Source organism: Mirounga leonina, unplaced genomic scaffold, assembly GCF_011800145.1.
Source record: "Mirounga leonina isolate KUSES-001 unplaced genomic scaffold, KU_Mleo_1.0 Mir_94, whole genome shotgun sequence".
Lineage (NCBI taxonomy): Eukaryota > Metazoa > Chordata > Mammalia > Carnivora > Phocidae > Mirounga > Mirounga leonina.
In genome coordinates this window covers 44,889,578-44,958,724 of record NW_023270855.1, presented here as the reverse complement: position 1 = coordinate 44,958,724, position 69,147 = coordinate 44,889,578, and the positions used below count along the sequence as shown (strand labels likewise).

The 69,147-nt window shown below is 50.7% G+C and overlaps 2 protein-coding genes, 1 long non-coding RNA gene and 1 pseudogene across 6 annotated transcripts; 1 reads left to right on the top strand and 3 right to left on the bottom strand.

Moving 5' to 3' along the window:
* Nucleotides 1-9,883: 9,883 nt before the first annotated feature.
* GMIP (GEM interacting protein) lies at nt 9,884-19,409 on the bottom strand. Its single transcript, XM_034996383.1, has 21 exons — nt 19,284-19,409; nt 18,263-18,347; nt 17,718-17,793; nt 17,548-17,605; nt 16,886-17,011; nt 16,739-16,803; nt 16,536-16,643; nt 16,054-16,134; nt 15,771-15,941; nt 15,546-15,683; nt 15,024-15,220; nt 14,648-14,748; nt 14,485-14,574; nt 14,048-14,125; nt 13,825-13,979; nt 13,418-13,606; nt 13,183-13,320; nt 12,885-13,081; nt 12,152-12,542; nt 10,818-10,881; nt 9,884-10,686 (listed from the first exon to the last, which is right to left on the bottom strand). The coding sequence occupies exons 1-21, from the start codon at nt 19,300-19,302 to the stop codon at nt 10,307-10,309; spliced, it is 2,907 nt and encodes a 968-aa protein (XP_034852274.1). The 5' UTR covers nt 19,303-19,409; the 3' UTR covers nt 9,884-10,306.
* Nucleotides 19,410-21,157: 1,748 nt separating this feature from the next.
* On the bottom strand, nt 21,158-37,635 carry ATP13A1 (ATPase 13A1). Of its 2 annotated transcripts, XM_034996382.1 has the most exons (26): nt 37,210-37,635; nt 34,741-34,830; nt 34,439-34,629; nt 32,895-32,967; nt 32,515-32,670; nt 32,294-32,363; nt 32,109-32,215; nt 31,420-31,549; nt 31,228-31,283; nt 30,525-30,651; nt 30,310-30,447; nt 30,108-30,228; nt 29,620-29,777; nt 29,047-29,222; nt 28,866-28,976; nt 27,723-27,848; nt 26,794-26,902; nt 25,122-25,321; nt 24,945-25,041; nt 23,597-23,757; nt 23,410-23,524; nt 23,124-23,320; nt 22,158-22,300; nt 21,835-21,946; nt 21,601-21,744; nt 21,195-21,515 (listed from the first exon to the last, which is right to left on the bottom strand). In XM_034996382.1, the coding sequence occupies exons 1-26, from the start codon at nt 37,618-37,620 to the stop codon at nt 21,405-21,407; spliced, it is 3,630 nt and encodes a 1,209-aa protein (XP_034852273.1). In that variant the 5' UTR covers nt 37,621-37,635; the 3' UTR covers nt 21,195-21,404. The 2 variants fall into 2 exon arrangements, with proteins under 2 accessions (XP_034852272.1, XP_034852273.1); XM_034996381.1 differs by having other exon boundaries at nt 21,158-21,515; nt 23,410-23,757.
* Nucleotides 37,636-46,631: 8,996 nt separating this feature from the next.
* Nucleotides 46,632-57,719, bottom strand: LOC118005241. Of its 3 annotated transcripts, none has more exons than XR_004677789.1 (4): nt 57,027-57,719; nt 56,543-56,697; nt 50,939-51,146; nt 46,632-48,042 (listed from the first exon to the last, which is right to left on the bottom strand). It is a non-coding gene; the product is annotated as an uncharacterized LOC118005241 (long non-coding RNA). The 3 variants fall into 3 exon arrangements; XR_004677791.1 differs by having other exon boundaries at nt 56,543-56,639; XR_004677790.1 differs by lacking the exon at nt 56,543-56,697.
* An 8,017-nt stretch (nt 57,720-65,736) lies between these two features.
* Nucleotides 65,737-66,730, top strand: LOC118005568 (annotated as a pseudogene).
* Nucleotides 66,731-69,147: the final 2,417 nt, after the last annotated feature.

Below are 69,147 nucleotides of genomic sequence, written 5' to 3'. Positions count from 1 at the left end.
GTCAATGTCCTCTAATAACTACTTAAGCTACAAAATTTGGTAATTTCCCCTTATAAAACTTTTCTAGTGTTCTCCATGGGATAAAAATGGCGGGTTCTTAAAGGCAAGGTAAAATAAGGTGTGACCTTGACAGTATGACCTTCAAGGCACGGTATTTCGGTTCATATGCCAGGCACCCATCTGTAGCCTAGGATGCAATGGGGAAGCGGGGGAACACTAGCATCCCTCCTACAGGGGCCTTTAACGGTGGTGGTGGTCATTTTGTTTGGGGGACTTTGACACCAGGAACCTCTCACATATCCTGTGCGTGGGATGATACCTGGGAGTCGGGGTGGGGGGGCGGGGAATTTTCTAGGTAATGGACCTTCTCTTCAGTTCCCAAGGACTCTCCTTTGGAGTGCCTTTTAACCCACTGGAAACAATTCAGATCGCAAAACTTAGGAAAGGACCGGGCTCCTGTAACCCTGCATGGCCTCAGTGGGATCTATCAGATCTTTTCTGCAGAAAATAGGGTAAATGGACCTAGGGTACCTTCACTGTTCATACCCAGGCCTTCATTGCTCTACACCGGGACCCCGACCTAAGGGCCTCTTGCAGACTGTGTTTGCCCGAACGTGTTGACTAGTAAACTCCCCCTGACATATTGGATGATAATTATCTAAATAGGCCTCCTCCAAATAAACCCAGGTTGCTGGAGAAAACGCAGGCCATCCCTACCAAAGGGGACTCTGATTCTCTCTCTCACTGTTCCTCCTCCTAATAGATGTGGGGGCTTCTCCCTCACTCATTTTCCGGGTTAATGGCTATAACTAGAGCCAGCTGTGCTTAGTCTACCTTCGGACAGGGTACTTTAAGGAATATTCCCAAGTAGCTGCCAAAACTCCCTTTGTTTCAGGGAAATTCCCTATCTTCTCTGGCCTGACAAGGACTGCCTGTTCCCCCTTGTTGGCGGGAAAACATGGTGTTCGCTCCTCTGTCGGAGCTGACGAACTCTAGAACTGAGAACCCTTTCTGGGTCTTCTAGCAGCACTTTGCCTCTTCTGCCTTCCCCTCCCCCTCCTCCTGTTTTCGCACCACCTTGGGCGTGGCCTACATAACTGGCTTCTATACCAGGCTCGGTGCCTCCAGCACCATTGGGCTTCTCCTCCTACCCTCACTATCAAGGAGCATGGACCTAACACCACCCACTCCTGATTTCTCCACCAGTATCTCAGGTAAAATTTGACAATGGGGAGGATCCAGGTGGAACATAACTCAGTATTTAAACTAAGTTAAGTTTGTTGGTTTAATTAAGATAGACGGGTCTTTTCAAGTTATCAGCACTAAATGTGAAACTTTTATTCTATCTAGGCTTACTGAAGGTCAAATAAGTTTGTGTTATCTCTTAGCGAAAAAATGACAAAAATGATGGTTGTCATTCTCATCAAAGTTTTCATAGGTAATTGTTAAGATAGCTTTCAAAGTCTTTGATAACCTGAAACTTTAAAGTTTTGCTTGGATGATAAATGGGATTAAATTCATTGGACATCTAGGTCTTTTCCAAATAGGATAAAGTGCTAAATCATTGATAACTGACATAGGTTTATGCTTTTGACTTCTTATTCCAAAGAAACAAGGAATATTTGGGTCTGCTGGTAAACATGCTTTGTGCTTAACCACAAAGAGGTTCTGGTGAAACAGCTCACAATTGGTTACTACTTAGTTTTCACTGGAGACTAAGGTTTCTTTTTTCTTTCTTTTTTTTTTTTTTTAAGATTTTATTCATTTATTTGAGAGAGAAAGAGATAGTGAGAGAAAGCACAAGTGGGGAAGAGAGGGAGAAGCAGGTGATCCCAGGACTCTGGGATCATGACCTGAGCCGAAGGCAGTCGCTTAACGGACTGAGCCACCCAGGTGCCCCGAGACTAAGGTTTCTAAGAGTGAAAAATTCTACTAACTGTAATTAAGACTGATGGAAATAAGAAAAGCAACTCTGCATATGAAAGAAAGATCTAAGGATTGGAAATACATTTTTGTTGAAGGTAAAAGAAGGTAATTTTGTCCTAAATGAAACTGGTTGTTTAGAAAGAAATGGCTTGGGACAAAATCTGAATGCAAAGGAAAGTTGTAGGTTTGTGATGGGAAATCTTTGGAAAAATTTTAGGTGTGGTCAGGATGGACTAAGATTGAAGTGAATGGATTTTTTTTTTTTTTTAAGATTTTATTTATTTGACAGAGAGAGACACAGCAAGAGAGGGAACACAAGCGGGGGCGGGGGGTGGGAGAGGGAGAAGCAGGCTTCCCGCAGAGCAGGGAGCCCGACGTGGGACTCGATCCTAGGACCCTGTGATCATGACCTGAGTCAAAGGCAGACACCCAACGACTGAGCCACCCAGGCGCCCCAGGATTTTTTTTTTTTAAGATTTTATTCATTCATTTGACAGAGAGAGAGCACAAGTAGGCAGAGTGCAGGCAGAGGGAGAGGCAGAAGCAGGCTCCCCACTGAGCAGAGAGCCCAATGCAGGGATGCAGGGCTCAATTCCAGGACAGATGCTTAACACACTGAGCCTCTCAGGCGCCCGACCATCCCTAATCCTATTTAGGCATGTGCTTTAACAAGCTTCCCCAAGATTGAAATCGTGAACAAAGTCTCATTGACTAATTAGGCCTATTTGTTTGGTATGTTACATTCTGGTATAAGGTCAACATCACTCGATATTATGGCTATTGAAGTGTTATATGTCACAGAAATAACTGAGTTTCCTTGTCAATTGCATCATAATGAACTCTCATATCAGATCATTAACAATGTCCATTTCTGAGCTTTTGTCATTTATAGTTTTTCTTATTCTCTTGCAAAATGAGTTTCATCTTAGGGGCACCTGGGTGGCTCAGGCGGTTAAGTGACTGCCTTCAGCTCAGGTCATGATCCTGGAATCCCGGGAAGAGTCCCATTTGAGCTCCCTGCTCGGCGGGGAGTCTGCTTCTCCCTCTGACCCTCCCCCCTCCCATGCTCTCTCTCTCTCTCTCAAATAAATAAAATAAAATCTTTAAAAAAAATGAGTTTCATCTTCAAGGAGATTCATAAAAAGGACTTTTAGGACAAATACAGGAATTTAATATCTTTAAGATCAAAACTGAAATGGGTAAGAATTTCCAGAACTAACTAAAAAGCTGCATTCAAATTAAACAAGAATTAGTACCATGGTACTAAATGAACTAAAATGATGATTATAGTTTTGTGACACTTGTTTGAAACATTGCTGGTTCTCTAATGTTCACTCTTTCAGATTAAGGAAACTTTCTCTTAAGATACCTATGACTTACAGAAATGTGATAAAAGTATTCATTTGTGAACAAATTCATGCATTTAACTTTTCTCCCTACCTGAACCCTCTGAAATTAAAAAGGTCTCAGTAAGTATTCTTTCTTCCATGGCAATCATAGTTATTGGCATAAGTTTAATAAGAATCTGTTCTCCTTTTAACAGGACACCATTGGAAACATTGGTTATTTTACCAAGGCTTTGACTGGAATGTCATATTTGAGAGAGACATGCATAGACTCAGATATGACCAAACAGCTTTAAGAAACTAAAGTTGACTGGGGCACCTGGGTGGCTCAGTCGGTTGAGCATCTGCCTTTGGCTCAGGTCATGATCCCAGGGTCCTGGGATAGAGTCCCACGTCGGGCTCCCTGCTCAGCAGGGAGTCTGCTTCTCCCTCTCCCTCTGTCCCTCCCCCCTTCTTCTGTGCATGCTCTCTCTCTCTCTCTCTCTCAAATAAATAAAATCTTAAAAAAAAAAAAAGAAGCAGGCCCATGGGGTCCTGTTATTATCCCCACAGAATAACAAGCATGAAGAGTGTCTATACGAGCTATTGTGGCAATTTTTCTCAAGTTTACTTCAAGTTGTCTAGCATAGGTAAACAACAAACATTTAAAGACAATCAGATCTAGAATTTAACATCCACAAAGGTGTGTTATTGGAACATGATTTTTCTCTCTAAAATAACCCTTCTCTCCAAAGATAGCCAAATCAAGACTAATTTGTAAGTCCAATTTTGAAACCTGGAACCATAAAGCCCCTTGGAAATGTTGGTCTGATACCTTGCTTACAGAGTTCCCAGCAGCCTTACCAGGTAAGTAAAAAATGTCACTTCCTGGCAAGTGCAAGAATCTCCAGATAGTTTGGGAACCTCATGAAGAGGAATCCGCCCACATCCTCAGGTATTGCAGGCATGTCTGATGGCAAGCACTTGGCTTGGCTTCTGGCCTGGAGAGGCTACTAAAAGTTCAACCTAGAGATTCCTTATAAAAAGTTCCAGCAAGGGCGCCTGGGTGGCTCAGTCATTAAGCGTCTGCCTTCGGCTCAGTTCGTGGTCCCAGGGTCCTGGGATCGAGCCCCACGTCAGGCTCCCTGCTCCACGGGAAGCCTGCTTCTCTCTCTCCCACTTCTCCTGCTTGTGTTCCCTCTCTCATTGTGTCTCCCTTTGCCAAATGAATAAATAAAATCTTAAAAAAAAAAGTTCCAGCAAAACAGATTCTAAAAGATCTGTATGATCAATCACTATTCTTGCTGAGCTTATATAAATAATTAGGCCAAGTTTGTTAAAATTGGACTTACAAATTAGTCTTGATTTGGCTATCTTTGGAGAGAAGGGTTATTTTAGAGAGAAAAATCATGTTCCAATAACACACCTTTGTGGATGTTAAATTCTAGATCTGATTGTCTTTAAATGTTTGTTGTTTACCTATGCTAGACAACTGGAGGTAAACTTGAGAAAAATTGCCACAATAGCTCGTAGAGACAATCTTCATGCTTGGTTTTTTTTTTAAGATTTTATTTATTTATTTGACAGAGACAGAGATAGCGAGAGCAGGAACACAAGCAGGGGGAGTGGGAGAGGGAGAAACAGGCTTCCCGCCGAGCAGGGAGCCCGATGCAGGACTCGATCCCAGGACCCTGGGATCATGACCTGAGCGGAAGGCAGACGCTTAACGACTGAGCCACCCAGGCGCCGCTTCATGCTTGTTATTCTGTGGGGATAATAACAAGACCCCATGGGCATATGATTATTTAAACAACTGGAAAATGGGATTGATTCCCCAATGATTATATAACTCAACTAGCACCTTGACCAATTCTATGTGGCTGGGATGATGAAATCGTTCCCTAAAAGCCAGAGCATACCCCACTATGTAGGCTTGTGGAAATAATGGGTGACCCCACTTTGTTTATGATTGGATTGGATGATGCACTTGGGGATGCCCTTATCTCTTGACAAGTCTTCTCCCACTTGCCAATGATTCTTTATAATTAGGATACTGTTAACAATGGACCTCAAACAAAGAGGGCTTCTTGATGGCTTTATCCCTCATAGTCATATTTATCCTAGAAGTCACCTCTATTGAGATACAATTGCAAACAAAGGCTTTAGCCAAGCATACAATAGCCTGCCTGGTAAAAGGCTCCTCAAAGCTCACTATGGGACAGTCCTTGGCTAGAAGGACTTCGCATCAGGTCCAGAATATCTTAGAGACCAAAGGTCACCAATGGATGATGGAGGCCGACTTATTAAATACCAGGCTACGCTTATAGATACGCCTGAAATAATACTTAAAACCTGTCAAACTTTAAACCCAGCTACCCTTATGCCTGGACCTGACCATCGTACTTCTCTATAGAGTATAACTGTTTAGAGGTTATTGATCTTGTTTATTCTAGTCAACCAGATTTAAAAGATTCCCCTATCAAGGGGCACCTGGGTGGCTCAGTCGTTGGGCGTCTGCCTTCGGCTTGGGTCATGATCCCAGGGTCCTGGGATCGAGCCCCGCATTGGGCTCCCCGCTCAGCGGGAAACCTGCTTCTTCCTCTCCCACTCCCCCTGCTTGTGTTCCCTCTCTCGCTGTGTCTCTCTCTGTCAAATAAATAAATAAATAAAAGATTCCCCTATCAAAAATGCAGATGACAGTTGGTTTGCTGATGGCAATAGTTTCATGGAAAAAGGAATTAAGAAAAGCTGGGTAAGCTACAGTGCTCACTCATGCTTGCAATTGCCAAAGCCTTAAAAAGTAATACTTGTACTGACTCCAAATATGCCTTCCTAGTCCTACATGCCCACGGAGCGATTTGGAAGGAGAGGGGATTATTATCAAGCCATAACTCCCCAATCAAATATGGGTCTGAAATTAGGACTCTTCTTGAGGCTGTACACCTACCTCAGGAGGTAACTATAATTCACCTCAAAGGACATCAAAGAATATGACCTTAGCATCTAAAGGAAACAATTTGGGAGACTGTGCAGCCAAAGCAGGCAGCACAAAATAAACAAATATAAGTCTTTTACCAGTCTTAACTCCAATAAAGTCCTTAAGTCCAGCCTATTCAGACCAAGAAATGTACAGGACTGGCTTGTTAACAATGAGGGAAAAATCGGGCACCTGGGTGGCTCAGTTGGTTAAGCGACTGCCTTCGGCTCAGGTCATGATCCTGGAGTCCCTGGATTGAGTCCCGCATCGGGCTCCCTGCTCGGCAGGGAGTCTGCTTCTCCCTCTGACCCTCCCCCCTCTCATGCGCTCTCTCTCTCAAATAAATAAATAAAATCTTATAAGTGTTCTTTTTTTTTTTTTAAGATTTTATTTATTTATTTGAGAGAGAGAATGAGACAGAGAGAGAGAGCATGAGATGGGGGAGGATCAGAGGGAGAAGCAGACTCCCTGCCGAGCAGGGAGCCCGATGCGGGACTCGATCCAGGGACTCCAGGATCATGACCTGAGCCGAAGGCAGTCGCTTAACCAACTGAGCCACCCAGGTGCCCCAATAAATAAAATCTTAAAAAAAAAAAAAAACAAAAAAACAATGAGGGAAAAGTCTTTATACCCAAAAATAAGCAAGGGAAGGTAATACAGGGTTTACACCAGGCTCCTGATTTGGGTAAAAAGGCCATGGAGGTGGCAAAAACTTTGCTAAGAGAAACTGTCTGTAGATTTGGATTCCCTTGGTCCCTATAAAGTGACAACGAGCCGTCTTTTATTACACAAATTCAAAAGCTGGCCCTCCAAAACTGAATACCCTTGATATCTTGACTGCAGTTACAGGAGGCCCAGAATTAGATGACTGTCTCCTAACGGGACCCAATGGCTATGCGGCTCTAACTTGTTTCCATGGCTTCCCCCAGGCTGGATAGGCCACTGTACTAGGTTTTGCCTGGATGCACGGATGCATTCTTAAAACCATTACCAACCCAGCCAACCTTCCAAATTTAATGCAACGGTGGACGCGTTCTGTGTTTCATTGGTATGACCATCTAACATTCATTTTTGTTCCCTCTTTGGGACCAGAGGGTGTTGTTTGGCACATGGAAGCTCTTAATAAGTACAAGGTCAAAGCCCTAAATGACACTCAAAATAGCATTTTTCTACTAAATACTGAAGTAAAACAAACGTGTAAGGCAGTTTTACATAATAGCATGGCATTAGATGTTTTAACTGCTATACAAGGTGGAACTTCTGCTATCACAAAAACAGAATGCTGTATATACGTTCCAGATTACCACAAAATATTTCCGGGTTTCTGACATGAATACTCAAATTGGCCCTTTAGACGATCCCTCTCTTTCCTTTAATGATTGGTTAAACTTCTGGACTGGAAGAGGATTTTTGTCAACTATCAAAGGACTGTTATTTGGGCTTTTCTTTTTGTTGTACTTATGTTTTGCTGTTTTCTCCCATGTCTCTCCACTTGGTGCCAACACACCTTCGCTGCCATAACTTCAAGCCAAGAGATGATCCCTTCCACTCAGGGAGATCCATACATGCAGTCTCCCTTGGATTCAGCTGCCTATGCCTTTTGTAACTCCTATATCTATATAAGCCCCAGCTGACCAATGTTGACCCGTAGGCAGGGGCCTCTCTATGCCCCTATTCAGCGGGAAGAAGTTGCAGAAGGTGAGACCTTCCACCTTCAGCAACCTTAAAGATTTAAGGGTCAAAACTGTTCAGGGGGGAATGATGTGGGAAACAAAGGCAGAAGAAAAAACTATTAAATTTCCTTACTACCTACAGCACATTGACAAGTCCTTGAAACAGGCAGAGTGACATTCCTCTAGGGACCCAACTGCCTGGATGTTAATACTTTGCTAAGGGCAAAAGACAATCCTAGCCCGACCCCCCGCCCCGGATCCTGTAAGTCTATTTTAACATATAAACATTCCTTTGGAAATGTCCTTTACCTCTAAACCCAAGATACATGTTAGCAATCATCCCCCAAGCATATGGCCCACCGACATACATCGGAAGGGTCTCATGACTAAGGTTTTATTAGACGGTAATAAATGACCTTTCCCCAACAAGAGCTAACCCCCTCAAGGTCCTGGAAACCTTGCTTCCAGAATTCCTTAGAGACTTAGGGATCCCTAACCCCCTCCCAACTTGAAAGTATATAATGGGCCCCTCCTCAAGACCCCAGTGGCACCTCTTTCTGCCCACGGGTCCTGTCCCCGTGCTTTAATAAAACCACCTTTTTGCACCAAAGATGTCTCAAGAATTCTTTCTTGGCGGTCCTTCTTTCCTACATCAGTGACCAGGTCGACCAGAATGGACAGCTATGCAGCCCCAGAAGTTGGGCGGCGGGTTTTGGGCGCGAGTGCTCCCAAAGCGGGAGGGGCATCGGGCCATTCCGAGTGCGACGAGGACCCTGGCGGCCTCCCAGACAAAGGGGGCGGTCAGGAAGGCGGTGGCGGGCGGGCGCCCCTGGGCTGGAGGAGGAGCTGGGACCGAGGGGAGGAGGGGGCGGTGCCCGGGCCCCACAGGCACGTGCCGCGCCCTCCCCGGGACCCGCGCCCACCCACCACTGTCAGTACCAGGCTCACCTGGGCCGCCCGTCACGCCGCAGACGGGGCGGCCTCCCGGAGGGTCGGGGTAGGCCCCAGACCCATAGCCTGGTGACCACCGCAGGAGCGGAGGAGCGTCCGGTGCGTTGAGCGCGGGCAGCCGAGAGAGCACGGGAGGCGGGGTCCCGCCCCTGTCCCTGCCTGGGCGCGGCGCCCCGCCCCCGCCACCTGGGGGAGCCCCGCCCCGTCTCCGCCACCTGGGGGAACCCCGCCTCTGCAGCCGCGGTAAGGACAGGGTCTCCCGGAACCGCAGCCCCCCCATTTCCTCCCGGCCTCACGGCCTCTGGGTCGCCCCTCCACTTCCGGCGCGGGACCCCCGCCCCCGTCCTCGCCCGCCTCACACGCACGCAGTTTAGAGCCTTCCGGGGGCTGAGTCACTCACTGCACCAGAATTCCCGCCGTGACCTCGCGCAGCCTGGGCACAGCTCCGGGTGGTCTCAGGGTCCGCGCCCCCACCCGGCCCCACCCCGCCCGCTCCCTGGCGTCCAATCCGTCGCCGAGTTCCAAGCCACGCCCTGATCCGACTGGTCTCCCACCGCCGGGACCCCCGCCCCGCCTCCGCTTCTCCAGCACCGAGATACCGCGCGCAGCGGCCTCCGGTGCCCCTCGGACCTCTCCGGCCCCAGCTGACCCTGGGGCCGCACTTAAGTTTCTCGAAATCCCGCCCCCGCGCCCTCCGCCCCCGGCAGCGCTGCCCCCTGTCCGGCCCCGGCTTGTGGCGGCCCTGGGCTCCCACGGCCCAGAGCACACAGCCCCATTGTCCCGGTTATCTGCACTTTGTTATATTTGTTTGATTATGCAGGACCGGATCGGGGACGTGGAGCTCCGGGAGGGCCGGGCCGGTGTGACTCAGCCTGGTGCCCAGGCCCAGCCAGTACTGCTTGTAGGTGCTCAAGGATGTGTCGGGATGAAAGGGGGCCTTGGTTCCTCTGGTGGGTAAAACGGAGCCAAAGGATGCTGCCCTCACCTAGCTCTCCCATCACCGTTGCCTGGCAAAGAAAGACACTCGAGGGTATAAAGGACACGGTTTATTCCCAGGCCATCAGACCCCAGGTACCACCAGAATGTTGAGTCTGGGCTGCCCACACCCTCCAAGAGCTGGTTACCTGAGGTCAGCAAAGGAAGCAGGCAGAGGTGGGGGAGTGGCCACCAAAGTAGCAAAAGGCACCCCTGTTCCAGGGGTCAGGGACTAGGGTGGACACCAAGGATCCCATGACTTGTATTGACCCTGAGTACTGACCCTGATTCACCTCTGAACCTGAGTGGCCCTGATGGGCAGTGACCTATGTCTAGTGGGGGGGGGGGATCCTGGTATATTGCTCCAAAAAGGGTTTTAGTCCCCCAGGCCATGTAGTCTTTCCTTACAGGAACTCTCCAGAACCCCCAACACTGAACACCTTCTTAGTCCTTTCCCCTCAGTCAGAATGCTGGGATGGTCAGAGATGGTCCTCGGCTTCCTCGGGTTGGGGGTCTGGGCAGCAGGTGGCCTTGGGCACAGTTTCATGGTGTAGCTTGGAGAGTAGCCGGGCTGTCTCCTGGGTGATCTCAAAATGTTTGGGCAGCGGGGTGCGGCGCAGAGGGCTGCCCTCAGGCGAGGAGGAGGCAGCAGCGGGGCCAGGTCCCCGCCTCCGCAAACTCCCTCGGGTCACTGATGTGACAGGGGTCTCCTCGCTCAATTTGGAAGCTACCTGGGCCAAGCTGGACAGCTGGTGGGTGACAGGCCGCACGCCGCCCCGGGGATATTTCACTGGCTGACGGCTGAAGTGGCCACGGGATTGTGTCCCCAGGAGTGAGTCCTCTGGACCTTGGCTGGACACTGTGGGTTGGCATGGTCAATGCTGAGCACCCCTAAGTCCTCTGGATTATCTCGGGGGAGTCATCTCTCAGCCAAGCCACCCCAGGCAAGGACACCCCTATAACTCCTGGGCTGCTCCCCAACATACTTACCTTCCCCTCCCTCCTCTTTGGTGTCCTCAGCCACTTCTCTCTGGTCACTCTGTGGAGTTGGAATCTGTAGGAACAAATCCAAGACCAAAACCCCAACAATAAAATCCCAGGTCTTTGAGACTCTTGGAGAGCTGAGGGTTTGTTCCTGGACACGTAAAAGGTCTGTCGCAGTTTTGGTATCTGGGGAGACGATGCCCTTTAACAGTATCCTGCTTGTCCCCTTGTATGGAGCAATATTATTGCAGAGCAATATCCATCCTGCTCTGCAAACTTGCACCTGCTTTTCAATTTATCTGTACATCCTTCAGTTGATCCTTTAGCTAAATGCTAATAGCAGCTGGGGTTCTTTCTACATGTCCTGAGCACTTTCTGAGCCATTCCATGGCTCAGAGACCCAGCGCTCACTGACAGCCCCTTTACCATTTCTGGGCCACTGTGGAGGGGAGGTGCATGCTCTCAGGAATGGTGTGTGTAGCAGGATCTGAGGGAGAGGGAAGCCACCAGGAGGAGTCTCATCTGTAAATGGTTTTCACTAACAGTATCTACCTCTCAGGGCTCTGTTGAAGATGACAGGAAGCCTATAAAGTGCCCATGCATAGTAGATGCACGATGCGTGGCATTCCACAGACCCCTCTTTGGCCTCACTTTCTACCACCTTCTCCTCACTAATTCATTACAGCTCAGGGCTGCACCCTAAACACACCAGAGATGCTCTCACCTCAGGGCCTTTTCACTGGCTGTTCCCTCTGGACAACCCTTCCCCAGATCTCCATCTGGCTCATTCCTCACCCACATCTTTCCAGTCATAGCTCCAAATCCACCTTCTCCATGAGACCTGCCACAGCATATTTATTGCTACAGACTGCCCTCCACCTCTCCTTGGTGCCCCCAATGTCTCTTACCTTACACTACCCTTTCGTCTCCATAGTACTTGTCATCTTGTAATGTCCTATAAACTGATGTTATACCATATTTCTTATTTGTCATTGGTTTCTTTCCCACTAAAATGCAGTCACCAAAAGGATGGGGTCTCTGAATAATTTACTCACTGATGTATTTGTAATGCCTACTACAACAATGCTTGGTACATAGTAAGTGTTCAATAAATATTGTTGAAGGAATAAATGATCACCTACATTAGTAACTCTGCAGAGCTGTACCCTGTCATTCCTCATTACCTCCGTTATTATTACCCACCACTCCATTCCTCTTTTAGGGAGAGAGAGAATGAAAGAGAAAAATTTCAAGACAAAGGAAGGAAGGAAGACAGGAGAGTGAGAGGGTTAAATGGAGAGAAGGCCCTCCCCATGTCTGTGGGCCCAGTGGGTTCCTACCTCAGGAGGCGTGGCCTCAGGATGCTTCTCCAAGGTACCGTGGGGCTCAGGGTCTGGGTCGGAGTCCGAGGCTAGGACTGGGGACAGGGGATCTGGAGCAAGGTAGGAGGGCGGTGGCTGGGGGTTGTTGTTTATGAGGGGCCCAGGGGCTGGACTGGGGTCTTGAGGCGGGGGCTCAGTGGCCACGGGGAGGTCGTCCATCCCAAAGATTTGCTCGTAGTATACAATGAGGAACTCGATGAGCTGGGCCTGGTGCCCAGAGTCTAGTAGGCAGGTGACAGGGCCAGCACCAGCTGCCCCTGGACCGTCCGGTGGCCGCAGCAGCGTTGGCCCAAACACAATGCCCAGGTTGTTGGCAGACATCTTGTTTTCCTCAAACTGTGCAGCCACCCTGGGGATGGTATGAGGAAAAAGATCAGAGCATGGAATGCATGGTCACTGGCCACCAGATAGGAGCTATAGGCCAGGCTCATGGCAACCTGCCCAAGTCACGGGTAAGTGGTCCCAGGCCTTGTTGGAGACCGGCAGCTACATGCCTGGCAATGGAGATCAGGGGTCAGCTCCCAAAGTCTAGAATCATGTATTAAAATTCAGAGCTCAGAAAACACATTCAAGATCAGAAGTCAGTGTCAGGGGTCAGTCCCAGAGGTCAGTAGTCATATGTCCACGGACGGGGCCACAGATCCGTGCCTCAGGTCAGAAGTCACATTTCAAGGTCAGGGACAGTGCACACCTGAACAGATGGGCCACCAGGTGCCGCAGGGTGCTGTAGTTAGAGGCAGGCAGCTGCACCAAGAGGGTCTTCAGCGAGCGGATAACCTCAGGGCTGGGGCTGGGGGTCCCAGGGTCGTGCCCAGGGTCTGCATGCAGGGTCTTAGCCAGAGAGATGAAGGCGTCGTAGAGGTGGAAGGGGACCACGGGGTCAGTGAGCTGGGGGTGGAATGGCGGGAGGGACATGGGTGTGGGTGGGCTGCAGAGGGTCCTCAGCCTGAGCCCGCCCGACCCCTACCCCTGAGCCACTGAGTACCCACCTCCTGGAGGAATCTCTTGAGAACACTCGAGACATCATGAGGCGAGTTTCCTGACATGTCCACCAATGCTCGACCGTTCTCAAAAGCCTGGCACAGCCGCTCCACACGGACCCGGGACCCGCTGACCCGATAAATGCCCTGCGGGGCAGGGGCAGGGAATAGACATCTGGCTCACGAACCTGGCCATCAGGAGGGCCGGGTCACTACTGGGGGTGGTCAAGAGTCAAGGCAGCACCTGCACACCCAGGGCACGCTGTTCTATCTCGGCCGTGCACTTGGTTATCACAAAGGGCACCTCCTCCGGGAAGTCCCTGGGCAGCTGCAGGAAGTCGACCCCAAAGAGGGACGTCCGGGCTGGGAGCCGCCTGTGTCCACAGAGGATCAGTAGAGTCTCCAGGCAGCGCTTGTGACAGGTCAGAAAGCACTGAGGGGGAGGTCATAGGGTCAGGGAGGTCATCAGGGGTCAGTGGGGGAAGAGAGGTCAGAGGGATCCTCAGGGGACAGGGGACTCATAGGACATCATTAAATCAGGGCATGTCCCAAGGGCAGAAAGGTCATAGAGATTTCAGGTCGGGGAGGTGCCTGGGGTCAGGGAGGTCACTAGGGTCACAGAGGTCATTGGTTGACGGGCCCAGGCCACACCTCCTCGCACTCGGTCCCGCTGACCATGAAGGCTTCACACTCGCGGCACTTGGCTGGGCCCCGAAGCCGCCGCAGCCGGTGGGTCTGGGCCGCGCTGGACAGCGTCCACTTCCTGAAGGGGCTTCCTAGACCATTCTCCAGCCCATCTACCAGGTCTGTGGGGACACAGGGTCAGGGGTGCCTGGTCCACCCCCCACCCCACCCCACCTGCTTCCAGCCTCACCAGGGTCTCGCTCCTCAAAGTCATCTGAGGATTCGGTGCCTGTGGATGAGACCTTCACCAACCGCCTTGTGCCAGAGCCTAGAGGCAGAAGGTCACAGAGGTTGGGGGTCACAGGGGTCACGGGGAAGCTCCAGGGCTAAGGAGATATTCCTGGTTTTCAGGCTTTCCAGAACCACCCACAGATGCCCTTGGGAAAAGGGTTAGAGGTCAGGAGGGAAGTCAGGTCAGAGATTGGGGGTTGGAGAATGGGGTCAGCAATCTGGGGAGTGGTTCAGAAATTGGCTCAAGAGAATGGATCAGAGGACGAGGAAAATAGGTCAGGGGTGCAGGTAGATCAGAGGTCAAATGATAGGTTAGAGATGGAGGGTCAGAGCCTGGCCAGTGTCTAGAGGAGACTTATAGGTAGGGAATGGGTTAGGGCCGGGTCCTGGCCCCACCTGGGCTGGAAGTGGGAGAGTCCAGGGACCGAGACTCGCTGCCACCGCCCACACTGTCCATGTCGCTGCCTGGAGTCGGGCCTGGAGTTCCTAGGAGGGAACAGGTCAATTAGGACTGACCCAAGCCCCGGCACCACTCCCGCTGCCCCCTCACTTCACTCACCCTGCCAGCCTGCCTCGGCCCAAGGGCCTGCCTCCGCTGCACTTTCATCCAGCCGAGGGGGTGGGGGGCAGGAGAGCTTCTTTCTTGAGTCCAGGGGAGAGCTGAAAGGAGTGGTTTGAGGGCTCTGACATCACCTATGCATTGCATCTAGGAGGACCCAACTCCAAGCACACCAGTGAGCACCCAGTAGTCCAGTAACCCTAAAGTCTGGACTCTCCCAGAACTGGAATACCCACCCCCACAAGAGCCTTGCGGACTAAATCCAAGAACTGAGGCTTTGAGTTTTCTGACCCCCAAGTACTCAGCGTGGTGGTGCCAACAGCCTGCAACTGTCTCTGGGGCTCATTTCTGACCCCGCTGCTGGGGGGAGGCCCACCTGTGCGCAGTGGGCAGGAACTCCTGGAAGGAGAAGGCAGGCGGAGCGGGTGGTGGGGCCTCGGGCTGCAGCACCCTCACGAACTCCTGGTAGCGCTGGCCGGGCTCGAAGGGCTCACAGCACTCCGCCAGGGCGGCGAAGGCGCGGGGGCCACGCTCGGCCTGCGCCCCTCGAAGCCCAAACAGTCCCAGGGTCACCTGCGGCGGGGGTGGGGAGCGCAAACTGCAGTGAGAGAGGGGCGGAGCCTGACCTTTAGAGACACCAGTGTGGCCAGGGTTTGGGGGCGGGGCGAGCAATGAGAAGCAGCTGGGGGGCGTGGTCAGAGCCTGGCTTGGAGGGGTGGGGGTGGGGGAGACAGGACCCCATGGGGGTGGCGCCGAGGCTGAGGTGTGGTCAGGGACTGAGGGTGGAAACTGGCTGTCTAGGGAGAAGGAGTCCTAAGCTCTGGGGACGGGTTAGGGGCACAGGGCCCTCAGCTGGGGCCAAAGGAGAATATGGGGCGGCAGTGGGAAAGGGTCTCACCCGCCTCAGCACTTCGTCCCCCTGCAGCACCAGCTTGCGCACATGCGACACGATCCGCTGCTTGGCGGCCTCCAGGTCTTGCTGCCGCACGTTGGCGTCGCGGACGCAGGTCTGGTACAGCGCCATGGCCTCCTGCACCTGGAGAAACCAGGGCCCGGGCACATGTGGGACAGTGTGGGGCGGGGTGCACCGAAGCGCTGGGGGGGCTCCGGGCCGGGTCCCCACCTTGGCCTGGGCCTCCTCTCGAGATCGCCGCCGCCGCTCCTGCTGTTTGCTGGGCCCCGGCGAGGCCTGGGGTGCCGGGTCCTCGGGAGACGCCTGGGAGCGAACCCACAGGTCCTCGCTGCGCTGTACATACTGGAGCTGGGCCCTCCGCAGAGCCTGCACTGCGTCATTCTGGGACCGTGGGAAGTAGGGGCAGGGACAGAAGGGGACAGATCAGAGCCTCTTCCTCTGCTCTGCCAGCTCAGCGGGTGCGCACCTACCTACCCACCGTGCCGGGACTCACCATCCGCTTCTGCTCTTTCAACCACTGCTCCTTAAACTCCTTCCGCCACTTCTCAATCTCATTTCGTTTGGCTGCCAGGGGCTGGCAAGGAGGACAGATGGGGGTGTTGCCTCAGGGCCACCCGGTCTTTCCGCTCCCTGCTACCATGTGCCTTTCATCCTCTGGACCCTCTCCCGGGTGTGCACTCTCACCCACCCACCGGCTCTCCACCTCATCCTTTCTAAAGCCTGGACCCAGAGATGCCAAAGCTCTCTTCCTGGGAACACTCAGCGCCTTGCCCCCGCTCAAGTCCTGCAAACAAACAGAAGCAGTTTTGCACTTGCACAGGAAGCCTGGTTTGAATCTCTGCTGGGTAACCCTGGGCAAGCTCCTCAGCATCCCTTTGCCTCAGCTTCCTCATCAGCAAAATGGCACTGATGGTAAGTGCCTTCTCCTGGGGAGGAGAATGGAATGGAATAGTGCATGCAGCAGGGCCCCCTCACCTGGTAGTAATCTCTTTTCTGCTGGGCCACTGTTTCCATGGCCAGGGTCCCCAGGCTGAGGTCGTGTTCCAGAAACAGGGTGTAGATGTATTGCAGTGGCATGTGGTTCTGGGGGGGGTGGGGGGAGGGAGGGTTGGTGTTGGAGGATGCTGAGGATCTAGGGGGTCAGGGCTGAGGTTCTGGAGGGGTCTGGTCATGGCTACCTGCTGGTGGATTGACACCTTGCCAGCCTCGGCGATCTTCATGATGCTTTTGGCAAATTCTAGCTCTGGGGGGAGATAGCAGGGGTCTGAGTTGGGCAGGGTGTGGGCACTGCCTGGGGCCTGGGGCCGGGCAGAAGGGGCCCTCACCAAGGCTGGCTCTCTTCTCCGTCCAGGCCAGCAGCTCCTTGGCATAGCGGCTCCAGGTCTTGGCATAATCCAGAGCTGCGTCCACGCCCCCCGTGGTCCGAATGAGCCGCAAGTCCAGTTCTTCCCCTGGGGCAGGAGGGTGGACCTCTGACTTCTGAACTCTGACCTTCTGTGGCAGCTTTCCCTGAGCCCCAAGACCAACCAGACCAGTGACCCCTATTCTACACTCTATGGCTCCCCCAAATACCCCTTTATGATCTTGTCCAGGTTGCAATTTTATTTTATTTTTTTTTAAGATTTTTTATTTATTTATCTGAGAGAGAGAATGAGAGACAGCGAGCACGAGAGGGAAGAGGGCAGAGGGAGAAGCAGACCCCCAGCAGAGCAGGGAGCCCGATGCGGGACTCGATCCCGGGACTCCAGGATCATGACCCGAGCCGAAGGCAGTCGCTCAACCAACTGAGCCACCCAGGCGCCCCCAGGTTGCAATTTTATACTGATTCTCCACCCAGACTGAGGGCTCCCTGAGGGCAGGGGCTCAGCTCTTTCGTGTGTACTGTCGTGTCCCTGCCGGTGTGAGGAACAGGCAGGGGGTGATGACTAGCTGAAGAAGGACTCCTTTCTGCCCCCACTCCCCCGAATCCCTCCTCAAAGCCGCCTACCTGTAAGGGGCGCAGGACCCTCCAGGGAGGGGCCACTCCAACGTCTGGTTTCCCTGGTCTGAGGGGGAGGGAGACAGCATTCAGGAGCAATCAGAGCAGGGGCTTCAACCCCCTAGAGCCCCTCCCCCTGGAGATGCCCTCCTCCCGCCCTCCTTCGTCCCGCCCTTCACCTCAGTGGCTGTGGAGGTCTTGTCAGACTCTGGGTCTCCTGAGAGCACGGGGTCTCCAGGCAGCATCTCAAGGGTCCTGGGAGGTAATGGTGTCAGGATGCCACCCTCCACCCAGTCTGTCTTGCTTAGGGGTGTTGGGGGCCCCCAGGGCAGTGTGAGTGATGGTCCTGGATATCACCTCTGTGACATCTCTTGTATCTGGGAGGTCTGAGTGGTTTGGGGGGCAGGGGGAGGACCAGGTGCAGTTCGTTTTTTTTTAATGGAACTTGAGAGAGTTTGAAAGGTCCCAGGTGAATCTGGGGTTCACAGAGTGGGATTATAAGGATCTCAAATGTTTAAGGAGTCACAAGGATATATGGGGGTACTAGGACCATTTTAGGGATTTCCAGTGGTTTTGGGGGGCTGAATTTTGGGATTTTTCAGGTGTTTTGGAAGGACCCATCTTAGATTCTCAGGTTATTAGGTAAGTGGACCCAGATGTTATAGGTTCCTAATGAGGCACCTAAATGGTTAGGGATTTGGGGGTGGCCCAGGCTCAGACTCACACGTTCCCCAGGGAGATCTCGAGGTTGTCCAGGCTCCGGAAGATGTCACTGTACCTCTTCCTGCTCTCTGGAGCCAGGGGTAGCCCTGGGGGAGGGGAGTGTCATACATGGGCCAATCAAAGCCTCCCTCCACCCACCGAGGCACCGACACCTAGGCCCTTAGCCAGTTGTTTGGAGGTTGGGGAGAGAGGGACAGAGAGTGTTCTGGACCTGTACAGAGTGTGGGAGGGGGGCGGGTGTCAGAGTCAGGACTGAGGCAGTGTGGCCTGGGGGTGAAGCCACTCAGGGCAGGCAGATGGACTCAGGCACAACCCAACACAGAGACAGCTGCTTAGAGGAACAGAGACACCCACACACACATGGGCCCAGAAGCAAAGCGACAAAACATGCCCCAGATGCAGCCACACTGTCCCTGGGGAGAGAGCCAGCTTGACAATGGAACCACATGGACCTCAGGCCAGACAGATGGAAATACACGTGGGAGAGACCGGCACAGAGCCTGTGGCACAAACACATAGGGGCAGACTGAAACCAGAGGAACATAAAGGCCGAATGACACTCGACATACACAGCAGAGACACAAAGACAGCCGGAAATACAAGTCAGACCTTGCCACATTTCTGCCACAGCCCCCCTTCTAAGGAGCCCAGATCAGCAATGCCCCCTCCCCTGACTATGGAGGAGCCGAGTGGGGAGTCTGCCGTGTTGCCCTCTCCATCAGCGGTCATGACACCCTGCCCCCATCACAAATATCAGAAGCAGAAGCGGCCACTTCCCCTTCCTGGGCCCCCTCCCCCAGGCATCCGGGGTGAAGACTCCAAAGGGGGAGGGGGCGAGGGAATGATGTTCTGGGCCCCTCTCGGCTTGGGGGTCCTCACAGTGGAGGATGCCCGCGTCCCTCCCATTCGAGACTCCTTTCCCCGCTCTCTGAACGGAAAGGGACAGGCGAGACCACTCAATTTAGGAAGTGGGGTACGGTTGGGGGAGGTCCCTCTCGGATCCCATTTCCCGGACCGCCTACCCGGCTCTGCTGCGTCCATGGCCCGGTCCGAGGATCTCTCGGCGGGGACCGGGACTGGGACGGGATCTCGCGCTGGCGGGGCCTTGCCCCGATTTCCTGCCGCGGCCGCCGCCGCCCGGGTTCCGCGTAGCCCCGCCCAGCGCAGGCTACGCCCCGCGACCAAACACGCCCCTGCTCAGCAGAGGCCCCGCCCCCGGCCACACCTCGGCCGGTTGGCCACGCCCCGAGGCTCTACGCGCCCTGACCGAGACTCGGGAGATGCTGTGGGTCCGGGGATTCTGGTGCGACCATCCCAGACCTGGACACCTCATGGCTCCATGCCAGCCAGGGTTCTCCTCGCCAGATCTTTGCGCGGCTCCAGAGCCCCAGCACACTCACTCTCCAGGGCGCCTGTCCCTGAATCTTCTACACTCCGCGACGCAGCGACTTCCCTGCCCAGGGGCCTCTTGGACCCCTGAACCCATACAGGCTCCACTGGATCCATGGTGCCCCCTGGTGGAGAGGCCTGATGGCAGGCCTTACTCCAGTGGGATCTTAAGTTACCCCAATGCTCTAGGGCTGGAGACCCCTGGTCTGGGGCAGCCCCAGTGACCTTGGAAGCTGGATCAGACTCTTGAAGCCCTCATTAGAGTACAGCCACAAGTGCCCCTAGCACCTCTCTCAAGCAGGGGATCACAGATCTCTGCCCTGAGCACCCCAAGTATCATTCCCAGGAAACAAATCCCAAGTCCAGAGTTCTTGCCTCCCGGTTGCCTCAAACGGTCTCAGGGATTCCAAGTGATCACAACAGCCCCTCTGCCCGGTGGGTTCTGGCACCCCTACACTTCCATACACCTTAGTCTGTGCTCAGGGCCCATGTGACACTCACAGGCATTCACAGATGGTCCCTGCCCTTTCCCTGCTTTGGAACCCAGGGCTTTCCTTGGGCTGTGGTCCACACTCCTCCTGATGGGGAAGCTGGACACGGACAGACTGCTGAGGATGACCAAGGCGTGAAGATGGGAAAGGGTGGTGAGCCCCTCACGGATCAGCAGGGAGGCAGAGGTTGTCTTGTAGGCTGGGCCTGGGTACCAGGCCTGAGATTTTCACATGCAGCTTGTCAAAGTTATAAAAATGCACCCATACCCCTAGTGGAATTTCTAGTTTGAAAGAGATTTACAGGGCGCCTGGTTAATCAGTCAGTTACGCATCTGCCTTCAGCTCAAGTCATGATCCCAGGGTCCTGGGATCAAGCCCCACATCAGGTTCCCTGTAGGGAGCCTGTTTCTCCCTCTCCCATCAATACCCCTACCCATGCTCTCTCTAAATAAATAAAAACAAGTTTATAACTTTGCTTTCTAAAGTTCTTAGTTGTTGAGAAGGCAGGAAAATCTCCCATGGCCATGACTCTGCTCTCATGCAGCCTACTCCACAAACTCCTCAGTTGCAAGGAGTATGCGACCTCTGAAAGGAAGGACGGTGTCAGCACAAGGGTGGAGCCAGGTTGCAAAGCTGGGCTGACAGGAGATGATGAATGGCACAGGGTCCCCTCAAGTGTGACCCCAGTTAACATCTGCAACGACCTGGATTGAACTTCCTCACATCTAACACACCACGAGAGGAAGGAGTGCTGTTATTTCACATACTACTGAACAGAAGAAAATGCCATTGATCCTAAAACCTTCCCCCCTGCCTAAGAGACGAGAACATCAATCTGAGAGACCACAGAAATAGGGAGGTGCTTGTCAAATTATGAAATGTGCACAAGTCTCTGGGGCTGGAGCTCAGCCCATCTAAGAGCTGAATATCTGGGTCCCAGGGGCTGTTGTTAATAACCTCACGGCTCCTGGGGAGGGTGCCAGGACCCTGCTTGGTGACCGCACAGCCCCATCGTGACCCGTTCAGTGGTGCAGACAGAGGTGGAGGCAGGGCTTCTTAAAACGGTGGATGCGGCTTTATTTACCAAAGGGGCCGGCCCAGGGCTGGTTCTGCCAGCCAGGCCCTCAGGTGGCTGTGGGGTGGTCCCAGCTCAGCTCAGTCCTGGCGGCAAGGCCGGGCCTGCCTCGCCACGGGAGCAGTGTTCCCTCTTGGGGCTCCTGCCCAGTGGCACCGACATGGGTAGCAAGTGCCGGCACTGCCATCTCAGGAAGGCACTTTCAGCTTCGGGGTCCCCAGGAAGAACTGCAGGACACGGTCGGCCAGGAGCGCCAGGCAGAAGTCCAGGAGCAGGACCTGGGCGATGACGAGCTTGAACTGCGGGGCAAGGAGCACTGGTGAGCTGGGTGCCTGCAGATGGGCCCAGGCTGAGTCCTGGGGCCACACCCACGGGGCCACTCACCTCCACGGGGATGTCCACGAGGCCAAACTGACTGTTGAAGTCAGGCGAGGAGCCAAGGAGCAGGCCCACGATGGCCAAGAGCGACACGGCCAGGCTCCACACTAGGGCCCTGTTCTCTGGCAGGCTCTCCATGAACGGTGGGCCCTGTGGGGACAGATGGATGGATAGTCATGTGTTGCAGGGGCCAAGAAAGTGGGCAGGGTGAACTCAGGTCAGGTAAGGGCTGGGCCTCACTTTGTAGTTGATGGCAAAGGTGGCCATCTGCATGGCCATAGCCATGATGTACACGGTGCTGTTGACCAAGCTCGGCTCAAACTCCTTGTACAGGTCCACAAACTGCTCCTGCCTGCAGCGACACACAGGGGACAGGGCTACTCTCTGACCCCCACCATCCCTGCACAAAGCCAGGGTTCTGCCTGGCCGACCCCACCAGTCAGGCCTTGGTTACCCCAGGGCACCGTCTGCATGTGCATCCTCCTGCACCCTCACCGCAGGGACATTGCCTCCCCTAGGAGCGCTCTGCCCCTCCCCAAGCCCCAGGCTGGGCCAGCACTCACTTCTCGGGGCTCCGGGCCTGGGCCTCTCTGTATAGGTAGACAAGACTCAGGAAGTGCACACAGAACTGGAGCACGACCGTGAGGACAGTGTACAGGTTGAAGATGTTGGGCAGGGGTCGCTCTCGGGAGAGAGTCTTGAGGGGCTGTAGTGGCAGGATAGGGAGTAAGGGTCCAGGCTCAACCTGGGCCTACCCCCCACCCCCCTGGCGCCCCCCTCCCCCGCCCTCCTAGCAGGACTCGTGTAGAGAGCAGTCACCAAATCCTGGAGGTTATGAGTCAGCACCAGACCCCAGAGCCCTGCTCGTTCCCCAGCCCCTTAGCCGAGATGATGCCACCACACCCTCACTCAAGGCCTGCACTCCACATAGCAGCCACAGGGTGTTTAAAATCCACCCCCTTCCCCTTGTTCTAGAACAAACCAAAGCCCTCCCTGGGACCCAGCGGGTGCTCGTGGTTGACACAACGCACCTCCCACCTCCTCCAGCTACCAGGTGCTCCTTGCATCAGTCCATGTCTATCTATGGCCCTTCTGGCTACCTCCTGGAAGGTTCCCTTATTCCTTATGCATCACACAGGCTCCCCTGAACGATCCCGAGGCTGTCCCCTGTAGCCTGTGACCCACTTTGTATTTTTCATGACACTGAACACTTTCTGAGTGGTCTTGGTAATCATTTCCCCATCTGTCCTCTCTTTGCCTGTGAGCTCTGTGTAGCCCACCTGAGACCCCACTGGTGGATAGTGCTGGGGCCCGAGTTGTGCCACTCCAGGGAGCCTCAGCGTGCACCTGCTCTGTCCCCTGATCCCCATCTGTAACATGGGGATGACAGTTCCCACCCCGAGGGCTGCTGTGAAGACGAATGGATGACAAGCGGTGGTGCCTTTAACAGTCCACCCTAGCTGGCCCAGAGGCAGACGGTACTCCTGGGCTGGGGAGGGAGCCCCTGCTTTGCCTGTGGCTCAGCCCACCTTGGAGCGGGAGATGAAGAGGAAGCAGCCGGCCAGCAGCAGCCCCTGCAGCGTGGCCTGGAAGTCACTGAACTTGACGCCCTCCAGGTAGAGAACACTCTGGCTATAGGCCAGGATGAGGGCATTGAGTGCCAGGATCTTGAACATCTGCAGCGTGGTCACCAGTGTGCAGCGGCCCTGCTTGATCACGTGGCAGACTGTGGGGGGGCCATGAGAGGGGAGGAAGGTGTGGGTGTGGGGGCCCATCAGGATGGGCATGGGGGGAGGGACTGGGGGTGGGACTCACTGCACTGGATGGAGGAGAGCTTGGAGGTGAAAGGGGCAGCGATGCTGGCGTCCCCCAGCTTCACGATGGGCGTGCTCTCATCCTCGAGTTCCCGCAGCACCTGGCTCAGGCGGTCCTGTGGGGCAGGCGGCAGGGATAAGACCTGGCCACCAACGGGTGCTGGTGTCCCCCACCTCCTGTGACTCACCCGCTGGGAGGCCAGCTGCTCCTCGGAGGGCGGGATCCCCGACCTCTGCTTGGCCGCCCTGGAGGTGGCCCGGACGCCGCTGCTGCTCAGGACAGGGCTGTCTCGGGGCCGTCGGCGCCGTTCAACAACTCGCTCAGGGGCATTGGCCAGGAGTGCCACACCTGGGGGGAGGTACATGAGTGTGTGTCTGGAGCTAGAGGGAGCCTGTCACCCCAGGCCTACTGGCCCTGTGCTGAGTGAAGCCCAGAGCGGAGCATGGAGTGGGGTGTCTGCTCACAGGAGTCAAACCTCCCCATCTCAGCTCATCTCCCCCCGGAGTGCCTCAGAGAGCATTCTATCTTACTTTCTACATGTGGAAAGCAAAACCCAAATACACGGAACTATTTCCAGGGTTGCCTGGGTGGCTCAGTCATTAAGCATCTGCCTTCAGCTCAGGTCATGATCTCAGGGTCCTGGGATGGAGTCCCGCATCGGGCTCTCTGCTCAGTGGGGAGCCTGCTTCTCCATCGCCTTCTGCCCCTCCCCCTGCTTGTGCTCTCTCTCTCTCTCTCTCAGATAAACAAAAAAATCTTAAAAAAAAAGAAGCTGATTTCCATGGTGTATTGCCAAGGATCACAATTCTAGGACATAATAGTCAATTAATAAAGCAGTTAAGGATTTGGAAGGCGCTGTAAGTGGGTCAGGTTTCTTTTTTTTTTTTAGAGGGGAAGAGTGAGTGTGTATGAGTGCCCTGAAGAGCATGCATGTGAACAGCGGTGGGGGTGGGGGTGTGGGGAAGGGAGGGGTAGAGGGAGAATCTCAAGCAAGCTCTATGCCAAGCCAGAGCCTGACATAGGGGCTTAATCTCACAATCCTGAGATCATGACCTGAGCCACAATCAAGAGTCAGATGCTTAACAGACTGAGCCACCCAGGTCCCCTGTCAGGTTGCTCTTTTAACATCAACCTGATCTGCATTCTGTTGACAGAAATCCAAGGCTATAAACGGCTGGCAAATGCCTCAGCTTCCATTTGTGCATCCCCACTTGTCCCATCTCTCCCTGGCCTCTGGCCTCAGCCCCCACATGGTCCCCACACGGTGCCGGGAGGCCTGAACAAACCAAGCTGTGTCTGCCACCTGGAGCCTCCCTGGCTCCCTATGCTCCCAGAAGCTCTGGTGCCCCCCACCCCCACCCCCGCACCCGTGTCCCCTCCAGGCCTGCGGCTCCTCAGATCCCCAATCCCACTGGCGCCTGCCCCATCCCCTCGCTGCCTCCTCAAAGGACTCGCTCAGTGACGTGTCTCTGACACTAAACCCGTGCTGGCAGAACAGCGATGGAAGGGACAGTCCATCAGCTCGCAGGACTCACCCACGTCGGCATGCTTCAGGGCACCCACGTCATTGGTGCCGTCGCCACACATGAGGGTCACGTAGCCCAGCTCCTTCAGGCTGGTGATGACAAACTCCTATGTGCACAGAGATGGGCTGAGTGAGGGCTGTGTGCTGCCCCCAGGCCCTGCCTGCCCCCTGCCTCCTCCGCACACACCTTCTGTTTGGGGGCCACACGGGCGAACACCTGCACGTGCGGGATGAGGCGAAGCAGCTGCTGGGGGTCCTCAGCCTGCAAGTGGGCCAGGCCATCACCCGTGAGGCACAGGGCATGCTCCAGGGCCAGCGCCTTCGGGGAGCCCTTGGCCAGGGGCAGCACGACACTGCCATCAATGGAGCGCCACTCGCAGGGTCGACCTGCAGAGCCGGAGCCCAGGGTCAGGGAGAGGGGTTCAGCAACTCCCCCTCACGTGGACCCCATATAAGCGGTCCCAGTCTCATCTCTCTGAAGCACCTTCTTGGTTCTCACCCCTCTTTATCCCTACCAATCCCTGCCCACACCTGCACCCTAGATGCCAGGAACCCCACAGATGTTCACAGAACCCTCCGATACAAAGGATTCAAGAACCCAGAGCCTAGGCCACTGGCCTGAAACCACATGACGCTCAGATTCAAACCCTGACAGCCTAACCTCAGGAGCAAGGCACCCCTTACCCTGGGGCCTGCCTGAAACCCTGCTCTTCCAGGATCAGGGCCCCCTGAGTCACTTCCTTGGGCCAGACCCTGCTTGCCAACCACTTCCTCTTTCTAGATGGCTGGCCCAGGCATCTAGTGATAAACATGGCTAAGGGAGGCCTTCCGGCACTGCACGGCTCATCTGGGCTTCCTGGCTAGGAGGGAAACCAACCTCCACCTGGCTTTTACTGTGGCCGTTTTGTTAGAGCAGCATCACCTGCCAATCAACAGTCCCAACAGCCACCTCTGGGCCACCTGCCTACGATCCCTGGGCTCTGCAAGAGCCTAGTGCCTAGAGCTGAGACAGAGATCTGGGACGAACAGTGCAGACTAGAAGAGCTGGGAAATTCTAGAATCCAGCAGAGTTCCAAAGCCAGCACCCTCCTCTGACCTGCAGCCTGGTGACACTCCAGCGCATGTGGCTCCCCAGCCAGGCACCATCCCTTGGCGTCTGAAAGACCCCATACTCCACCAGTTGGAGGTGAGGGGCTGGATTTGCTCCTCAGTTGGTTCTACTCAGGGGCACCGGTTACTCAGGAGTGGCCAGAGGCCATGAGCTCTGGAGTCAGAACATCTGGGTTCAAATCCTTAGTCACAGTGTCACTTGAGTGACTGAAGTAGGTGAGTTTACTTCTATTTCCTTGTCTATAAAGTGGGGGGCCCAACAGCAGACCTGTTCAGTTTCCTCCTATGTGGTGCGGGGATGATAAGGCATCCCATATGCGGCAGACAGACTAACCTGGTAACACATACCAAGCCCTTTGCCTGGGGTCTGGCCATGCTGAGCATGAGCACCAGCATCCCTGTGCTTAGGAGAGGAGCCCTCGCCTCACACAGGCAGCCTGCCAGACCCAAGGCAGGCGGGAGGATAGGAAACACGGCCCGGTCTGACGACAACCAACCACCCCAGTTGTCAGTCGTCACTGATCCCAGAGCCAGTGACTTCCCGCATGCTGCTGGGACACGCGGGTGTGGAGCTCCTTGGCCAGAGGGCCTGAGCATGCCGACAAGGCAAGGCCGTGTTCCACAGGCTGGTGTCACAGGTCCTGGATGACACTGGGTGTGTTCGCTCAGGCCTGAAATGCCAGCGGGCCACTAGACGGGCTGTTCTTGCATTCAGGGTCCCCCCAGCCTACGGCCCCATGGTCCCTCACCTTTCTGCACGGGAGGCTGCAGGATCAGCGTTTGTGCCTTTTCAATGAAGTGCAGCTCCTGAGCCACGTGGCAGGCAGTGAGCGGGTTGTCACCTGTGATCATGACCACCTGAGGAGAGGACAGAGGCTCCATGGGGCAGGGCCCAGCAGGTCAGAACTCCAGCCTGGAGACCTGGCGGCCGAGGCCCCTCTAAAGAAGGCCACAGAAGGAGGCATTGGCCCCAATGCAGAATGGGCTTCCAGGAGCCACAGTCCACCCCAACCTGGTGGTGTTTTATGCAAACGATACATGTATGTGTGTCTGGAAACACCCACAGCCTTTATCCACAATATAGACTAAGAACCAGCCATTAGCGTGGACCCTCTTGGCTTGGTAGCTGCCCCAGGCAGAGGGGCACAGATGCTCCAGCTTTCTCACTGAGGGCCCGGTGATGGGAAGATGGGCTGTGATGGCTGAGGGCCAGGTGGGGGCTATTAATGTCACCACCTCTGAGACTGCTCACTCACCTCCCACATCCTAAACTGCATCTTGAATCCCAAACTAGAAAACAGAAACCACAGGACAGATGGATGTGTCCAAGAGTCATCTCCACATCTCCTGTCCCAGCCCAGCTCTTCCTTTCCAGGATGGGGTGGATTGGGGGAATTGCCCTCACCTCCCAGGGATGCTGGGGGCCAAGGAAGCAACCTGAGAAGGGTGGGCACAGGCCAGGTCCCAAAGCATCCTCAGACTCGGGACAACGTAAGCACCAGAGCCACGATGAAGCTCGGCCAAAATCCAAGAAAGACATCCTTGCTACTGAGACCTGCACCACTGAGGGGGATCTGTCCTCTGTGGTCATATCACCCTCCCTGGAAGGAGGAGCCAAGATCCACCCACCTGCCCACCCACCCTTGGGGCCCAGTGGGGAGGGGTCCAGAAGCTGTACCCGGTGGGATGCATTTTGGATCTCGCGGATCACGGCCTTAGAGTCAGCCTTGAGAGGGCAGGAGACCACAATGAAGCCGACGAACTTGAGGTTGCACTCCAGGGCCTCCCGTTTGATCTCCCGGGCCTGTGTAGGGACATAGGAGTACCCGCATGACCCATCTCTCCTCCATTTCTGAGCTGGGGGGGGGGGGGGGGGGGGGCGGGGACAGGCCCATCCTTATAGAAGGAACATTTGAGGGTTAGGTGAGAGATGGGGAGGACACTAGGCACCCCGGACGCACAGGGCCTCAGCAGTGCTGCGAGGTTCCCCCACCACAGGGCCTTTACTCCCTGCTGTGCGAAACAGCAGGGCATAAGCCTGTGTGACTCGGCTCCCAAGACAGTAAAGTCATACCCTCCTTTGTTATTCACTGAGCGCAATCTCACCCTGAACCTCATAGCAGAAACCCCAAACTCTTCTCCTCACAGAGCTTGCCTTCTGCCGGAAGAGATGCGTAATAAAGAAAGTCACAGAAATCAGAACACTAACTGCCACTAACTGCAGGGGAATGGGGCAGACAGGCTCAGGGAGTGGCACCGAGCAGGCTGGTTCTGAGGGCAGGGCACTGAGCCACGACCTGGTGTGCGTTCTGGAAGGATTTCTCAGCTGTCAGGTAGAAGTGGACTGGATGAGAAGTAAGGTGGAAGCAGAGAGAGCAGTACTGATGGTGGAGGTGGGAGGAGAGCCGGTAACTGACCGGACATGGGGTGTGACACAGAGCTGGAGATGCCCCATGACCATGTGGTGACTGAGTGGTCGGGCAGGGTAGGGGCAGAACCAGGCTGGAGACAGGAATCCAAGGCGCCTCCTGATGATCCCTGGGGAGGTATAAGGACCCAAGGGTGTGGGGTAAGAGGCTGGTTGGAGGTGGGGCCTGGTTGTGCTCTGCAGGAAATGGCCTCAGGAGCCAGGATGGGATGGGGTCCCATAAACGGCAGGGTACACAGTAGAGAAGGGACCCAGGGCTGAGTGCCACTCAGGGCCTCCCAAGGTAGAGGCCCAGAAGGAGGAAGAAGGAATCGTGCCTGTTCACAGTGAGGCTGCAGGGAACAGAAGACGGTATGGATGAGGGGCCAGCAGGTGGGGAGCCTGGGCCCTTACCTGCTGGTGGGTGAGGTGCCCCAGCTCCTTGTACCCCAGCGCCAGGACTCGGGCTCCTTCCCGGGAAATCTCCGTGTGGATGTGGTGGTAGTCAGGTGGGCACTGGGCGAACTGCAGGGAACGCAGGGGATGTCACCGACCGCCCCGCGCCCCCCTTCCCCTGGGGCCGGGACTGGCTCACCATGGAGTGCAGGGTTTCGGGGGCCCCCTTCACAGCCGCGATGTAGCAGAGATCAGTGGAGCCTAGCTTCTCATAGGAGGCGAGCACGGACATTCGCTTTAGGGCACTGGCAAAATGAAAGCGCTGGTGAATTTTCAGCCCCTGAGTTTTAATACTTCGGGGGAATACTTTCTCATCTGGAAACAAATAAGTACGAATCCTGAGGGCCTTCGCTCCACAGAGGCAGCCAAGTCCCCGCCTCCCCTTTCCACCCCTCTTCCCCCCGCCCAGACCCAGACCCTGCGGGGTGTTTGGGGGGCTCCTCGCTCCAGGAAGGGTCAGAACTGGGAGACCTGTACCCAGAGGACCTTGCCCGTGGCTTCTGGAAGGGTGGGGGCAGGCTCAACTCCCAAGGGGTGGACTGTCTCAGGTCAGAGGTGAGCCTGTGCCCACCGCCTAAGGGACCATCAGAGTTGTGGGCCTGCCTGGCCCCGAGTTGGACACATGGGTGTCTCTGAGGGGTGCAGCCCACCTGCCCAGGGGTGCAAGAGCGGGCAGTTCCTCCCAGCCGCGCCCGAAGCTCCAGCCCCTCACCTTTGGTCAGTGTCCAGTCCACGGCTGTCAGCATAGCCTTCTCGAGGGGGTCACCCACAAGGGTGCCATCATCCAGTTGCATGAGGGAGTGGCATGAGGCCAGAGCACGGTGCGTTTCTACGGGGATGCCGGACACAGGAGTGACCTCCTTCCCATCTCTGTAAGGACAGGAAACAACTAGTTATGGAGTAGAGGGACCCCAGGGAATTGCTAGCCAGGATGAGGGACGGGCCCCCACGTGGTGCCATGCATTGCAGGGGCTGAGGGAGATGCACGGTCTTGGTCCTCCTGACACCTGTGCCTATCTCACGGACGCCCCTGGATATCATATGGCTGCTTGGGGTGGGGTGGAGCCGAGCCACCACGCCGCTGTTACGCTGAGGAATGTAAGGGAGCCCCCCCACCCCGGTCAGACGGCTCCAAGTGGGTGCTATCTGTCCCCTGAGCTCCCACCTGCTGGGCAAGAGGCCCAAGCCACCCACACTCACCTGAGCCCAGCCACCCCACGGACGACCAAGCTGTCGCTAGTCAGGGTCCCGGTCTTGTCAAAGCAGCACACCTCCACTTTGCCGGCGAATGGAATCCGGAAGGGCTCCGTGCAGTACATGTCTGGGAGGAGGGGAGCCAGGGTCAGGGGTCCTGCCAGGCCCCGGCCCACGCAGCACCCCTCGCCCCGTCCCAGGCACTCACACAGCTTGGCCAGGGCGATGAGGGAGGTGTTGACAGCCAGAGACAACTCAATGGGCAGCTCAGGGGGCACGACCGAGGTGAGGATCAGAGTGCATTCCAGAAACAGCTTGTAGCGGTTCCGGCTGGGGTCCTTGGTGCCTGCAGAGACAGGGCCTGCCAGCCTGGGTGCCATGGGGGTGGGGCCCAGCAGACAGGGGAGGGGCCCCAGCGCATACCTTCAATCCACACGTAGGCGGCTGCTGCAATGGCAAAGACCAGGAGGAAGAGGATGAAAATGAAAGTCTCCAGGTTGTTTGCAGTCACCCTCTTGACTCCAAAGAGGATGGTGCGCAGCAGCTTGCCCTAGAGGGCCAGAGAGTTAGAGGCCTTTCCTGGCAGGGGGTGGCCTCCCGCATCCCAGAGCATCAGGGCCAGATTCTTCCTCTGCTGATGGGGAGTGCCTGCCCTGGGTCCACCCACTGAGTCCTGCAGCCATGACACAGGGGACCACACAGCTATGTGGGTGGCTGCCACTCAGCTAAGGGCTATAGAGACCAGTGGCCAAAAATTGGGGGTCAGGGAAAGAAGTGGCTGAGATGGGGGACTGAGTCTTCTGGAAGGAGATCTGGTCAATCACCTCTACGAGGCAGCCCTCATGACACTTTAGTGAAGAGTTTATGGGTATGACTCTGTTCATGACCCCAGTGTGTATGGCAACAGCCCGTTTCCTGTCTGCGCTCCCCACCAGAACCAGAACCTCAGTGTCAGATAGTGGGCCTGGTGTGTAGGGCTCACGTCTGCACCCTGGCCCCAAGCGGGTACCTGTTGTCAGAATAAGTCTGTGGCGGGGACGTTCTGGGGTCTGAAAGAGCCACCGTCTCAACTGTCTGCCACCCGCCCTGGGGCCTACCCTCCCCAGAGCCAGACAAGGGTCCATACCTGGGATGTGTTGAATCCGGTCCTGAGAACGTAGGCCACACATCCACTGTCGACTGCTGCAAAGACAAATGGAAGCAGCATTGTTTGTGTCTGTTCATCCCCACTCCCTCACAGCCAAGCAGATGTGTTGGCTGGGGGTGTGGGGCAGGGATTGCGGGGGCCAGGACACCCCAGACCCCCCAAGGCACCTACGCTTCAGGCCCGTGGTGGCCTTCTGCGGCGGGATGTGCTGCACCACCTTGGTGCCCCCAAAGATGACGTGGAGCCGGGAGTCGGCCTGGAGGTCCAGGACCCGGTCAGGGTTAAGGTCTTCAATGGGCTCCTGAGGAGGAAGGAGAGGGTGGTGAGGACGCTCTCACCTCAGCCTCCTTCTCTGTCCCCAGTCTCACAAGAGCAGGCCCCTGGGGCTGGGATGAGCCACTCCGACCCCCACGGGGCTCCCAGCCTAACGCAGCACGTCCGACCAGGCGGCCTGCCCTGTCTTCTCTCCACCTGCACCTGCTGTGTCGACCCCCTGTGATCTCGCAACTGGCTTCACAGAGGATTCACGCTCTCCTGGTTTCCCTCAGCCCACGTCAGTCTGATGTCTCTGGTCCCTGGCCTGGACAACCCCTGACGATCTTGGCCTCTCTTCCTTCCTTCCTTCTCATCGCCACCCAGCTCCCCTTCATCCAGGGGGAAGACCACCAGGAAATCTGGCAGCTCCAAGTAGGCACCGGAGCCACTCTGCCTCCTCTAGCCTCCTAGGTCAGGGCTCCGTCCCTCCTCTGTCCGAGCCTGGGCAGGAGGGTGGCCCAGCCACCAGCCCTCTCGCTCCCCAGCGAATGGGCCAGTGACACACCTGGGTGGACTGAGTCTGCCCCCCGCCCCGCCCCCCGCACCTTCATCTGTGGCACCGACTCCCCTGTGAGCATGGCCTCGTCCACAATGCAGCGGCCCCGCAGCAGCAACACGTCACACGGCACTAGGTTCTCCTGCGGGGAGCGGCCTGCAGGAAGGGGCAGGAGTGTTGCAGAGGAGCTGAGAGAAAGGGCTCCCACCAGGACAGACCAGAAGCGTGCCTCACCGATGGAGACGATGTCTCCGGGGACAATCTCATCGCTGGCGATGGGCCTCCACTTCCGGCTACGGTAGACCTGGCCGGAGGTGAGGTGCAGTTAGCTCTGGGTCTCACAGTGGGCTCGATGCAGGTGCATCCCTAGAGCTGACCTCACCCTGCCCCCGCTCCAGGCCCACCCAAGACTGGCAGGAGCCTCCCCCCAACCCCCATCTTCCCGCTGGCCACACCTGGATCATGTGGGGCTTGTTGCCCATCTTCCGGATCTCTGACATGTTCCGCATCTGCTGCTGCACCAGGGAGGCCTCGAAGGCCACCAGCATGGAGAGTGTGAAGACGCTGTAGTACCAATACTCATCCAGACACCAGAGCCCCACGCAAAACACCTGCAGGACACAGCCTGTGTGTCCACACCCCCGCCCGGCCATCCACGGGAGCACAGGAAGACACCTGTGGAGGCTGGGAAGGCACACCGAGGGCTGTTCCGCCCATGGGCTCAGACCCAGGAGGACACAGAGGGCATTTCAGGTCTGGAGACGGAGACTGCTCTAGCTGTGAAAGCCCCAGGGAGCAGGAGGGGGGTGGGGGAGGGCCCAAGCTGCTGCTTTACCTGGAACACGAAGAAGGGCGCTGTGGCTCTCTCTTTGAACAACTCCGAGAAGTCAGGCACCACCATCTCAGCCCTACGAGAGACCAGACCCCACATCCTGTTCACGATACGAGCCTCAGAGGTCCCACCCTGACACCTCCACTCAGGGCACTGCAGGCCTCCCCGGGAAATGAGAAGCCAGAAGGGACACTCCACTTGACTACGGCTCTCCTTGTCCCCGAGTCACCGGGGCAAGCAAGCTAACTGCTGCCAGCCTCCTCCGCAGCACCCAGGTAAAGCTTCTGAACCAGTGCCAGGCTGTTCAGGCAGCCACCACCCAAGCAGGGCCAGAGTGAGACACAGCCCGTCATCAGGCTGAGTAAGAAGGCAGGCAGAGAAGGAGCACCTGACGGTGGGATGGGAGCCCTGAAGCGGCACAGAAAAGGCCCGGCAGCTGGGCACTGAGGAGTTCTGGGGCCTGAGGCCCACCCCGAGCTGGAGAGGGGAGGTCTGGAGCTGAAATTTTCCGAAAACTCCCTTAATAAAAGCCCCAGAATTTGAGGAGTAGGGCCTAAGGGTGTGTTCTGTGGCACTGTGTGGGGTGGCCCAGTCTGGCCAGGGGGGCAGCCAGGTCAACTGGGGCCACCCTCGCCCTGCCCTTGGAGACGTGTCCTAGATATGGGGTGTGAGAAAAAGAAACCACTGTGATAAAAACAAACAACAACAACCAGGCCCCATTCTGTATTATTCAAGTGACTTCGCATGAGCCGGGAAGGTGTGAAAAGGGACATCCCAAGCCACCACCAAGGCTGACCTCAGGCAGGGACGATAGGTAAAATTTCTTATAAATCTTCCTATTAGATTGCTACTTGTGATGATATATCTGTAATTTTTAAAAAGTAGTTGAGTCAGGGAAGAATTCCCTAAAAGTTCTGGGGGTTTTCAGGTCCAGGACGATCATCATGGTGGCAGGGCCAGGGGCTCTGAAGATGAACAAGGGGGTCTGAAGCCCTGCTCTGCCCCCTCCCAGTGGTGTGTGGGCACTGGTGGTTTCTCGGATTAAAGGGAGGAAGCATGTACAAGGCATCTGCCATCACGCCTGGTACAAAGGAGAGCTACTGTGATCGCTGACAACTCCTTTTACCACTCTTCCCAAAGTGCTGGTATGAGTATGAGGAGAACGGTGACAACTTACACTTAAAAGAAAATTTTAAAAACAAAGAGAAATCCTACAATAATTACAAAACGATGATCAACAGTCATCTCTCTGGGGCCTCGGGCCAGGCTCCCATGAAGAGCTGTATATGTTCCTGCCGGAGGGCCCTCCAGGGTCCTTGCCAGGGGAGACAAGACTAGAGCACGTTTCTCAAAAGGTGGCCGCCATCTTCATCTGGGATGTACTGTGGACCCCTCCACCCCAAGTCCCCATTTCCTAGGCACCAGGACTCAGGAGCGCGGCAGGGCAGAAAGCCGGGAAAGGAGCCACAGGCTCGGCCAAGCACCCACGCTGTGACCACGGGCGGAGCACCAGCCCTGTCACTGCACACGGGCATGTCGGGACTCACTTGTTGCTCCCAAACTTCTTCTCAGCTGCACGGATCTCTGAGTCCTCCTGGAACCCTCTGCTGCTCTGGTAGTATGAGAAGGCATTTCCCACGGGAAAGGCCACAGGGAGGAAGCGCTTCTTCTCCAGGGCGTCGTAGGAATACTTGATCTTCTGGAATTCGAAGGACAGCACCTCCTGTCCGTCCTCACCCTGTGGGAGCAGGCGTTGTCTATGGCAGAAGGCCCGCACCTGGGGGTGTCTGTCAGTGCCTGGGAGTCCCACCCAAGCCCTGTGCCGAGCAGCCCAGCGGCTGGTCCCTACCTCGTCCCGGTGCAGGGCCACGAGCTCAGTGGAGCCATTGTTGGGGGTCGGCACCACCTTCACGAAGGTTGCTTTGCTGGGGTCGTACTCCTGCGAGAGGCAAAGTACTGCTGCTCAGCCCTTCATAACCCCCAGCTCCACAGCCCCCCCCGCCCCCCGGGAAGGTTGCAAGCACAGCCGCTCCGGGCTCTGGCCTATCTACTCCCAGTCTGTCACGGAGACAAAGACACCACCTCGCCACACCTCTGGTCTCGTATCGTAAAATCGGAGTCACGGATAGCACCCCAAGCCTGGGGCCCTGCTGAAGAACGTCCCCTGCACAACCTGCATCCCTCAAAGCACATGGGCCAAGCCCTGTCACAGCCCACTGGCCTGGTGCTGCTCTGCGTCCCCTCCCTTAACTATTCATTTTGAGTCCTGAAGTGACGAGGGACAACGAGGCTCATGGCTCGTCCCTGCCTCAGCCAAGGGCCTCGGCACGAGTCGTTTTCTCTGCCTGGAACACGTGCTCACCCAGTCAGCTTCAAGCCTTTGCTCAAACGTCACCTTCCTAGGAGACCTCCCCTGGAGGAGGGTCCACGTGAAGGGCCCTCACAGTGTTCCTCTCCTCGGCCCGGGCTTTCCTCTCTTTAGCAGAGGCAGCTGAGCGCGAGCCCTACCTCTCTCACCAACACCATGAAGGCAAGGGCTTTTGTCTGTTTGGTTCACTGCTGTTTCCTCAGCACCTAAGACGTGGAGGCACTGGATGAAGCTCAGTTAGCGCGGCCTCAAGCCTGAGCCGCACCCATCTCACCCATCTGTGCCGGCCTGTGGCGTATGTGTTTGCGGGCAGAGGTGCCAAATGGCGACCCCAGAAGAAAAGCCCTGCCCCTTGGGGAGTCCATGGGCCTCTGGGCAGGCAGAAAATGATGACAAAGACTTAATGAACTCTGGTAACACCATGGGAAAAAAAGTGCGAAGTGGGGCGCTTGGGTGGCTCAGTCGTTAAGTGTCTGCCTTCGGCTCAGGTCATGATCCCAGAGTCCTGGAATCGAGCCCCACATCGGGCTCTCTGCTCAGCCGGGAGGCCTGCTTCTCCCTCTCCCACTCCCCCTGCTTGTGTTCCCTCTCTTGCTGTGTCTCTCTGTGTCAAATAAATAAATCTTAAAAAAAAAAAGTGCGAAGTGCTACACAGGGCCACGGCCATGCCAAGCACTTCACAGTTTTTTGCAGTTTTTTTCTCACAGTGCACGGTGAGTGGGTGTTACGGTTCTCACTTTACACAAGGGAAAAGTGAAACAAAAAGAGAAGCACCCCTGTCTGCGATCTCTGATGCAAGCCCAGATCTGCCCATCCTCACTCTGCAGTCAGTTAGCTCCTCCTTGTTCTCCATCCCTGGAGAGGAAGTTAACACTCACGCTTTTTAGCTGGAGGCCAAAAGGCAGTTGGAAGTTTGGGGGGAGGGGGGTGTCATGCTCCCTCCATCTTCCCTGCATTTTCTGGTCCCTCATTGGAGTCTTTCATTGTACTGACCTGAAGCTACCCATTAAGTTTGAGCCCCTCCCCTGGGATAAGGCTTGTTGGGAAAACCATTCTCTCAGAAGAGAAAGAGGATTCGGTCCATGTTTAGAGTCAAAGAGAGGGGGCTTCTGTCTCTTTCTGCAGCCCTTCATGCTGTTCCCTTTCCCTCTTCTTTCAGCAACACACGCCTGGGATCAAAGGGAGGCTGGCGGTGCCCGGCTCCAAACATGCTAGTGTCATCTGAAGCAGGCTCAGAGGGCAGTGGTGCAGTTACCAACAGTAACTGCTGACCCAGGGCAGCTCTCCCTATTCAGATCGTGGGGGTTAAGGGTCAGAAGTGCTACGGGGCTGTTGTATTCCAACAGAAGTCCCCACCGTCACCACCCTCATCTTGGAGGCAGACATAAAGAGGCTCCACGCAGTTGTCACTTGCTCACAAATTGCTCCTGCTCCTCTTAAATGTTACGATCAAAGTGCATTTCAACCTAATTTTGGTCCTGGTATGCAAGGGCCTCTAAGCACTGGATAACAGAGTTCTCAAACCAAGCTTCACAGATAGAGAAACTCACCCCGCAGGTCTAGCCTCACACTCTGAAATCCAAGATAGGAGACAGAAGAGAGACCTTTCTAAGAGAAACTAGTCCTCGACAGCATGGTAGCTAGCATTAACAAGCCAAATCAAAGAGCGATTATGCCGGAGCCTACACTGAGCTTTTTATAGGTATAACCCTATCGAATCTAAACGACCACACCAGGGAGGGATTCCAAGGAAAGGAAGTAACCTGCGCCAGGGTCGCACAGCAAGTCAGTAGCGGGGCCAGGATTTAGCCACCCAGAGGGCACCGCTGGGGACTCAGGCCCAGCAAACGGGAGGCCCGGGATGGGGTGGGGACCGACACAAGCGTCGTGACTGTGACTCGCCGCTAGGCCCGACCGAGACGAGGGTCGGGCTCGTGCCCGCGCACTTACCGGGGTGCAGGTGAGCGCGCAGTGCGCGTGCACGGACCAATGCCCCGAGAGGACGGTGAGCGCGTGCGCGAGGCAGATGGTGGCGAGCACGAGCAGCGCGGCTTCAGGGATTTGCACCCAGCTGCTGCCCCAGCCCCAGCAGCCGGCGGCCGCGGCGCCCAGCCAGGCCGGATAGAGCAGTCCCGCGAACGGCAGCACCGTGAGGCGCCGCAGCAGCGCCAGCCGCCGGTATGGCCACACGGCTGCGACCAGCTCGTCACCGCTCGCTATGAGCGCTGGGCCGGCGGCGAGGAGGGTGCGCGGCTGCGGCCCGGGCTTGGGTTGCCTGCCGGGCCGGGCCCCGCAAGGCCGGGCCCCGCAAGGCACCGCGTTGCCCACCCCCGCCGCCGCAGCCGCCGCAGCCGCCGCCATCTTTCCCAGCGCCGTGCTCGCTTCCGGGCAGAGGCACCGCCTCACTTCCGACATCTTACTTCCGGTGAACTCGGGGCGCCGCCATGGCAGCCGGAGGGTAGAAAAAGCCTGACAATGGAGAAGTTGAGTTCAGAAGTTGTTACTCAGGGCGCCGCCATGACAGGCTGAGGCCGGAAGGAGAGGCAGGGCGCAGCCATGAGAGAGTCTTGAAAGGGTAAAGCTGCCTGCCCGCCCTGCCACGCCGGACTGAGACCGGAAAAGAGGAGGCGAGGCGGGCTGGGCGCCACCTTGACACCTGAACCGGAAAAGGGGAGCCCTCGTCCGGCCTACCCGGGCAGTGGCCAGTTTGGCTCATCAGGGGCGGAGCCTGGACACTGCGGAGGCGGGGCCAATTGCAGAAGCGCTGGGGTTCTGAGGGCGCGGCCTGTACAGGCCGAAGGGGCGGGGTTTGTCATGAGGGCGGGACTTGTTAGGGGCAGGGGTCCCGGGTTGGTTTCCCTGCGGGAGAGGCCCCTCCCTCGGGGTCCTGGGCAGGGCTGGCGCTGGCTGCCTTAACAGAGCCAAGGCAGGACACAGACGCTGCCGAGAGGAGCGGTCATGTAATAATGATTACACACACAGAAAGTTATTATTTTAACACAAAAATATGAAAAATGGGTGTTTATTTGAAATTACATGTATTCTGTAATATTTACTTTTCTGTTACATAAATGCTATTGTTTGAACAAAACCACATTAGGAATCATTAACAGTGGCAATCGGTAGTATTTAGTAGCTACTAATAGAAAACATTGCCTGAGAAAAATGTGTAACAACATTTTTATGTTTCTTTGTCCTGATATAGCAATTTGAACTACTTTTTAAACTCTTTATCGGATGTTTATATCTTGTAGGTTAATTGTTGCATATTCTTAAGATACATAAGTGTAAGACGTGGTAAAAGAAGAACATAATGCAGTAGGACTTAGTTAATATTCTGTATTTAGTAAAAGTAACGATGACGTTTCTTTCTGTCCCATTCATAGTAGGATATTTTTACTCTTTAAGTTTTCTTTTTCAATAATACTTACCTGAATGGACTGCAATCTTTGTTTTATATAGTGATAAAACTAACGCAGTCCAAGGTGAGATCACTGATTTGCTTCCCTGCTCTTATCAAGCCCACGATTACTCTGATTCTTGGTGTCATTCCAGTGTGATAACATCAAGCTAAATATTGTCTTAACTAAAGCCTTTCAGCATGGATTTTACTTATTAGGTTTTTTGACTTTTATGGATTAGTTTTAAGCTCTCCAAAACAGCAGGGTTTTGTTTGTTTTTGTAGGCCAGGTATTGGTCAATCAGGTCTTTGTATATATAAATTCATCATATAGTATTATGTCCAAAACGTTCATTATTTTTGAGGGGCGCCTGGGTGGCTCAGTCGTTAAGCGTCTGCCTTCGGCTCAGGTAATGATCCCAGGGTCCTGGGATCGAGCCCCGCATCGGGCTCCCTGCTCGGCGAGAAGCCTGCTTTTCCCTCTCCCACTCCCCCTGCTTGTGTTCCCTCTCTTGCTGTGTCTCTCTCTGTCAAATAAATAAATAAAATCTTTTTTTTTTTAAGATTTTATTTATTTGAGACAGAGAGAATGAGAGACAGAGAGCATGAGAGGGAGGAGGGTCAGAGGGAGAAGCAGACTCCCTGCCGAGCAGGGAGCCCGATGCGGGACTCGATTCCGGGACTCCAGGATCATGACCTGAGCTGAAGGCAGTCGCTTAACCAACTGAGCCACCCAGGCGCCCAATAAATAAAATCTTTAAAAAAAAAAAAAAAAACGTTCATTATTTTTGAACACTCTAGAAAACATTGAATGTCATGATAAATTAAACCTCCCTTTCTCAGGGACAATTGTTTTTAAACACATAGGTAATTTGAAATTGTGAAATTGAAGTTAGATTCCAAATAGTTTATTCAGAAAGAAACTGAGAATATCCTGTTTAATTTGACTGCTCATTTCTGATGACGTTTTGAATTCTGAAGCAATCTTATTTCAAAAAAAATGAGTCTTGGGGCGCCTGAGTGGCTCAGTCGTTAGGCGTCTGCCTTCGGCTCGGGTCATGATCCCGGGGTCCTGGGATCGAGTCCCACATCGGGCTCCCTGCTCAGCCGGGAGCCTGCTTCTCCCTCTCCCACTCCCGCTGCTTGTGTTCCTTCTCTTTCTCTCTCTCTGTCAAATAAATAATAAAATCTTTTTTAAAAAATGAGTCCTTTTTTTTTTTTTTCTGTATGAATTTTTAGGGGCAGTTGCTTCATCCGTGTCTGGGCTCCCATGGCATCTTCAAAGATCATCAAAATGGGGCGCCTGGGTGGCTCAGTTGGTTAAGCGACTGCCTTCGGCTCAGGTCATGATCCTGGAGTCCCGGGATCGAGTCCCACCATCAGGCTCCCTGCTCAGCAGGGAGTCTGCTTCTCCCTCTGACCCTCCTCCCTCTCATACTCTCTGTCTCTCATTGTCTCTCTCGCAAATAAATAAAAAATCTTTAAAAAAAAAAAAAGATCATCAAAATGTTTTGGAGAAACAGCATGTAAATTTCTGCTTTACTATAATTGTTTTCTCCATTCTAATCTTCAATGCATTTCCAAATTAGAGGACTTTTTCTTTTGTCACACTTTGAAACTGTGATTTTATGGCAGGCCAACTTAAAAAAAACCAACACTTTATTAGAGCAGTTTTAGGGTCAGGCAAATTGAGAGAAGGGTACGGCGATTTCCTATACATCCCCTGCCACCATACATATATAGCAGCCTGATTATCAACATCTCTCACCATTGTTACCAATAAACCCATTGCCTATAGTTCACCTTAGGGTTCACTCTTGGTATGGTACATTTTATTGGTTTGGACAAATACAGAATGAATGTATCCATCATTATAGTACAGAGTAGTTTCACTGCCCTACAAGTCCACTGTGATCTGCCTATTCATCCCTCCTCCCCTCAACTCCTGGGAACCACTGATCTTTTTAGAGTCTCCATGGTTTTGCCTTTTCCAGAATATCATATAATTGGAATCATACAGTATGTACCCTTTTCAGATTGGCTTCTTTCACTTGGTAATATGAACTTATCGTTCCTCCGTATCCTTTTATGGCTTGATATCTGATTTATTTTTAATGCTGCATAATACTCCATTATCTGGATGTACCCAGTTTATCCATTCATGTATATCTTGGTTCTTCCAAGTTTTGAACTATGAATAAAGCTGCTATAAACATCTCTGTGTAGGTTGTTTATTAATGACTACACGGTGACGTCTAATTAATTTTCAGCTTTACTGAGAAATAATTGACATGTATCACTGTGTGAATTTAAGGTGTATAATGTGATTATTTGATACATGTATATATTGCAACATGCTTAACAAAATATAGTTAGTTAACACCCCTTTACCTCACCATTTTTTACTGTTGCAGTTATGGTGAGACATTAAAGCTCTACTCTCATAGCAACTTTCAAGTATACAATATTGTTAATTATAGTCACTATGCTTGTACATTAGATTCCCAGAACTTATTCATCTTATAACTGAAAGTTTCTACTCTGACCAACATCATCTCCATTTCTCCCACCACTCAGCCACTGGCAACCATCATTCTACTCTCTCCAGTTCATGGTTTTAGATTCCACACATAAGTGAGATCATACAGTATTTGTCTTTATCTGCCTGACTTATTTCACTTAGCATAATGCCCTCAAGGTCTAAAGGTCCATCCATGTTGCCACAAAAGGCAGGATTTCCTTCTTCTTTATGACTACTATTCTAATACATACGTATCTAATACATACATACATATATATGTATGTATATGAATAATCTCACATTTTAGTTAGTTGTATATATCACATTTTCTTTATCCATTTACTTGTTGATTGACACTTAGGTTGTTTCCATGTCTTGGCTATTGTGAATAATGCTGCAATTAACATGGGTGTAGCTATTTCTTTGAGATAGTGTTTTCATTTCCTTTGGATATATACCCAGAAATGGGATTGCTGGTGGTTCTATTTTCAATTTGATTTGAGGAGCCTTCATACAGTTTTCCATAGTGGGTGTATCAATTCACATTCCCACCTACAGTGCACAAGGGTTCCATTTTCTCCACACCCTTGCCAGCATTTGTTATCTTATGTCTTTTTTTATAATAGTTACTCTAACAGGTGTGAGGTGATATCTCACTGTGGTTTTGATTTGCATTTCCCTGACGATTAGTGATGTTGAACATCTGTTGGCCATCTATATATCTTCTTTGGTAAAATGTCTATTCAAGTTCTCTGCCATTTTTTAATTGGATATATTTGCTATTAAGCTGTATGAGTTTTGTTTTTTTTTTAAGATTTTATTTATTTGACAGAGAGAGAGAGAGAGACAGCATGAGGGGGAACACAAGTAGGGGGAGTGGGAGAGGGAGAAGCAGGCTTCCGGCTGAGCAGGGAGCCCCATGCGGGGCTCGATCCCAGGACCCTAGGACCATGACCTGAGCCGAAGGCAGTTGCCCAACCAACTGAGCCACTCAGGCGCCCCTAACCTGTATGAGTTCTTTACATATGTTGGATATTAACCTTATACACACACACACACACACACAGTTTGCAAATATTTCCTCCCATTCCATGGATTGCCTTTTCATTTGATTTCTTTTGTTGTACAGAACATTTTGGTTTGGTATAGTCCTTCTTGTTCGTTTTTGCTTTTGTTGATTGTGCTCTTGGTGTCATATCCAAAAAATCATGGCCAAGACCAATGTTGAGGAAATTATTTCCTATGTGTTCTTCTGGAATTTTTATGGTTTCAGGTCTTGTTAAGTCCTTAGTCCATTTTGAATTAATTTTTGTGAGTGGTGTAAGACAGGGGTCCAACTTTATTCTTTTCCATGTGGATATCCAGTTGGTCCCAGCACCATTTATTGAAGAGACTATCCTTTCCAACTTGACTATTCTTGGCTGCCTTGACAAGCTGACTGTATATGTGGGGGTTTATTTCTGGACTCTTGTTTCTGATCCATTGGTCTATTTTTTTTTAAAAGATCTTATTTATTTGAAGTGGGGGGGGCAAGGGAGAGCACGAGCAGGGGTAGGGGTAGAGGGAGAGGGAGAAGCAGACTTCCCACTGAGCAGGGAGCCCAAGGTGGGGCTCCATCCCAGAACCCTGAGACCATGACACGGGCTGAAGGCAGATGTTTAACCGACTGAACTACCCAGGCACCCCTCCATTGGTCTATTTGTTTGTTTTTATTCCAGTATCATACTGTTTTGATTACTATCATTTTGTAACATAATTTGAAATCAGGAAGTGTGATGCCTTCTGCTTAGTCTTTTTAGGATTGCTTTGGCTATCCAGGGGCTTTTGTAGTTCCACACTAATCTTAAGATCATTTTTTCTATTTCTGTGAAAAATGGCATTGCAATTTTGATAGATATTGCATTGAATCTCTAGATGGCTTTGGGAAGTATAGATGTTTTAACAATATTAACTTTTCTGATCCATGAACATGAGCTATCTTTCCATTTTTCTGTGACTTCAGTTTCATCAAAATCTAGTTTTCAATTCATAGAGCTTTCACTTCCTTGGTTACATTCATTCCCAGGTATTTTAGTGTCTTTAACGCTATTGTAGATGCTGTCTTTATTTCTTTTTCAGATAGTTCATGGTTGGTGTATAGAAATGCAACTGGATTTAGTATGCTGACTTTGTATTTTAAAACTTTTCTTTGTTTTAATATTAAGTTTTTTGACAGTCTTTAGGATTTTTTATGTAAAAGATCATATCATCAACAAACACAATTTTACTTATTCCTTTCTGATTTGGATGTCTTTTGTTTCTTCTTCTTGCCTGAGTAGGATTTCCAGTACTATGTTAAAAAGGAGTGGTAAGAGTGGGCATTCTTGTTCCTGATTTTAGAAGGAAAGCTTTCAATCCTTCACCATTGAGTACGATGTTGGCTGTATGTTTCTCATATATAGCCTTTATTATGTTGAGGTGTGTTCCTTTTATACCCAACTTGAGGGTTTTCTATCATGCAAAAATGTTGAATTTTGTCAAATGCTTTTTCTGCATCTGTTGAGATAATCACATAATTTTTGTCTTTCCTCCTATTAATGTGGTGTATCATATTTATTGATTTGTGTGTGTTGAACCATCCTTGCATCCCAGGGAAAAATCCCATTTGATCATGGTGAATGATCCTTTTAATGTGCTGCTCAATTTGGTTTGCTAATATTTTGTTGAGATTTTTGCATCTATATTCATCAGAGATATTGGCCTGTGTGTGTACATACATATTTGGTAGGTGGCAAAACAACACTCCAGGCATTTCTTAGGTTGCACTTTTATTTTTTAAGTTAATACACAGTACTATGTCATATTTGATAGATTCCATGCTTCTGTGATCAGTTAATGTTTCTTGAAAAAAACATAAAGATTAACAATATTTATTCATCCTAACTGAAGTTCCTTGGGTAATAAATTTTTAAATAATTTTAAATGAACAAATTAAATTAACAGCTTGTTCACTTCAGTATTTTCAATAATTCCTCTGCTCTTTTTTTAAAAAGATTTTATGTATGTACATACGTATGTAATCTCTACACACAATATGGGGCTGGAATCTACAACCCTGAAATCAAGAGTTAAATGCGCCACTGACTGAGCCAGCCTGGCGCCCCTGCCCCCTCTCTTTTCAATTTCAGATATCCATAACAAAATTTTGCTGAGCAAAATAAACTTCAGTTTAGTTCAAGTAGAATAATTAGAAGTGTGGGTCAAGGAGTGTGAATTAATGAGTGTTTACTGTGTTCAGTGTAATTCTGGAGTATGAGAGTATAAGAGATCTTAGTTTAATGGTTAATTAGATTCTTCCAGTATAGATGAGACAGGAAGAGAAAGAAAAGAACAGCAAGAGCCCTAACCAGGCCATGTGGGGCCTAAAAGAAAGTCATTCACACATAGCCCTGGTACAGCTTTCTGATGGCAGCTCACCCCCATCCTAACTCTCACTTTAGAGCACTGTAATCCCCAACAGTGAAGGTGAGCACCCCAGGATACTGGGCCACAGGGCAGTTTACTGTGAGAAAGATGATTCTGACCTCCTGTCTATCTGGGAATGAACCAGCACTCAGATTTACCTAGAAGCAACCCTTCTGCTCAGATGCCTGACGGATAGTTCAACCTTGGACACTGACTGACCCGCAGGTAAAGTGAATGTCTGTGCTGCTTCATGCCTGCTCAGGTAGAATGGTTGTTGTATTTAGTCTCAGAATAATACACTTTTTATGAAATGAAATTAAAGTAGTTGTCATACTATTAAATTTGTAAGATAGGAACAGATTTTCCTAAAGGTATATTCACTTTTATTGTGGTCATCTATCTTCTTCTTCTTCTTTTTTTTTTTTTTTTAAAGATTTTATTTATTTTTTAGAGAGCGAGCGAGAGAGAAACAGCATGAGAGGGGCGAGGGTCAGAGGGAGAAGCAGGCTCCCCGCTGAGCCGGGAGCCCGATGTGGGACTCGATCCCAGGACCCTGGGATCATGACCTGAGCCGAAGGCAGTCGCTTAACCATCTGAGCCACCCAGGCGCCCTGTGGTCATCTATCTTCTTAAACATAATAATGCCAATTGTTATTCAAGTCTGGTAGGTGACTCTATACCTTACTGATACATAAAACCCTGGGCAACTTAAAGCCATCATGTAGTTGTTTTAATCAACCAGGTGAAGTGAGGCTTACAGGTTTCTGGTGAATCTGAGACTCCTGATATGGAAACATCAAGAAATTTATATATCTGGATTTCCTTATTGTGATTTTGGGCACAGAAATAACATGACTTGGTTATAAAAATAAGTGTCATGTAGAAGGCGCAGAATACACTTATCTTGAACCTAATGGAGAGCCAAGACATAACCCATGTATATATGGTCAACTAACCTTTGACAAGGGCACCAAGAATACACAATAAGGAAAGAATAGTCTCTTTGGTAGACTATTAAAAAATAGGTATCCACATGCAAAAGAAGGAAACTGAACCCTTATCTTATGCCATACAAAAATTAACTTGAGACTGATTTAAGACTTCAGTGTAAGACATGAAACTATAAAACTCCTAGAAGAAGACATAGGGAGGAAGCTCCTTGACATTGATTGGTCTTGGCAATAAACTTTTTGGATCTGACACGAAAAGCACAGGCAAGAAAAGCAAAAATAAGCAAGGGGAACTGCAGAATAAGCTTATCTCATTTTTTAAAAAGATTATCCCCGAAAATAAAGCATTTAAAAATATTTTTGATAAATTTAGGCTCACTGAGAAGGTATCTATAGATCCCTGGGAGTTTTGAAAAACCTGCCATGGTTTGCTTCTGCAGAAATAGTCAAGCACTCCATCTGTCCCTCCCAGGACTTGGAGATTTCCATCAAATGCCAAAATGACCCACCAATCTTGACTGGTTATGCTAACAGATGTGTTTTAATGACCAGTTATAAACATTAACTAAAAGGTCTTTTTTCTTGCAGGAGATGTTAAACATTTAAAAGATTATATGAAATACTGCTCCTGATTTCTGTTAGCAATACTGCTATCATCACCTACAAAACCTCACCATAATAAGATCAGAGAAAGATTAAAGAACCATTGTGAAAATAAAGAAAACTAAAAATTGACACTAAATATGGGGCATCTGGCTGGCTCAGCTGGAAGAGCATGTGACTCTTGATCTCAGGGTCATGAGTTCCTACCCCACGTTGGGTGTAGAGATTACTTCAATAAAAACTTTAAAAAATATAAAAAGAAATTAACACTAATAAAAAGTCCAGCACAGTTTTGAAAATGGAAATTGAAAATCTAATTCTAAAATGCATTTGAGGGCGCCTGGGTGGCTCAGTTGGTTAAGCGACTGCCTTCGGCTCAGGTCATGATCCTGGAGTCCCTGGGTCGAGTCCTGCATTGGGCTCCCTGCTCGGCAGGGAGTCTGCTTCTCCCTCTGACCCTCCCCCCTCTCATGTGTTCTCTCTATCTCATTCTCTCTCTGTGGGCTTAAAAAAATAAAGAAGATTTGCTTTCGTGGCCCACAGCTGCAACCTCTAATTTAAAGATACTGCAATGGACATAGCAAGTTCTCTGGCTCATGGAAGGGAGAAATCTACTCCAAAGACTCTGAGCAAAATTTGGAAATAAGAAATAAAAATATGATGAAAGCTATCTTCCCCTCACCTTTACAGAAGTTGGTAACATACCTTATTGCGTCATATGCAACAGAATATTTCCCTACAGTGTTAAAGAAAAACCAATTTGGAAGAAAAAAATATAAAAAGAAAAAAGAAGAACCGGAGCTGGACAGTAGTAGTTAATGCAGTAAAAGCAGGTTTTATTCAGAAACTATCGCAACAGGGGAAAAAGAGGCCTCAGTATAGAACTGGGCCCCATCCCTAGGACAGCACAAAATGGGGACTAAAAAAAGCCAAAGAGGAGGGTCAGGGTCAGGGGATGGAAAATTACTAAGAGAAAACCTCAGGAATAGAAAGATTCTAGTTAAACAGACCTGACAGGATTCTTGCTGAAGGCAGGCCAGGGTGGTCAGATGCTGTACAAAGGAAAACCCACAGTCTTTCCACCCCTGAGTCTTTCTCCTGTGAATCTCCCTTACTACTCACACAAAACACTTCACTTCTGGTCACCAAAAGAGTGGTTTTTTTCCCTACATGAAGCAATTCTCCATGACATCAGCTGGGGTGTCCTGCAATTCAACTAAATTCTGACACTATCTGTCCAGAGACAGCATCAGGTTCCACAGGTTAAGGTTCAGACCCACAAAGCAGCCGCCCCTCCCCCACTGCAGATGCCAATCCAAGTCCAGGTTATCACCTGTGCTTCTGACTGATGAGCTCTAGAGTGGAACTTCCAACAACCCCTTCCGTAGGTTCAATTCATTTGCTAGAGTGGCTCACAGGGCTCGGGAAACACTTCCGTTTACCACTGTATTAAAGGATGTGATAAAGGATACGTGACCAGTTAGATGAAGAGATACACTGGGCGAGGTCTGGGCGGGTCCTGAGCACAGGAGCTTCTGTCCCTATGGAGTTGGGGTGCATTACCCTCCCAATGTGGATGTGTTCATCCATGTGGAGACTCTCTGAACCCTGTAATATTGGGATTTTTATGGAGGCTTCCTCATGTAGATCATTAACTCCATTTCCAGCCCCTTTCCCCTCTCTTGAGGATTGGTGAGGGGCAGTGGTATGGAGCCGAATAGTCCAGCTCCAATCATGGCTTGGCCTTTCTGATGACAGTCTCTGTCCAGGAGTCATCCAGGAGCCCCTCCAGAGTTGCCTCATTAGAACAAGACATTCTTACCACCCAGGAAATTCCAAGGGATTTAGGAGTCCTCTGTCAGGAGCTGGGGTTGAAGACAAAATATTAGAACAAGAGACGCTCCTAGTGCTCTGAACACTTAGGAAATTTAAGGGTTTCAGTTCCTGTGCCAGGAACTGGGGGCAGACACCAATATATATGTTTTATTTTCTCACAGATACCAAAGCGGGTAGATGAAGAATATTATCAGATGTTGAGGGTGGAGAGTTCTCTCTAAACTGACTTGACAAGATTCTTGCTACAACTGGGTGGTGCAGGATAGCCAAGGACAGACTACAAGGTCCAGGCCTAGAGAAGAATGACTAAAGTTCAGTCAAGGAGAGTCTTTGTCCATAGCTACTGTGAAGCCAGTTAAACTGTGGTATCATGTTGACACTGATCAGCCAGAGTTTTAAGAAAAAGGAACTGAATTATTTGAAGTATAGACATCATGGCTTTCTTTAAACACCAAAAATTATTACAGATTTCCAAACTAAACATGAAAAGGCCACCAAAGCATCCTTAATTTTTAGTAAGGTAAATATCAATCACTCTAAGCCACATAAACAAAAAGGCTTTTGGGAGTGTTTCCCTCCCCTTTTATTTAGAGTAAAGGGTTCCTGAGACCCAAGTGAGAAGACCATTGTGAATTATCCCCAGCCTTAACAGGTCCCTTTCTTGCACCGACTTCAAGAAGAGCCATCAAGAGAGAATCCTAAGTACCTCTCTGTAAAAGCCCTTGGCCAGGCCTACATTTTTTAGTTCTTTTAGGCCAGCGAGCTGGTGTTTGGTGAGCTGAGGGACTTTGGACCACAGTTAGCTTTTTTCCTCTCTGTTCTCTTTCTCTTTTGTTTCTTTTTTTCTCATCTTTATGTAGTTTGTTAGTACTGTTAGGGGGCATTTCTTTTTTTTTTTTTTTTTTAAGATTTTATTTATTTATTTATTTGAGCGAGAGAGAATGAGAGACAGAGAGCACGAGAGGGAAGAGGGTCAGAGGGAGAAGCAGACTCCCCGCCGAGCAGGGAGCCCGATGCGGGACTCGATCCCGGGACTCCAGGATCATGACCTGAGCCGAAGGCAGTCGCTTAACCAACTGAGCCACCCAGGCGTGGGGGCATTTCTAGTTAGTATTGCTAGCAGTAAGTTGCTGAGCTGCGGGACCTCACAGCCATGCCTGCGACCAGGAGACCCGCACTGACAACCACTGGCTCCTCAAGACCTTTGGCCAGGGCGGCTTTGCTGAAGTGAGGTCGGTCTGGCACAACCTAAGTGGGACAGAAGCATCCATGAAGGTCATTAACAAGAGCCAGCAGAGCTCCTCCAGCCTCCACAGACTATTCCTTGAAGTCCAGAGCCTGGAGGCCCTGAATCACGACCCTTGAGTCATGAAACCACTCAAGGTGACTGACACCACGGAAACACTCTATCTGGTCACGGAGTATACTACAGGCACTTGATCACCCACTGGACCATGCCTGCATGAGAAAGGAGCAGCCCTGGAGGCAGATTCTGCCAGATAGTGTTCACTGTGTAGTACTATTGCCAGGAGGGTATCATCCCCAGGGACCTAAAGCCAGAGAACCTGCTTTTGGAAGCCGACCTGAACATCAAGGTTGTAGACTTTGGCTTCAGCAATGAGGTCACCGTCGGCCATAAGCTAAACACCTTCTGTGGTAGTCCCCCTTATGCCAAAAGTACAACAGCCTCGCAGTGGCCGTGTGGAGCCTGGAGCCATCCTCTATACAATGACTGTCCAGTGACCAGCAGATGCCTGCCTTTACAGGACTTTGGGGAGCTGTGGGAGTGGGTACTGAGCAGAATATACTGCATTCCCCTTTATATGTCTGTGGAGTGTGAAAACCTACTAGAGCAATTCCTGGCCTTCAATCCCAGTGAGAGAAGCGCTTTAGAGGAAACCATGAAGGACCCCTGGATGAACATAGTCCATGAAGAGGAACTAAAGCCTTACATCCAGCCACCCCCTGGGCTACAAGGACCCCTGGCAGAACTGAGGTGACGTTATCCATGGGTTATGGGTGGCACCAGATCCAGGACCTGCTGATGGGCTGGAGTTATGATGACGTGATGGCCAACTACCTGATCCTAGGCTGCAAGAGCCCCAAGGCGGAGGGGTGGACCACGGCTGTGAAGGCCCCGCCTTCAGCTGATCCTACCAACAGCTGCTGTCCTTCCCCATCCTGCACACTTCAGCCTAGGGTCTCTGCCAACACAAAGAAATGTGGTTGTGGTGAGCCCATCATTCCCACCTTTGTTGCATTCTGTAACTCAGAAAGTTGGCGGCCTGGGGAGGACTGGGAGTCAGTGGAAGGCCAGCAGCCCAGCCAAAGTGTCTGCCAGTCGCCCACCAAGCCTGGAGACAAGGACCCCCCAATCCCCAGCACAGTCCCCAACGTGGCCCTGGGGCCTCCCCTCTACCCACAGCACCTACCATCCATGTGGTAGAGCCCCACATGGAACCAGCTGCCCTCGGGGTTTATCCTACAACAGAAACTCCCTCCATCCTGGGTGGCCCGGTGATGGGACCCCAGCCTCTCCCTTTGGCAACAGCCAGGGCTGACAGGGGACTGTTGGGAGCTTCTTCAACTTCCTCCTCAGACAGATACCCGTGTTCCAGGCCGCCCAGAAAGAACTGGTGTGGCCCTTCAAACACAGTGAAGCCAGCAAAAGCTCACATGGTGGATAGCCGAGGCAGGGATAAAACCAAAGACTGCTTTTAAAGAGGGAGCAAGAAGATCCTGAGTTGCACAGAGCCCAGCGACAGGTGTGGGAGCCGAGCCAGTGATGAGGCGACAGCTGCGGGGACGGGAGTGGTGCAAGGAGCTTACAGCGCGTGCGCAGGGAAGCCGAGGCCTGCGTGCAGGGGAGGATAGCAGGTGTGGACTGCCAAGGCACTCTGCATGGGATTCAAATCAAGGGAGTACCTGCACTTCCACAGCATTCAAAGGCATTGAATCCAAAATGCTGGTGAGCTTAAAGGATGGTTGGGAGCCAATGGGGAGATAAGTAGAGAGGCTGGCCCTTTGTCCCAACCTGGATGAATCTTCAGAGACTGGACTGTTGTCCTGGGGCACTTCTTCCCTCCTGCTCTTCTGTCTCTTCCTCCATGTTTGTCAGGGAGGGGAGATACTGCTGTAGAAATAAACACAATAAAGAAACATTTAATAGGGAGGCATTTAACATCCATTTTCTGAGTTGCTTTTTTTTTTTTTTTTTTTAAGATTTTATTTATTTATTTGAGACAGAGAGAATGAGAGAGAGAGAGCACATGAGAGGGGGGAGGGTCAGAGGCAGAAGCAGACTCCCCGCTGAGCAGGGAGCCCGATGCGGGACTTCCCGGGACTCCAGGATCATGACCTGAGCCGAAGGCAGTCGCTTAACCAACTGAGCCACCCAGGCGCCCCTCTGAGTTGCTTTTAAAGCTGGATTGTGGGAGGTGATTATTGATTCAACTGGTTGTCATTCATGTTTGTCTTAGAGAACACAGGGTTGACACTCCCTTGAGCAGGTTTGATAGTAGTGATATTAACACCAACAAATAACAAGCCACAGACTTTCTAGACCATTTCAATTCCTTTTAGGTACAAGTGCCCATTGAACATACTAGGAAATGAATGTTGAGTGGGGTTAAGCACTTTGTACAATCACGGTGCTGGTGAGTGGCAAAGCTTGTATCAGGAGCTTGTGCTTTGAACCCCGGCTCTATGGCCTCCCGTGACTCAGGCCTGGGGCCTCTGCAGTCCTGGTTTTGACATCCTTTCAAGGTTGTTACACTGTGTCTCTGAATTAATGGATAATTCAGGAATATAAGAGATGAGACAACCAACCACTTGTGAAGTAATCTTCAGAGCTCTGGGTGAATTAACCTGTCTGCAGTTCCCTAAATCCTTCTCTGCATTAGTCCTGAGTACAAACTCTACCTCAAAAATGTTAGGAAGAAAGATGAAGCTGTCCAGAGTGCTGGAAACACTAAGGTTGTCTGGAGCCTGTTTAGCTGCAGGGAAAGTGCCTTGTAGGTCCTTTAGCACACAAGTGGGCCCCCCTGGTGTTAGAGCCTGATCCAGCTCTAAACGGATCTAGGGTGGTGCCTAGCAGGGTGGCCTTCACTCTCTTCTGCCTCATGTCAAAGGGCCTCATGTCTTATGAAGCTAGAGAGCAAGTGTAGGGTGATGGCTTCCAGATGAACTCTTGTATATTTAAAATTCACTTACTAGACTCAAGAGCCCCTCTCCCTATCCCAATCCTTTTTATTCAGGTACGAATTAGAACTTGCCTGAGGACACCCACTCACCCCTGAAATGCTGGTCACACCTCTGCCCAGGGGATCTGCCACAAGTGTGCTCTGGGCCTCTGTCCTCTCAGGCACTGGGAATAGGCATCTCATTTAGGGTGAGATTTGAGCTTTTTCCAGAGTCACACTGCTTCGTGAGTTCACTGAAGAATTTTGGAAGGGTCCTTGACTGAAAGTTCTTTTTTGGCATGTCCTCTAGGTTGAGGTGCAACCCTTCGGCATAGGCTTTCTCGATTATCATAGTGTTTGGCACTTAACAGTTCTTCACAAATAGCGTTTTCCCTTTTTCCTGCAAGGGAGTTACAAAGAAAGAATTGCAGGGATATTTTGGAAGAGGGAGAGAGACACTAGGTACAGCTAGGGTGAGGATCAGGAATTTTTGTTTGTTTTTAAAGATTTTATTTATTTATTTGACAGAGAGAGCCAGAGAGCACAAGCGGAGGGAATAGCAGAGGGAGAGGGAGAAGCAGACTTCCCACTGAGCAGGGAGCCTGATGCAGGGCTCAATCCCAGACCCCTGGGATCATGACCTGAGCCGAAGGCAGATGCTTAACCATCTGAGCCACCCAGGCGCCCCAAGGATCAGGAATGTTTTGTGGATGAGGCAGATTTGAAGTTGAGGCCCGGCCAGAACTCATGGGACCCTGAGTCCTCACGTGAGGCGGGTCACGTATTCTTCTGAGGGCCATCATTTCTTTTCCATGGAAGCTGCTGGTGCCAGTTTCCACGCTACCTGCTGTTGGAGGGCAGTTTTGAGTTTGTACACAACACAGATCCATTGGTGGTGGTTGCCTGGAGCCTTGGCTGGAAAGGATCCTGAAGTCAAGGTCCGGCTCAGCAGGAGGGAGTCCTACTTTTCAGGTACCTGTAATAGTTATAGTTCCTAGTACTGCCTTCACTGTGGCTCCCACTTGTAATGAGATGATGTTAAATGACTCCAGGGCAGAGTTAGGAGGATGAACATAACCTGGTCACTAAAGGAGCTTCTGGGTCAGAGAGCTCTCTGATCGCCACTGCATATACCCAGGCATGCTATATTTGCAAGTGTGTGTATTTATAGGCACTGCGGTTGTGTTTTGGATTTGCACCCTGATCCAGGCATTAATTCATTTAAAAGAATATTTTAACATTTTCAAAGAGTTGAGCATCTTTAAATTCCCTATTTCTGTTATTTCTAATTTTACTGCATTATGGCCCACAACTGTAAGATGTTAAAATTTTTGTCCTTTTATATTTACTAAATATATCTTTTTGTTTTCAAAATATAATGAAAGGTATTTCTATTTCTTTGTAAGTTGTCTTGGTTTGTTAAAAAAAAATTCACTTTGTTATTTGTTACTACATTCTTTTGGGTAGGTACGTACAGTTCAGTAATACTTTCATTGTTTTGCATATTTTTGGGTTTTTTTTAATCATTTAAACCTTCATTCTCTCTTAAGACTTCTCCTTTCGTGCCTCCCATGCTCTAGATTCTATGATTTAATATTTCTCAGTTAAGACTGCTTTCAGCTCTAGATACTGGAAAATCTGACACACAGTAGTACGAACAAGCAAGGATAGGAGATGAGGCCAAAAAAGTAGGCAGGGGCCAGGTTATCTGGTTATCTAAGCACTTATTTTATTTTATTTTCTCCCCGCCCCTCTAAGCTTTTTTTTTTTTTTTTAATTTATTTTTTTTTTGAGAGAGAGAGAATGACAGAGAGAGAGAGGAGAAGGGTGAGGGTCAGAGGGAGAAGCAGACTCCCTGCTAAGCAGGGAGCCCGATGTGGGACTCGATCCCGGGACTCCAGGATCATGACCTGAGCCGAAGGCAGTCGCTTAACCAACTGAGCCACCCAGGCGCCCCACCCTCTAAGCTTTTATTTTGTTGCAACAAGAAGCCAGTGGGAGGGTTTAATGGGGGTGGGAGGGAGTGAAGGGGGGAGTTGGGGGGCTGTGGGGTTAATATATATCATGTCTTTCATGTTTTCTATGGAGCACCCTGGATGCTGACTGGAGAATGGACTGTAGGAGAGTAAGAGGGGAAGCAGGGAGCTGGGTTAGGAGGCAGTCTTTGCAGAAGACCAGTAAGAGAGGAGGGTGACTGAAACTGGTGTAGAAATGGAGACAGTGAGGAGTGGCTGCAATCAGGATGCACGGCAACAGGACTTGCTGGAGGACTGCATGTGGAATGAGAAGGGAAAAAGAGCCAGTGATGACTCCTGAGTGCTCCCCTCAGAAAAGAGGATCTAGGCCTGGGGGTGCTCAGCAGGTAGATGGTATTCAAAGCTGGGAGCCTCCGTAGGTTCGCTCTAAGAAGAGAGGGCCCATAGGAAAAAGAAGGGGGCTGAGGATCCCAGAGAACTCGTGGAGGAGGAGGAGCAATAAGAGGAAGACAGAGTAAGGCGGGAGTGAATCTGGAGGGAGGCAAATCCAGAGAAAACTGTTTTAAGATGGAAGAAGTGCTCAATCGTGTTTCAGCTAAAAGGCTGAGAAAACAAAAACTTAATCCTGAATTCAGTAAAATGGCAATCATTGGTGACCCCCGTGAAAGCCACTTCAGTGAAGTGGTGAGGAGGGAAGCTGGACTGGAATCGGTTTAGGAGATAAGATGAGGAGAGGTAGCTTGAATGGAGCAGAGAAGAATGGGAAATGGAGAGGACCTGGGGGTCAAAGGAGGTCTGTGTTTAATATACAACATTAGGGTACATTTGTGTTCCGAGGTTGGCAAGGGATCACTACTAACACAGGACTGCAGAACTCTGGGGTCAGAATCTGAAAGGCCTTCTCAGCCCCCACTTTACTAAATTATAACCTCAATCTTTAAAATCAATGGGATTTTGGGCGCCTGGGTGGCTCAGTTGGTTAAGCGACTGCCTTCAGCTCAGGTCATGATCCTGGAGTCCTGGGATCGAGTCCGGCATTGGGCTCCCTGCTCAGCCGGGAGTCTACTTCTCCCTCTGACCCTCCCCCCTCTCATGCTCTCTCTGTCTCATTCTTTCTCTCTCAAATAAAGAAATAAAATCTTTAAAAAAAAATCAATGGGATTTTTGCCATCTATTTCATGATACAGGCATATCCACAGAATATATCCCCAATTAATGTTTTCCTGGAAGATTTTAATTTTTAATACCCAAAGTGCATAGCAGTCATTTGTCTCTCTAGTTTAAATTGAGTCTTCAAAAAATATACTTTGAACAAGGAAAAGTTTCATGTTGCTTTCAAATACAATCAGCAGACCATCAATCACACTAGTCACTTTGCAAATCTTTGGAGTGTCGTCAAGATGTACAGTATCTGATGCTGCTGGTCTACAACACAGCACTGCTATTGCACAAAAAGCAACCGTATGCTAACAGCTGTATTATTTTTTTGATTTAATCTTTTACGTATGATGTGGAGAACAAAGGCAAAAGAAATAAGGAAAAAAAAAATCTCCTTACAACTTACAGCCCATTGACAAGTCCTTGAGACAGGCAGAGTGACCTTCTTCTAAGAACTCAACTCAATACTTGCTAGAAGCAAAAGGCAATCTTATCTTAACATTAGCCCGACATCCAGGATCTTGTAAGTCTTCTTTAACATATAAAAATTCCTTTGGAAACTTCCTGTATCTCTACTGCCACCTCCCTCCACCTCGCCAAGATATGTTAGCAATCATCCTCCAAGCATACGGCCCACTGATATACATCTGATGGGTCTCATGACTAAGGTTTTCCTAGACAATAGTAAATGCCCTTTTCCTAACGACAGCTAACCCCTCAAGGTCCTGAAAACCTGGCTTCCAAATTCCTTAGAGATTTACACTATCCCTAACTCCCTTCCAACTTGAAAGTCTATAACCAGCCACTCCTCACGACCCCAGTGCAGATCTGCCCTAGGGTCCTATCCCCTGTGCTTTAATAAAACCACCCTTTTTGCACCGAACATGCCTCAAGAATTCTGACTGTTCACTCCGAACCCCAACATTTTCACAGCAAGTAAACTCTCACCCCAACATGAGGCTCAAACTCACGACCCAGAAATCAAGAATTGCAAGCTCTTATGACTGAGCCAAGCCAGACACCGAAGAATTGGTAGGGTTTTTTGATGGACTTGCTATGCCTTATAATTTTTTGTTTAAAATAATGGGAAATAAGGTCTCCTTAGAATTTGTTCTCAGAGAAAGTCCTGACATTTCAGGCATAGACTATTAACAATCACTTAATGGCATATGACTTTCCAGCTTCGTCTTAGTTTCAGGTTTTTAATTACTTACCTTGGAAATTACTTAACTTCATTTCTTCCAAATCTGGCAGTAGGACTGATGCTCCAGAAAGTTATACCATGGATATTTTGCTTTTTTTGCATCCTTCCTGCACAGAATTGGAGCTTTGCTGAAGTGAGTTTGAGACGTGTGTAGTGATGGAGTAACTGGAGTTAATCAGAAACACTAAATGGAAAAACGACTTAAAAAAAATTATCACTATAACCCCCAACAGCAACAAATTGTTTAATTATTTTGTGGTTCTGAAGGGATATTTAAAAAATTATATTTAAAGGGGTTCCAAAGGAGCCGGGCAGTAGGGCAGAAACTGTCGTACCACCTTCCTCCACAAACTTCCCTGATCTCTTGGGAAGGACCAACGGGAGCTTGTGGTCCTGCCGGCGGCGTGAATGAGGCCAAGGGGGCCAGGATAGGTCAGGGGAGTCAGAGAAGTGGCTTGCGCGCGGTCCCCCAAGGGGATTAGGAGCTTACTGACCTGCCCGCCTGACCTTCCCATCTGTACCACGCAGAATTGGGCCTGTCCACTGTCATGTTTCTCCTTTTCAAAACACCGCACTGGGCAGTCAGTCCCTCTAAGAAGCTGTTCAGCCAGCCCAGGGCTCCGAGGGGCACTCTGCGGGGAGCCACACCACCGAGGGTCCATGGGGACGATTATGGCAGCCCCGAGGGACAGAGGTGACGGCGAGAAAGGTGGCTTTGAAAAGGCAAGTTCCAGGTTTCCAGGTACCGGTATTTCCATCGTAGCCGGTGAGTTTACGTTTCAAATACCGGCTTAAGAGCTTCCGCACGGGTTCTAAGAAGTGTCACCAACCGGCAAGTCCGCGCGAGTCCCTAAGCCCCAACCCCACCGAGGGCCGCCTCAACGTGCGCGGCCCGGAGGCACCGCGCATGTCCGAGGGGGCGTGGCTCGGAGGGCGGGGCGAGTAGAGGCGGGAGTGAGGCGGTGGGAAGGGCGGGGCGCGCTGAGTCGTGGAGGTTGGGCTGTAGCCATGGCCAACTCCCCTCAGGCTGTCAGATGGGCCGGCCTGCGAGAAATCCGGCTTCGGGCACAACAAATGGCGCCATCGGCAATTCGTAAGGATGCTCTATCACGATTACAGCGCGAGTCAGGCTGTCCGGGGCCCGCTGGGCCGCGCTGTGTCCCTGGCGGCGGGGCTTGGGGGAGATCCGCGCTCCTCCGGGCTTGGCGGCACCGCCCCTGGGCCGCGGAGGGGCGGGGCGGGAGGAGAGGCCTCTCCCTGGGCATGCTGGGAGCTGTAGTCTCTCAGTCGCTCCCAGCCAGCTGCTTTCAGGGCTGCAGGACTACAACTCCCAGAATGTGCTAGGCGCTGGGTGTTCATTGTGGTTTAGCTTTTGCTTAGATTTTGTGGCTCTGACACTTTACTTACCCCATTCCCATTCCTATTTGCTGCACTGATTGCTTTGTTATTATTTCCTAGAGGCCATTTGGTTGTTTCTGTATCTTGCAGTGTTTTTAGGGAGTTCACCCTCACTACATAAAGTCACTGCGCAGTAAGTGCAGTAGTTACCTACTTGTAGTTCTCATGTTTGTCCTCTCAATGAAGCTGTGAAGAATCTTAGTTACTTGTAGCTCCTCTCATTCTCATGCGAATGGGGCCACTTACCAAGCTGGGCACCTCGTCTTTGGTCTCATTGATATTATCTTTTTCATCTATTTTGAAATATACTCTGCTAGTAACATGGACACTGACAGACATTCTTACATATCTAACATCTCCATGAAGAAGGCCTATGATCCCCATTTTACAGGTGTGGAAACTGAGGCTCAGAAGGGTTGAGTAGCTTCCTAAACCTCATACAATTTCTCTGCACCTTTTGAGTCTTAACCTGGAACTCTGCCTCCCAGGTATATACACTTTGTGTGAAAGAAGATAAGTGTTTACAGAATTTTGGCACAAGGAGCTGAAAGCAACTTAAATGATTTCAATTTGAATACAGCTTTGCACAACTTCTTTCTTTCTTACTTCAACCTCCCAGATTCCTGTAACTCTCAAATATGCATTGGGTAGTTTCAAGAAAGGTAGATTCACAAAACTTCTTTTCTTTTTCCCAATATTAAAATGGCCTTACTTGGTGTATTTTAAGATGCAGGAGAGTCAACGGTGATGTTATACTTTTCAAATGATCAAATTCAGGAACATCAGCCAACTTAGCACTGAGCAGCTGGACAGATCTGCAGTGCCTGGTGCTGCTGAGCAGTGAGCTCTGGGAAAGCGAGCTCTGGCAGATCTACTCTGACTGGGCGCTGTCTTCAGTAACACTGGCCTGTGGGAATGTGAGCTCCTGGATCTTGTATGGCTCTGGCTGGCTTCTTGATTTTTTTGGTTTGTTTGTTTTTGTTTTTTATAAGGGAAGTGAAGTTTAGAGATTTATTTATTTATTTATTTATTTATTTATTTGAGAGAAAAAACACAGAGGGAGAGGTAGAAGCAGACTCCCTTGCTGAGCAGGGAGCCCAACGTGGGACTCAATCCCAGGACCCTGAGGACCATGATCTGAGCCGAAGGCAGATGCTTAACTGACTGAGCCACTCAGGCACCTCGGCTTCTTGTTTTTAATAACAGTTTAATGGTTTGGGGTGCCTGGGTGGCTCAGTCATTGAGCGTCTGCCTTCGGCTCAGGTCATGATCCCAGGTTCCTGGGATCGAGCCCCACATCGGGCTCCGTGCTCAGCAGGAAGCCTGCCTCTCCCTCTCCCACTCCCCCTGCTTGTGTTCCCTCTCTCGCTGTGTCTCTTTCTGTCAAATAAATAAAATCTTTTTTTAAAAAATAAAAATAACAGTTTAATAGTTTGAAAGTGATCATGTGGTGGATATGTGTTTTCTTTCGTGTGTGTGTGTGTGTGTGTGTGTGTGTGTGTGTGTGTGAGACAAATAACGAGCCTAATAATTTCATATGAACCCTTGGCTGTTCTCAACCAAGGACAGTGGTGGAAAAGCTGATTTGTGTATAATCACTGCCTTCATACTTCGTACAGAGAAGACATGTCTTCATGTCTTTGCCTTTTATATCTTGCTCGTCTGTGCCAATGTGCTATTTTAGGGGCAGTGCTAATGGTTCAGATTGCAGGGTTCCCTCACATACATTTCCAATTTTTTCCTTGTTTGGGCTTAAAATGTAGTAACATTATTATCTTAAATGGCATAAGTATCTTTGTTGATGAAAAAATTCTATTGCCAAATACTTCTCCTTTTTTAAAAAGATCTTATTTATTTGAGAGAGAGAGACGAGCAGGGGGGAGGAGTAGAGAGAGAGGGAGAAGCAGGCTCCCCACTAAGCAGGGAGCCCGATGCGGGGCTCTATCCCAGGACCCTGAGATCATGACCTGACCCGAAGGCAGACGCTTAACCGACTGAGCCACCCACGTGCTCTCAAACCCCTGTCCTTATGAAAAGAAAAAGCAGGGTCAGAGAATCTTGATGCAGTGTCCAGCATTCTGCATGACCAAACAGGCTTTATGTGGAACTTGGGGTCAGTAGGTGTGGCCTGTATCCTCTCAACACAAATCAGGCGTACATTAGCAGATATAAGGACAGACAGGTTTAACTTCCCAAGCCAGAGGCTCCCGGGACCACTGTATTGAAGGACGGTCCTAGCCTGGCCCTTCCTGTAAGATGAGGTGTCTCCCTCCTATTTTCTCTGAGACCTTACAGCTTCCACTGTCATTGTTTCTCCTATAACTTCATCCTCTCTGCTCACAGAGTAACAGAAACCTTTTTCAATGAATTCAGGTTTCTCCATTCCTTCAAAACTGGTCAAAAAAATTTTTTGTGGGCTGGGAGGGGCAGAGGGGGAGAGAGAATCCTAAGCAGGCTCCACACCCAGCTCAGAGCCTGATGTGGGGCTCGATCTCACAACCCTGAGATCCTGACCTGAGTGAGCTGAAACCCAAGAGTCGGATGCTTAACTCACTGAGCCACCCAGGTGCCCCTGACCACATTTTCTAAATTTTACTCTACCTATTATATTCCTCCTCAGTGCACTTCCGAAATTAAGAGAACAGGGGTGCCTGGGTGGCTCAGCCATTAAGCGTCTGCCTTCGGCTCAGGTCATGACCCCAGCGTCCTGGGATTAAGCCCCCATCAGGCTCCCTGCTCCACGGGAAGCCTGCTTCTCCCTCTCCCTCTCCCACTCCCTCTGCTTGTGTTCCCTCTCTCGCTGTGTCTCTCTCTGTCAAATAAATAAATAAAATCTTTAAAAAAAAAAAAAACAAAATTAAGAGAATAAAACTTTCTATAGATTATTGCCAGTTTCAGAACAAAGATTACTTAGAAAGGGGCAAAAATGGGTGGTTTGGAACAAGGATGAAGAGAAGTATTTTCTTTTTTTTTTTTTAATCTTATTTATTTATTTATTTATTTTTAAAGATTTTATTTATTTATTCATGAGAGACAGAGAGAGAGAGGCAGAGGGAGAAGCAGGCTCCCAAGGAGCAGGGAGCCCGATGTGGGACCCGATCCCAGGACCCTGGGATCATGACCTGAGCCGAAGGCAGACACTCAACCATCTGAGCCACCCAGGCGCCCGAAGAGAAGTATTTTCTTTATATTTTTTAGAGTTTTACAAAATATTCAACTGTATTCTAAGAAAACAAAATTAAAACAGGAAAAAAAAATAAAAGCAAAACTGACTCTTTACTGTCCCTTCAGGCCCAGTCCTGTAGAAGTGTGTCTCTTTCTCCTGTTCCCTCAATCCTGCACAGACTTCATGCCAGCACGCGGAACCCTGGACTGACTGAACTCACCTGCCGACACACCTGCCTCCCTAACTAGACCTTGAGTATCTGCTCTGACTCATCCTTCCCACCTATGTCTAAAACATGGCCTAGCTCACTGCAGTCACATATGTGGTTAAGGAGTCCATCACTTCTATATCAAGGCCATGGTCTTGTTAGAGAAATATAACCTCTCATATTCCCTCTTTGCAAGCATAGCCTTCATGGAGACTGGGACATATTAGTACAAATGTTGGAAAGGAACTGATTTTCCCATCAGTCCCTGACCCAGTGCAATCATCACAGAGACATGGGATGATGACTGTAGCTCAGAGCCTTGGACACCTTCCAGATGCACTTAGAAGATGCACTCGATCCAAGTGGAGACACCTTCCTATTTACTGGAAACAAGCTTTCAATTCAGGAGAAAGAGAAAGTCCCTACTGACCTGTACGTCACAAGATATTTCACGGATAGAAGTAGAACTACAGATGAGTTGACGAGAGAGACATCCCGGGACAAGGGCTCTATCAACTCAGTCTGTCACTGCCCTCAGGAAGCTCAGTCTCGTCTTTTCTCTCGCTCATTGAGTCCATCTAGTGACATCTCTGTTACTGACCTCTCTTCCCATACACAACTTTTCCTAGTCCAAGCCCTTCTTGTCCTAAAGGCCACTTGGGCTTCTGAGACTCTTCTGCCTTATTAACCCCAGGTTTGTGCCCCAGAAAAGGTGTGTGGGAAAGTATTTTTGAGCAGAGATTTTTCAAATGGCCTCCAGGACAAGCCAGGTTAACCCTGCTTCAGAGGGAGAGCCTTGGAGCAGGTGACAGCAATCCTTTGAGGGCTTTAGGCCTCAGGATAAAGCCCAGAACTTGACAGTGGAGCAGATCTCTGACATTGAATGCACCCATTTAACTTTATGTATGTGGAAACTGAGCCCAGAGAGGTGAGATGACTTGCCCATCAACACACAGCCTATACATGACCTTGCACCCAGGAGTAAAGTGCCCTTCACACTCCATTGGCCTGTCTTCTTCCATACCTTTACCTGCTAAAATCAGATTGAGATGAAAACTGGCAAAGCTCTGGCGTACAGCAGTGGTTCTTAAACTTCGTTGCATATTAGAATCACTTGGAGAGCTTAAAATAATACTGATGTTTGGCTGCATACAAGATCAACGAAATCACAATTTCTGGGCTGAGTTCCAGGTGACTGGGGTACCGGAATCAATGCAAACAGCTTGACTTGTCTGTGCCTGGGAATGGGGAAGGGTGGGAGGGGACAAGTGGCCTGCAGGGTCCAGTCCCCTTCTGGCATCCTGTGGGCCTATGATTCTGGTAGGGGGAAGCTGTGGGGCAGGGGGATTGCTTGGGTCTACTGGGATTTAGGACTGCTTTCAAGTGGGGCCTGCACCTACCAGAGAATTTTTTTTTTTAAAGATTTATTTATTTTTGAGAGAGTGAGAATGAGAGAGAGAGAGAGTACATGAGAGGGGGGAGGGTCAGAGGGAGAAGCAGGCTCCTCGCCGAGCAGGGAGCCCGATGCGGGACTCGATCCCAGGACTCCGGGATCATGACCTGAGCTGAAGGCAGTCGCTTAACCAACAGAGCCACCCAGGCGCCCCTACCAGAGAATTTTGATGGTCTACAAATTATTTCTGCATCCAGAGGAGCTGGACCAGTCCACCAAGCTCTCTCAGTGCTGCCATTTAGAAATAAACTCAGTGCTTGGGAACAGGGGAAGGGCTGACTGTGTTCCAGGAAATTTCTCCCTGGCCTCTGGGGAATATTCTGACAGTGTCTCTGAAGATGGAGACAAATGTCTTCTTTGGTTAAGAAGTCTTTGGATGATTTGAACATAGGTTTTCAAGTTACTGTTTTGGTAAGGTAGAAAACTGTAGTATTTAAAGATTTTTTTTTTTTTTATTATTTACTTATTTGAGAGAGAGAGAATGAGAGTTAGAGAGCACGAGAGGGAAGAGGGTCAGAGGGAGAAGCAGACTCCCTGCTGAGCAGGGAGCCCGATGTGGGACTCGATCCCGGGACTCAAGGATCATGACCTGAGCCGAAGGCAGTCGCTTAACCAACTGAGCCACCGAGGCGCCCCGAAAACTGTAGTATTTAAAAATTAAGAGCCAATTTTACGATTTTAGAGCCCAATATACTTAGATTGACTGATAAATTGTTTAATGCAGACACTGGTAAGAATAAAAGCTAAGGGATAAGGAGCTTTAACATTAATTTCTATTTTCATAAATTTTATATTCATTATAGTCTAAAACTGGGGTCTATCCATGTCTATATATTTCTGTGTATCTCTGTATCTCTATATAGCTTTGAGATGTGTGTAACTATTTGGTAGGTGCCAATTCTCCTGCAGCACCCAAACTTTCTTTGGAGAAGTTGTAACACTTGTTCATACTAGTGTAAGTAAAGAAAAAATGTTTGGGTGGGCTAGGGCCTCTGTAATGTGGTCGAAGAAGAGAGGAAGTTGGCTAAGAAGGCTGGTCCCTGGGGAGCCTGGGTGGCTCAGTTGGTTGGGTGACTGCCTTCGGCTCGGGTCATGATCCTGGAGTCCTGGGATCGGGTCCCGCGTCGGGCTCCCTGCTCGGCAGGGAGTCTGCTTCTCCCTCTGACCCTCCTCCCTCTCATGCTCTCTATCATTCTCTCTCTCTCTCGCTCTCTCTCTCAATAAATAAATAAAAATCTTAAAAAAAAAAAAAAGAAGGCTGGTCCTTGGCTCTCTGGGCTTCTGCTTGGACACCTGGGAAACCCTCATTCATTCTTGACCAAGTAACAGGGGACCTAGAGGAGTGGGGTGAGCAGCCCTAGCCAGATGCCCTCCATGCAATTCTCTCAGCTTACATCATAAGTATGGATTACCCTCAAAGATCTTCAAAGTTCTGGGTTCTTCTGATTTCTTTAGTTTTCCTACGAGTCTTGCCAGGGATGTCACAAACTAAATCAGTTTTACCAGTTTTTGTAGAGTGATTATCTATTTCTTTTTTATTATTATTATGTTATGTTAATCACCATACATTACATCATTAGTTTTTGATGTAGTGTTCTATGATTCAGAGTGATTATATATTTCTATGTCTGCCATGATCTTCCATCTTCTCAGTCCCTGAGATAGCTGTTTTTGGTGAGAAAATATTTTAAAGAATGGTTATATATTATTTTACAATATACAATTTTATGTAGTGATTGTTTTATAGTTATGTTATTAATCTCATTTTATAGAGCAGTTATGTACATATATATTTTTGACAGAGCGCGAGCACATGAGTGTGCTTGCTGGGGACAGGGGAGAAGGGGCAGAGGCAGAGGGAGAGGGAGAGAAACAATCTGGGTGGGCCTCAATCCCATGACCCTGGGATCATGATCTGAGTCAAAATCAAGAGTGGGATGCTTAAACTGACTGAGCCACCCAGGCACCCCAATTATATATTTTAATATTACAGACTTTGCTATAGGCCTCCTGTGAGGTCAGCTTCCACCCACAGAATAGCTTCACCCATGGATGGGCCTTCCCTGGGACTGCTGAATCCAATGGCCCAGTGCGGTGCAGCAATGGACCAGTTACAACAACTGTCAACTGTGATGGCCACATACGACTCAGACAGAGCCTTCCATAGGCTGCACCACAGTTCAGCTTCAACCTCTGATCAATCCTGCTTCCTCCCTACCCTGCCACAGAGGTTGACAGCTAATCTATATCCTGCTTGCCAAAATCAATCTCAACATCAGCTCCCAGAGAAACTAACTTAAGACAGATGGGAGTGGGAAGGAAGGCACTTTGGAAAGGGATTTTGGAACTAGATTGCTCCCTGGCTGGCTGGCAATGAGAACCCCCTCACGGACTAGATGGAACACCCATGCACCTATATACCCATGCCAGATACAGCTGGCAGTCTAAGCATTAACACTCTCACAGGTCATGGGATAGTAAGTGCTGGTTGCCACTGAAGCAAACAGAGATGCTTTGTGTAGCAAGAAAGCTGAGACCCAGACCCAGGACTAATTAGAGTGGCCAAGCTCTTGGTAAGGTTAGTCAGCTACCCACCATAGATCTGTTAGGCTGTGTGGTGTGTGTGTGTTTGTGTGTGTGTGTGTGTGTGTGAGAGAGAGAGAGAGACCCTAAAACTTGGTTTTGGGGGCTTTGGGTGGATGCCCCCAAACTTTCAACCAGACTCCTTGGAGCCTGCAGAAATGGCCCACCCCGTCCCTATTAAGAACAAGTGCTGTCTCTCCATTCTCTTCCTACAACTAGAATGATTGTTCTAGCTCTTCTTTCTTCCCAACTCCTGCCTTTTCAGCTACCAGTGGGAGGGAAATTGGTAGCCCCAAATAAGCAGGCAAAATGGGTGCTAGATTCAGAGGAGTGGAAGTAGTCCGTTTTCGTTAGAGCCCTAAAGTGCGGCTGGCTGTCTCCTTTTCCAGATGACAACAACAGTTCCGACTGTCACTGAGGGCTTTCCGGGGTCAGGGGAGCTGCTGGACTCTTGCTAATTCAATTTTTTCCATTCCAGTCTCTTCCCTATCATCTCCCCCTTCACCCTGGAACGTGTTCAAGAAATTTGATGAAAAAGAAAATGTGTCTAACTGCATCCATTTGAAAACCTCAATTATTAAGGGTATTAAGAACCAAGTGATAGAGTAATTTCCAGGTGTGGAACCATGGCTTTATCATATAATGCCTAAGAAAAAGTCTGTCAAAATATGTGGCGCCATGAACATACAGAAATCCTTACAGTGAATGGAGAGTTACTATTTTTTAGACAAAGAGAAGGGCCTTTTTATCCAACCTTAAGTTTACTTCACAAATATCCTTTTATTCTGCTGCACCAGCAGGTTGATAAAGGAGCCATCAAATTTGTACTCAGTGGAGTAAATATCATGTGTCCAGGCTTAACTCTTCTCCTGGAGCAGTAGATAGGATTGTTGCAATCATGGCAGAAGGAAAACAGCATGCTCTGTGTGTTGGAGTCATGAAGATGTCTGCAGAAGATATTGAGAAAGTCAACAAAGGAGTTGACATTGAAAATGTCCATTATTTAAATGATGGTCTGTGCCATATGAAAAATATATAAACGAGCCTCAAAACAAATACACTTGGGCAAAATATGGATATAGTGCTTTATCTGTGTTTTTGTCTGTGTGTGACAGCATGAAGACAATACTTCTGTGGCTATGCTGAATAAATTCAGTGGATGCTAAAAAAGAAAAAAAAAAAAAGAAAGAAGCACTTGTTATCACCTTGCTTGCAGACAATGCAGACATCTCTCTCTGCAAGACAGCATCACATCCCATAAGACCTGTACCTGTCTTCTCTCCTAGCCATCAGGCTATAACTCCCCCAGAACAGCTGCATGACCCAGCTGGGAGAAGACATGTGGGGCTGAATTCTCAGGGTGTTTGACCCATGGCCAGACCACAAAGATGGGGAGCTCTCCTGAAATACAAGATTTTTTTTTTAAAGATTTTTTTTTTTTTTTGAGATAGACAGAATGAGAGACAGAGAGCATGAGAGGGAGGAGGGTCAGAGGGAGAAGCAGACTCCCTGCCAAGCAGGGAGCCTGATGCGGGACTCGATCCCGGGACTCCAGGATCATGACCCGAGCCAAAGGCAGTCGCTTAACCAACTGAGCCACCCAGGCACCCTTGAAATACAAGATTTAACACCCTGGCAAATGCCCCAGGAGATAGTGTGACCCCAATACTGGGATGGCTCCTAGAAGCATGGAGAAAGTTATGGCCTGGGCTACGTGAAGTTGAAATGCCAGAATGGCTGACAGTGGAGGGGGTGGGACAAGATGCCATATGGAGCTGTGGCCCTTGCCAGAGCAAGGATCATAGTGCATGCCCCTGGGACTCTGGTTGAGGCTGTGCTGTCCACAGTGGAGGGGTATGTACTTTTATAAAGCTCCTGGAATTCTTCCTGGGCCCTTGTAGGGACAGAATACTGGTCCATGGGAAACCAAATGGCCACACGCTGAAATGTTTGTCATGAGCTGAGTTTTATGAGACGCACCAAGGCTTAAGGGCAGGCAGGGCCAGTGCCATGTTTACTGCTGGGATCAGGCACAAACGTGAGAGGGCACAGGTGAGCTGCATGAGAAAGTGGCCCAGAACCCCGTGTCACCCACCACTGCTGCACCAACACTCTACTTCAGCTCACACCTATGGCTATACGGTGGATTCCCTATGTCCAAGCTTGGTTGTGTGTGGGTGTATAAACTGAAATGCAGACAGCAACTTCACTGGAACCTCACCCAGCAATGGCTCAAAAAGACAGTGGTGAAGGAAAACACCCCTAAATGGGGAATATGCCTGGTCATCCACCTGGGGTAGGAGAAGTGGATCAAGGTTAGAATTCATACTGACGTATGGCAGTAGGGAATGACCTGGCTGGCTGGTGAGGGGCCTGGAAGATTGGGGATGAGGAGGTGTAAGGTGGAGGCATGTGGATGGATGACTGGGAAATTGTGCACATTTTTGTGTCATGTTAATGCCCATCGGAGAGCATCCAGCACGGAAGAAGAACTGAACAGCTAAGACAGCTGATGTTGGCCGGTCTTGGTCATTGGCCCCTCCAGTGTTGGCACGACTGACACATGAATTAGAGTGGCCACGGTATGAGAGATGGAGCTCATTAGCATGGAATGCAACCTGTTAAGACTGATTTAGCTGTTGTCATCACTGAAAGCCCAGCTTGCCTGCAAGACACCAGCACTGAGCCACCTGCAAGGCATCATTCCCAAGGACACCAGCCAGTTAGCCATTTAGCAGCAAGTTGACGGTTTTCATAGGAATGGACATTCTTGGTCTGAGCTTGCTTTCCTGCTTGCAGGTCCTCAGGCAGCATCACTCTCTGAGGCTCATGGAGCATCTGGCCCATTGGTATGGGTGCCTCAGAGCACAGCACCGGACCAGAAGACACTCCCCCTCCCCTCCCGACACACACTGAAGGAAGTGCAGGAATGGGCCATGACTGTGGGGTCCTCTGGCTGGGTCAAACATGGTACCTCCAGAGGCTGCCTGCTTGATGGACTGTTGGGGCGGTCTGTGGTGTGGGTGAAGTGCCAGTTTGGAGGTGTGCTCCATGAAGATGGGCACTGTCTTCTGATTTTGTAGTGAATCAGTACTGAAGATAGCAATCTGGATGCTCTCTACAATTCAGCAATTTAATCTGGTCAGTTTTCTCTGAAAATCATAGCAGCATTTAAAGGGTCTCCCTCGGGTGCCTGGGTGGCTCAGTCAGCTGGGCGTCTGCCTTCGGCTCAGGTCATGATCCTGGAGTCCTGGGATTGAGTCCCACGTCGGGCTCCCTGCTCGGTGGGGAGTCTGCTTCTCCCTCTGGCCCTCCCCCATCTCATGCTCTTCTCTCTCAAATAAATGAATAATATCTTAAAAAAATAAAAATAAAGGGTCTCCTTCATCCCAGATACTGATGCAATGGGTCATGTATTGTTTTGGAGGGATGCCTGCTGGGGAGGTATGGAGGTGTGTGTATGTGCAAAAAGCAAGGAAGAGGAGGGGTTGTAGGTTTCAGAATTTAGCAGCTAGAAAGTCTAGTTCCAGCTACCGTTCTGAAAGATTGCACAGTTGGTGCTGCTGACCTCAGCACAGGGCCACCTCAAGTCTCAAGGTTTTGGGGATGAGAGTTAATTGATTTAAATGAATAAATTGCCCCAAGACTTTCTAAATAAGAGAGCCTGAGCCTGAGGCATTGTTAGAAACCTCACAGTGAGTTTAAATGATACAGCGTCAAACAACTCTTTATAAGTCTCTTAAAAAAAAAGATTTATTTATTAGAGAGAGAGAGAGAGAGAGAGCACAGTGTGGGGGGAGGGACAGA

Bases quoted from the DNA above. Each gene is read 5' to 3' on its own strand.
- ATP13A1 (XM_034996381.1), bottom strand. From the start codon at position 37,620: ATGGCGGCGGCTGCGGCGGCTGCGGCGGCGGGGGTGGGCAACGCGGTG. The intron at 21,947-22,157 runs GTGAGTGCTGGC...GTGTCGCTGCAG, and splicing joins CAGGCCCGGAGCCCCGAGAA to GCAGGAGCAGTTTGTGGACC. The intron at 21,516-21,600 runs GTGAGTGGCCCC...CTTGCCCCGCAG, and splicing joins TCGTGGACATCCCCGTGGAG to TTCAAGCTCGTCATCGCCCA.
- GMIP (XM_034996383.1), bottom strand. The intron at 17,606-17,717 runs GTGAAGGGCGGG...CCTCCCCCTCAG, and splicing joins AGACCTCCACAGCCACTGAG to ACCAGGGAAACCAGACGTTG. The intron at 13,082-13,182 runs GTGGGTACTCAG...TTCCACCCCCAG, and splicing joins TCAAGAGATTCCTCCAGGAG to CTCACTGACCCCGTGGTCCC.